Source organism: Pyrus communis, chromosome 16, assembly GCF_041283825.1.
Source record: "Pyrus communis isolate YQ-2024b chromosome 16, ASM4128382v1, whole genome shotgun sequence".
Lineage (NCBI taxonomy): Eukaryota > Viridiplantae > Streptophyta > Magnoliopsida > Rosales > Rosaceae > Pyrus > Pyrus communis.
In genome coordinates, this window is record NC_142580.1 from 25,227,086 (window position 1) to 25,299,174 (window position 72,089).

General features: G+C 38.4%; 1 protein-coding gene and 1 pseudogene across 2 annotated transcripts; one reads left to right on the forward strand and one right to left on the reverse strand.

Moving 5' to 3' along the window:
- Positions 1–48,818: 48,818 nt before the first annotated feature.
- On the forward strand, positions 48,819–51,565 carry LOC137732867 (uncharacterized; annotated as a pseudogene). Its single transcript, XR_015957846.1, has 8 exons — positions 48,819–49,300; positions 49,390–49,443; positions 49,543–49,613; positions 49,695–50,052; positions 50,435–50,614; positions 50,909–50,958; positions 51,059–51,104; positions 51,224–51,565. The product of XR_015957846.1 is annotated as an uncharacterized LOC137732867 (transcript).
- Positions 51,566–51,627: 62 nt separating this feature from the next.
- On the reverse strand, positions 51,628–56,261 carry LOC137731283 (Alg9-like mannosyltransferase family). The gene is made up of 10 exons (XM_068470383.2): positions 55,885–56,261; positions 55,292–55,559; positions 55,060–55,177; positions 54,520–54,624; positions 54,072–54,358; positions 53,120–53,401; positions 52,828–53,029; positions 52,500–52,651; positions 52,238–52,400; positions 51,628–52,116 (listed from the first exon to the last, which is right to left on the reverse strand). The coding sequence occupies exons 2-10, from the start codon at positions 55,534–55,536 to the stop codon at positions 52,033–52,035; spliced, it is 1,638 nt and encodes a 545-aa protein (XP_068326484.2). The 5' UTR covers positions 55,537–55,559; positions 55,885–56,261; the 3' UTR covers positions 51,628–52,032.
- Positions 56,262–72,089: the final 15,828 nt, after the last annotated feature.

A 72,089-nucleotide genomic window follows, 5' to 3' on the forward strand; every position in this document is an offset into this window, starting at 1 on the left:
GCATTTTGGAGCAAAATTGGGCTTGGAATGGATAGCATATGCTTGGAACCAAAGTGTTGGACTAATTTGAAAGCCTTGTATGCACTTTGGACATAAAACAAAAGGCCTAGCCCAATCAAACAATCCTTTGAGCCAAGCAAAACCTCTAGCCCAATCAACAACCCTTAGCCACATGCATTCACATGCATCACAACCCCAAAACCATCAAGAAACACCCATTGCCGTGCCTTGCACTCCCCCTTGCATTTTCAGCCATTCCACTTCATCATTACACCACCTTCTCCATCTTTATTCCACATGCATTCATCATAATTCACCCTAGCTACCACCATTCACACACACATGCACTTACTCTTTCATCATTGCACCACCAATTCAACACATGCATTCACACACCAACAACAACTCAATGCCGTGCATTCCCAATCCCTTTCCAGCATTTCACATGCATTTCCACCTTCCTACTTCATCATTTCAGCCACATATTCACCCACATGCACTTTAATCATTCAACACATGCATTCACACACCAACAACAACTCAATGCCGTGCACTCCCATTGCCTTTCCAGCTCCCTTTTGCATTTCCAGCACCAAAACATGCACTCACATGCATTTTCAGCAACCAAACAGCATTCACATGCATTTCCACACACCTTGCCGTGTATTCCCTTGCCTTTCCACCAACAACCTAGTTGTTTTTCCATCATTATTTCATCCACATGGACTCTCAATCATAACAGCCACATTCACTCTTAAACAATCATCCACATATTCTCCCATTCCCCCTATAAAAACCCATGCATTCATACACAAAAACACATCTCAATTCCATTCACAACACAAACACTTCCCCTTTGCCGCAAATCCCCTTCCATTTCTACACAACTTCTTCTCGGCTTCATTCCATCCACTCTCCCATTCGCAGAAACCATTCAACCTTAGCCGCTCCACCTTCCTTTACAACACACTTGGAGCACCACACCGAAGGCAACTCTTTAGGGATTTCGACATCAGTTTTGCTTCAAGGGTTCTTTCTCCTTAATTCTATGTTCATTCATGTTGTATATTTTATATCAAACATTCTGTAAACATGAAGTGTAACTAATCTCTTTCTAGGGATTCGATGTAGCCTTGCAAGATTGCCATGTAGTTATTTCAGAATGCTCAGTTGATCCATCTATTTCTTGTTTCATTCTCTGATTTAATTGTGACTTTGTGTGTTGATTTTAATGTTTGATCACCATTTGATTTAACCACAGGTTGTTTAGTCAAGAGTAAAGCACACATCATGCATACTCTTGGTGGATATGTGAATGAATGAAGGGAATGCTTTGCAAACAACCTGTCGAGTGTTTCCTTTGGTTTTATGAAAGTTTCTTGTGCGTGTCATGTTCTTGATTAGGGACCAAAGTTGCACATCACACTTAGGTTCATGATTAGGAACATTTGATCAAGTCCACACATCATATGGTTGATCATATCTAAGTGAAACAAACCCAGGAAATAGGTAGATGGATGAGTATAATCTAATTCAACAAGCATGGACTTGGCTTAGCAATGGTGAAACCGAATCCCTAGCTTCATCTCCATTTGTGCTATCTCATTTTATTAGTTGTTGATTCATTTATTTGTGTCTACTTCATTTTCTTGTGCTTTCAAGTTACAACAACAAATCTGCCTAAGTTGATTAGTTTTATTTCTCTTATAGAGTTCTTGCAAAACAAGTAGTTGTAAAGGTCCAATTAGTCCCTGTGGATTCGACACCCTTACTTGTGCCATTATACTAAACATATTCTAGCACGAAGAAGGAAAACATCAATCATAGTTCATATGAGCATGAATTTTGGAGCTAAATTTTGGTGCCATGTTTTTGGGGAAATTCGGCCAAATCCAAAGGGTGGATTTTTGGGTTCTTGTTTGACTTGTTAAAAGTGTTTTAAAGTGACTTTTGGAACCCCTATGTACCCTAGTATGGTTGTATGTTATTTCCCTTAAGTTTGAGTGGTTTTGGTATGTTTTTGGGTGAAGAATGTTCATGGAGCTCTTATGGGTTTTCATGGATGTTCTTCATTGTTCTTGATATGTTCTTGCCAAGAACAAAAGGTTTGGTGTTTTGATTCAAAGTTTTGATTTATTTCATAAAGTTTTTGTTTTGAAATATTTCTTATGTTTAAATATCTTAGATATTTGTTTTGAAAAATTAAAGAAATTTTAGTGGGTAGGTGTGTAATGATTTATTCCATTTCACCCACCCCACTTACAAAAACTTTGAAATTTTTTTTAATACTTTGCTTCAATGGCCAGCCACCCTACTCAATTAGGGTCCTTGTGGGGCTTTTATGCAATCACATAAAGTTTTGATACTTTTGTGTATTTGTAGTTTGACCCAAAAGTTTACGTTTTTACGTAAAGGTCCAAAATCACTAAAAGGACAAATTGTTTTGCTCCTTTAATGAAGTTTTAGCTTTTGTGGAAATTTTTGGGTTCTAGTTGTAATTACATGAAGTAGTGGACTTTTGTGTTTTTACAAAGTGACCCCAAAAGTTTTTGTTTTAACAAAGTGACCCAAATTGTTGTGGTCATTGTTTTTGGCCCAAAACAAAATGAGAACAAAAATTGTTTTGTCTCTTTAAATGAGAATTGGATTTTCATTTCATTTAGCTCCATTTAAATCAATTCTATGGATACAAAAACCAAATGAAAATGTTGCATTCATGTTTAATTAGTTAAAGCGTTAATTAATTAAAGAAAGGGTGATTATGAACCTTAGCCTACGATAATTGAGCTATGTGAAAGGCCGTTTCAAATTTGTTTGAACCATGGGAATGTGTAGATTAAATTTTGGTTGTAATTTGATATGATCAATTGTTGTAAAAGAGCATAAGCTCTTCTTTACTTTAAAGTAATTTGATTTGATCAATTGTTGTAAAAGAGCATAAGCTCTTATTTACTTTGAAGTACTCCTTTCTTGTTTTATTCGATATGCATGAAATTGGAGTAGTTGGGTCCAACGCCCAATAAGACAACACGCCTTAATGTGATTAAACGCGTAACTAAAATCAATCACCATCCCTAGACCGAGATTCAACACTAGGCTCGTGTTGAATCGAATCAAAGGTTCATAGTCATCCTAAGGCCCTAAGGCAACTATATAGTCCATCAATGAATGCAAATCTTATGTTAGTAGTACCATATAGTCTTGCTTTAAAAACCGTTTTAAAAGCATAGTGGGAGTATTATATACTACTAAATCAATCATATGGACCAATAGTTGTAATAGGACCAAAATGTTTTAATTGGATTAAAATGTATGTTTATATGTGATGAGACCTAAAAACCCTCAACCAAATGATTATTAAGTTGATAAGCGAGAGATGCTTTGAATATCTCTTCATAGGCCTTCCACCGTGGTGGGCTCCAATCGTTTGTGACTCATGCACCGGCTTCACCCTATAATGGGGAAGTACAAAGTATGTGCTTACATCCAGGAGGAGTCCATAAACATATGATGAGGTGAGTGTAGACAACGAGTATGACCAACATGATATAATTCTGAGGTTGTGCTTGAACCTCTACATAAACTAAGCATGGTGGGAATAACTTAACTAAGTGCAATGGTGCCAACATGATATAATTATGAGGCATTCATTCTCTAGAGGCCAAACTAGATGGGTAATTACAAGAGTTGTAAATGACTAAAGTGTTATTCTCTCATCATTATTTTTGCTAACCAACATGATATAATTCTGAGGTGGGCTTGGTAATGGTGAGTCTCCCATACCCCGCTAAGAGTTCAACAAAACTCTCGAATTCCGATGAGGGATATGGAATTTGCCAAAAATAGTGGGTGGTGCTATTTTGATTTAAAGACCCGGATCAAATAGCTTAAAATCAATCAATTTATATTCGTTATGTATTTGTTTACCAATATATTTGCAAACGCTATCCAAAAATTGACAAAGAAAAACCGAACGCTTAAGTTTCCGAACTTGGTACCACAATCCCATAGATTGTCTTGAATGGATTGTAAAAGTGCCTAAGTAGTCTCATCCTCACAATCTTCCTATTGATAATGTATCAATGGAAGAACATGTTAGATAAGTCTATCATGAAGAGGACAATGCAAACTCTAGTGCTTATCTCTTTGTTACACGAACAAGGAACTTGAGAAGTAAGCACAAGGGCATGGACACTTTATGTGCCATGATTCTTCACTTACAAATTGTTGTATGAAGAAATGAGAGTTGCCTTGAACAACTCTTGAAAGTTTGTAATTTTGTTGAGAACATAATGGTTGGTTGACAAAAATAGTCCATCAACATGGACTTATGATGATTTTGAATCATTGAATGTTGAAGTGTCAAAATACTTAACGAGACGGAAACTAGGCAAGGATTTCACCTTTGTGTCCCTATCCTAATGGTTCACTAAGTTTATTGTAAACTATATAGTGAACAATAACCGCACGCTCTCCAAATCTTTTGATGTGTATAACACATTTGAAATAAGTTTCAAGAGAGATGGTGGGAGTTTAGGGACCATGACTATTGTAGTCAAAAGGGAAGTCAAATGAAGAAGGCAAAATAACTCCAAGGGAACAAACTTTCTTTATGAAAGGATGGACATTGGAAGGGGTATTTGCAAGAAATGTCTTGCAAGTGTCAAGAACACACCTTTCGAAGGTGTTGTAAAATGTTCTTGAATAATTCAAAACAGTTGGTTCTTCTACTTGAATACATGATTCTATATTAGCAACTATGTTTTACAATTGTTGTAAAGGTGTGCTAATAAAAAGTAGAAGATTAATGAGAGAAGAGAAAGTACTTCACATTCGGAAAGTGACTAAAATATAGATCTCTGCGAAAGCGGATTGTACTTACTTCCTCATATGAACTACCAAAGAAATTGAAAAATACTAAAGATTGTATTTACATTCCAATTTTAAGGAACTTAAATCCGTCACTATAGTAGAGATGGATAAATGTTTTGTTTGACAAAACATTGTTCTTTATTAATCAATAATTAGATTATTGTAATTTAATTGGTTGTCTCTATAGTAGAGATGATGTGGTAGTTTAACTGTTTAGAATACGATGATGCTTAAAACCCAAAAGGTTGCAAGGTAGTGACTAATCCCAACTGAGTTGTGATACCTCTAAAACATAAGTTACGAGTTGGTCATAGATGGATGCTTTGGATCGTTAGATCCGGATCCAATACCTTCTTGTTAAAATTGTATAGAGGCGAAATGTTCGAATCTTTATTCTTTCAGAAAGAAGAAAGAATCACAAAGTTGTTGAGGTTAATTCACTTAGATATTAGTGGCACTTGTCCACAACATAATACTACTCATGCTGTATGACATTCACCGAAGATCACTCTCGGTTGGACTAGAGTTTATTTTGAATAAACACATGTCCGAATACTTTGCAAAAGGTTTCAAAGAATTCAAGAAATGTAAGTAGATGAGTAAGACGTCTAAAGTATTTACCTCCTTAGATTTGATCCAAGGAAAGATAACACTTTAGATGAGTTTCCTTGAAAGATATCAAGGAAAATAGCATCATAAGATAATGAATTTCTCCATTAGGAGAAGAACGAACTTGAATAAAATTTAGTTCGTTGGATGTTATCTATTACCCATATATAGGATATATATATACTTCTAAAACAATATGATTGTCAATTAGAAGATCTTCCGAAAATTTTCATAACTCCATAAGATATAGTTGGAAAGAAAGGCAAATCTTAAACATGTTAAGATTTGGGGTTGTGTGCTAATAAGCAATATTTGTTTGATATGATCAACAAATATAACAACCTAGTTCCTACACCACAAGCTCCAAGGTAGTCGAGAAGGATTTATAAATCATCTCAGTTGAATGGTTTGAACTTTATGACTATGTCATAGAGTTACACCTCTTAATTCGAAAGAAATAAGAATGAAAATCCTTATGACTACACTTAGTGGGAGCTATAAGCATCTTATGAGAAAAAGGATCAAATCGTTTGATTTCTCATAAAGATGTAAATGAATCTTTTGTTTACTAGGTTTACAAAAGATTAGTGGGAGTTAATCATATTCCTAAATTTGAATATATATACATGATATATATTAATTTTGAAAATGAAAGGAATTCTTCATCGTTAAAGTTATGACTTTAAACATTCTATAATGATAGAATGTATATGGGAGATATAGTCTATGGGATGGAAATCTATAATGATATATTTCAAGATATAATTGGATTATATCAATCCCTAAAATAGACAAGAGATGCTAGGAAGTTTCTCATATGATGATAAACTTCAATTAGAATGACAATTCTAGTGAGACTAGGAAGTTGTTCTTCTCAAAGGGAATGTACCCTTTGACTCCCAAAGAAATAATGCGTAAATAGAATCCTTTATGCATACACAGAAAGGTGATTTATGTATTTCATATTGTATGAAAACATTGATATAAGTTGTACCTAGAACGGTACAAGATGATATCAGTGCAAGCCCAGGATCAGAACCATGGCAACTGTCAAGTGAATCCTTAGGTATTTAAGAAATACTAAGGATGGATTCCTCAAGAATGAGGAAGAATTAGAGTAACGTAATGGAAGCGTAAATGTATTAGATTATGAATCTAATCCATCATAGAATATCTCTTCATTATGAATGAAGTGATAATGAGATATCTCTTTATTATGACTAAAGAGATATTTGGGTGGAAACGTTAAAAGTAATGACTTTAATGTGTTCCATCATGTATGCAAAATATATTGCCATATAGAAGCTTACAACATTGTTGTTTGGATGGGAAAGTTCATTTATGAACTCTCCATTCGGTTCCAACCAGAAAGTGTATGACACTAATGGGGCGATAGCTCAAGCCAGGGAATCAAGGTCTCATCAAGGTCCGAACTCAAATGAGAGACTGAACCACATGATTGAGAATCATGTATAATGGTGACGTCGTTATTCTCAAGGTTGCTTCTATGGATAACATATAGATATCCATTGTCTAGGCCTACTACTCAGCCATTTATGAAATGACTACAGAAGAGGTATCATCACTGATGACTAAGCTGATTGGCTCTAGTGCAAGTGGGAGATTGTTGGAAATGTGCCCTAAAACCAATCATATGATGATACTTTATGGACATTTCACATGTTAAACTAATCTAGTTTAATATTAAGGGCAAAGATTATTGTTTGAGCCATCTCATATAAATGTTATATGCTTAAACGATAAGTCCAAGGAATATGTGATTGGAAGAATGCGATCTAAAGAAGTTAGATTCATGAGACCATTCTTTCGTTGACACATCCTAAACGTTCCTGATCATAGGATTGTCAATTGGGCATTGACAGTCCGTTAAGATCAGTACGTGCTATGTCTTCTCTCAGGGAGAGTGACTAGTCTCGAGTCATTGGTGTGTGTGACATCAAGACAAGTACGTAGGTGCTCAATAGAGAATGAGTTCACTGAACACGATCAACGAAGAGTTCTCATATTCATGTCACATGAGAACTCATGGTTGGGATAATGCAAATTAGTCTTTTGACCTGAGGCATCACAGTTGTCTTGTGGTTAGGTCCTTAATCTTTGATTATGTCAAAGTCACTCCATCAGGAGGGTGTCCACGGCATCGTTGGGGTTAAGCCACTTAGCCATGGAGACAAGTGAATGCGCAACAAGGGATCTCTAACCTTCAAACTGTTTGAGGGAGAATACTCTATGATATGATTAAGAATCTCTGGCCAGAGTATGAATGAGATGTTGGAATGCGTTCCAAATCACATTCAAGGTAATCATATAAGCACAAAATTCACATTGGATAGTAGACATGAATAAACTATCAAACCAAACAATGTGGTCAAGAGTATTGTATTAGAGAATGACCGTATTGCATTTGTAATCCTAAAACTGAATAGGTTCTCCACCTCTTCTGATTAGCTTGGGTAACCATGACATGCTGCTAGGCGTCAACCATGGTTTGTGGAAGCCCTAAAAGTGTATTATCACTAACGGGAGAATTGAAAGTAAGTTCCAATTCACAATCGATTTGAAAGAGTTTGAATCGCCCACTGCCTCGCTAAAAGGAACCTAATGGATCGTACACCGTGTAAGGTAAAGATTGAAGATTCAACGGAAATGAGTAAGAATAATTAAATGGTTTAATTATTTATGGCAAGGATTAATTAATATGTTAATTAATCAAACGAATAAGTTCGTTAAAGACCTCAGGATAGTTTTGGACCTTAATGCCCAATGGGCTTCGAACGTCAGGTCCATTGACTTAAGTTGTATGACAACTTAATGAATAATGATTCACAAAGGCCCAAATAGCCCAATAAATCCCATATGGCCGGCCATTTAGAGGAGGGTAGTGAACTTGGCTTAATTGCAAGTTTGCCACTCCATTGTGAGGTGGTATAAAGACATCTTTATAGCCATTTCATCATTAGGGTTTTCTTAGGAGTAAAGATGAGAACAAAACCAACCTTTGCTCTCAAAAGAGGCCGGCCACCCTAGAGGAAAACATCTAGCAATCTTACTTCCTCTAGGTCACTCATTTCTTCTACAATATGCCTTGGTGTGGAGACTTAGAGGTTCTCAATTTTGGGAACTTGGAGAAACCTTTTCATCCATCCAAATCCATGGATCTAAGATGCAAGGAATGAAGGCCCTCTCTTTGGGTGATTAGCCTTTGCTTATGCAAAGAGGAATCTACAAAGGTATTGATTTCTCAACTCACTTTGTTTTGAGTTGAGTCTTGGTTCACCTATCTACTAGGCTTTGAAGTTCATGGGTTAAGTTTTGTTTTTGAGTGCATATAAACATGATTGCGCCTTTTAATTGTTAATTGAATGTTGTTGATGTTGCTCAAATGAACTTGTTTTTCACAAATCTTCCTTCAATGGTGATGTTAACTTCAGGCATTGAAAGAAATTCTTAGGACCCTTGCATTATGACAAACGTGATTCGTTTCTGCTTGGTGACTTATTCCTCAGTGGTGAAATTTCATCTTTGCAACTAATTCACGTAAATAAGGTACTCTTTTCCCTTTTTCCTTCTTTTCTTTCGACTTCGTTTTCTTTGATACATGTATCTTTATGTAGGTTGTGCCTATCAGTTTAGAAGGCGTTGCTGAATCCCATGTTTCTAGCTTTACTGAGCTTATGTTCCTTGACAACCTGCAAGATTGGCGATCCACCTACAGAATGGGGGAATAGTTGGCCTGTAGATTGCGACAAGCCCCATAACCAGCTTGAGATGTGCATTCAGGAACTCAGTCTCCTTAAGTACACTCTGCCAAATGTCGATGCGTGACATAAGTCACGTGTCATGTATACGACTTGTGAGATACATTGTGCATGCCATGTAACCCCTAGCATGTCGAAATTTGATTGTGTTGGTGAATATTTATTTCTCCTAAATTTAAATGTATACACTTCTTCCCCGTAAAGGAATGCACATATCTCACATCTTTCGAATAACATATATTCACATAATAAATTCTATAATCGGAACCGCTCAATTGCTTAGTTCAAGGAAGTTGAGGTTCTATCATAAAACTAATTGACAATATGGGGAGTAACCCAAGTTACTCATAAGCCCATGCAAAGTCTCTTATCTCATCAATGTGTGATTTACTCTTAACATGCCCCTTCAAGTGTGGTGAATTTTCAAGCCTAGCATGTGAACAACATAAATCGGGTGACGTGGACACGTGTGGTCACTGGGCTTCATATATGGTACTCACACCATTGAATTTTTCATACATTTAGATGCATATACAATCCCCTAATTGACTAGGTTTTTCTAAAGATCATATTAAAATGAACATTAAGAAATTAAACGATTTCGACTATAAAATTTATAAAAATACACCATTCGCAAAAGGTGGAATATGTGTATTTTGTCGTTGGGAAATGTAAATATTATCCAATATAGTTATATAGGACAACAATAAAAATGAACACTAATAAAAAACGAACTTGTGACTTGATCATGTTTGTGTACAGCTACTTTTAATAAAGATCGAGCTTTTGAGTAATATACTAGTAACAACGGAAAAGAGAATTTGGGAGGGAGAAAATTGGTGCACTTTGAAAGTGTTTGGGTTAATATTTGAACATTAGACCTAGATGAAGGAAAGCCCATGGATGCCAACTAAAACGGAACTTGCCTGAAGCCTAGCACCAAGCCTAAAGGCAAAGTGAAGCCTTCTTAGCTAAGATGCATGCCACGTTCTTACCATTGAAGAGACAAGTGATGAAGACTAACCTACTACTAGCTAAAGAATACTTTCTAGTGGCATTACAAGTAAAAAAGCTAATGACTCACTACCCTTTAGACGATTTCGGGCAAGAGCAAAGTCACAATAGTCGGGCTAATTAGCCTATCAAAGGAGGAAGAGGTCCTAGACACAAGGACACTCAACCAATCAAACAAACAAAGATACAAAATTTGATCTCAAGCTAGATTTGCATTCAAAAGTTGAAATCAACCCAGATTCAGTCATTTTTAGCGACAAGCTCTGTCTTGCCCAATTTAAAGCTCTGCTACCTCCCTTAGTGGCATAGTATTGATTCCTTTGTGTAAATTTGTTTACCATCCATCCTTTTTTAGCATATAAACCCTGTTAATTCAAAGAGAAGTGATTGTAAGAGGTTCAACCTTGATAGACAAGGTGAAATCTTGCCCGACGCTCTTTGTTTGTTTTATAAATTTGTAGATCTATTACCTAATGCATTCTCCAGTATGTATTCAAGTTATTTCCATCAATTTTCCTATTTTAAGAATTCCATTTGCATCTGGATCTGGTTAGTTTAATGGATATGTTATCGTTAAAATCAATCAAGAACCAAGCAAACGGCTTAAAAGGGCCTGGAATCCCTTCATTTGAACATACAAGACTATGAACTAAAAGTCATTGTTTACAAGGCAAGAAAAAAAACTTAATATGGACTTAACCCATCCATGACAATCCTTTCATAACAAGAAGTCCGAGTAACTTAGGGCGCAAGTAATCGACTAAAAACACTCTTGTTCTACATTTGCTATACTGAGATAGCAGTGGCACGCCTAGCACTTAGTTAGTTTTGATTGCGAGCCTCAAGGCTTACACCTAATGCCCCACAAAGGCACCTTTTAGAACTAACTTTGTCCTCTTCTTGTAACACATTAACAAGCAAGAGCCTAACTACACATCCAAAGTGCCAATCCCTTGGGAAGCTGTGCTAAAACATAGTTTTAGCATGCCTAGTGGGACATTCATAGTCTTGTATGCCAAGAAAAAGAAGGAAGGAGAAAACCTTCAGGTGGAACATAGAATACGGGCCACCCCATTGTCTACCAAGATCGAGCATGACAAATCATCCAGAGGATTTTCCTTCCCTGCAAGTACCAACTATTCTAGAAAGCTTGACTTCATCCAAGAAGTCAGGAGGGAAGGTAACCAATGAAGATTTGCAAGCCACCATGGTACAAGTGCTGAAAAGTATGGAAAAGATCACTTTGGAAACCAAAGGAGAAGTAAGCAGATTCTGTTCCTTAACAAAGAGTCTGCAAAAAAGATTAGATCTGGAGTACTTTACTCCAAAGAGTGGTTATGCCAGGGAAATGATGAGGGAAGAAAGCCTTGAGAAAGAACCAGTTATCCCCTTATTTCTTGTGCTTGAGGAAAAGAACCATAAAGGAAAAAACAAGGAAGAATCTAGAGCTAGTCAGCCAATATTGGAGAAGATCTTGGAAACAGAGTTACCCGACCCCCTATTATTTTCAATAGGTAGTAGGGGCAAAGCGGGCAAGAAAGAAAGAAGTATGGGATGCCCCAGTTAATCGGAGAATCTAGTGGAAAATGCGAGCTTACTAAGACAAACAAATCTCTTCCTTATAGGCCCCTACCATTAGCCAGTAAAAGAGGGGATGTCAAGTGGAGACAACCCAACCTAAAGAAGGAAACCTTCTCAAGCAATGATCACAGCCTGAAATGAGGAACCTCACATACACCATATAATAATACAGTTAACCAGCAGCTTAGAGATAAGTTAGCTGAGTCAAGAAGGATGGTGGACTAGAATGCTCAACCCCATACTTGCCCGCTGTTCAGGATCACCTACCAGAAGCCATACCCGGAGTATATTGATGAGCATAATCCTTTTCCACTCAACTTTAAGATGCCCGTGTTTCCCACTTTTTGGGGAGGATGGCAGTGTATCCTATAGAGATCACATCTTCAAGTTCTCCAACCATTGCATAGTATTCGAAGACAATCCTAATTATAAGTTAAGATTGTTTAGGAACCATTTGGTTGGCCTAGCATCTCAATGGTATTCTCTGTTGCCCCTCAATTTTATTACTAACTGGGGGCAAAGGGAGATGGCTTTCCATTAGCAGTTTTATAGGATAGAGCCTGAGATGTCTATCAATGATTTAGTGGAGGTGAAACAATACGTACATGAGTCTACAAAAGACTTTATGATGAGGTTCAAAAGGTCAAGAATGAGGTGCCAATTCCTTATCAATCATGCCCAACTCATATCCGTTGCTCAAAAGACTTTGAGGCTACCTTTGAGGAAAAAGTTTTATGATGAACAGTTTAATGAGTTACAAGAGTTGGTAATTGCTGCAACAAAGTATGAAAAGTTGTTGCTTGAGGAACAGCAAGTAAAGCACTCATCTCAGGCTCATTCTTTTTACAAAGATAACACTGTAATTCACCAAGTGGAGTTTGAAGGAGCTGAGCCAGAACAAAATGATGGCCATGGAAAAGAAAGGATGGACATGTGCGCGGCAGAGATGATTACCCCCTTCAAACCTTTAATAGTGAAGGGGTTAGTCCAACCAGCCAAGGATCAGAAAGTGGTGATGAATGATGGTGGATTTGTCTCTATGAGGCCTTGTAAATACCAGAGTTATTCTTTTTATTTAACCAAGACCTCAGAGATCTATGAAGAGTTGTTGCAGGCAAGAGTGATTGTGCCCGACAATACCAAAAAAATGCCTAAGCCAGAAGAGCTAAGGCGAAAGAAGTATAGTAAGCTACATTATACCTTCAATTACTTTATAACCAAATGTGTCCAGTTCAGGGATTGAATACAAGACCTCATAGTGAAGGGAAAGTTGCTATTGGATAAACCACAAGCCAATATGATGATTGACACGAATCCCTTCACAGAAGCCCCAATAAACATGATCAACTTGACTTGGGCGGAAAAACTAAAAGGGAAACTTAGGAAGTGAAAGCAGAAAGAAGGCAAGTTGACAAACCAACAGAACGAACTATCAAGTTGCCCGAGAAACCCAAAGCAGCCATAGTTAAAGGACTGGTGTTATGTTGTAAATGCCAAGGTGAATGTGAGTTAGATGTACCAGCATCAGGAGCCATTATTGATCAACAATTGATTAGAAGAAAGGATAAAGAAGAACAAGAAGTCTGCAGAAGTATCATGCCAGCAGTTGAGAAAAAAATTTCCATAAATGTTTTCCAAAGGTTGAGGGGAGATTCTCAACCAAAGGGCTTATTAGAGGTATTTAGAAATTACGAAGCCTCCAAAGAGGTAGAGGACAAAGAAGCCAAAATACCAAAATGGGTGGATGTAAAGCCTCCCCAACTAAGTTATAATGATGTTAGAATGAAGGGAAGAACAAAGAGCATTATATCCCCATTCACCAAGAAAGATTATGCCCGACTCGGGCGAAAATGATACGTAGTAAGAAAAGATAGGAGGCCTGTCAAAGAAATGAGAGCCTTTATGACCAGGAGAGCTTAGAGGCAACACAAACCCCACGTGAACTCAGTAAAAGTCCCCAAAACCTCGGAAACCTATGAAAATGTGAAGTATGAGAAAGAACCTCATGGGGGAAGAAATCAACTTCATTGGAGAAGCAAAAAGGAGGTAGAAAAGGCAAATAGCAAGACTGAGGGGGAAGGAGATCATGTGCCATAGAGCCCTCATCCTGGGAAGTACAGAATCCTAAGGAGAGCTCAAGAGGACATGGTAATGATACCAACACCAAGATGGAGCCCGGAACCAATATGTTTTGGAACTATCTCGCCTGAGAGAAGAATGCCTCTACCGTTGCTAGTTGATACTCTCTATGAAAACCTAGTGCAGGCATAAAACTTTGGCATAACTCGGGAAGAAAGGTTTCCCGAGCTGATGTTGCCAAAAGAATCACAAGCCTGGTTAGATGAATTCATGGACCATATTGGGGGCAAGAATGAGGACTTACCTGAACCTAGCAACTTCCATGTAAACATGAAATTTGTTCTATCTGCCATGTTTTGTCCCAAGCATGATCAACCTACCACAATAGAGGGTGATTACTTGGCAACAGAACCTATGATGGCACATGTTAGTGTTAAAGAAGCAGGAAAAGAGGAGTCAGGCAGAATATGTCTGCTTGAGCTCACAAAAAGAGAGCTCGAGAGAGTGTACTCAAACAAAATGGTATTTAGTCGCCCAAGTTTGACCCTAGCTAACCATCTTAAGCCTACGTATGTAACTGCTCATTTGGAAGGACTTCAAGAGGGTTTTGATTGATGGAAGAGTTGCGATCCATGTGTTACCATATAAGCAGATGAAAATGGTGTGTAGAAGTAAGGAAGATCTCATCCCCACAGATCTAACAGTTTCCAGTTTCTCTGGAGCCATCACTAGAATTCATGGGATATTGTCTCTGGAGGTTAACTTGGGCTATAAGCAAGTCATGCTAGCCTTCTTCATTGTCGATAGTACTCCACCTATAGAGCTATACTAAGCTGAGATTAGATTCATCAGAGTCTCTCTGTGCCTTCCACACTACACCAACAGGTAGCAGTTTACCACGAGGAATGAGCCAAGGGACCAGAATTTTGGGAGATGGTGGAGGCCGAGTCACGGCCATTCCTCCCAACTGCCAATGTGGCAGAAGCCAGCTTTTATAATCCTAGTATTGGGATTCTCTAGTGCTTAGGAGCTAATAAGAAAGGCCGCCCAACTAAGGTGATGGTCCAAAAGCTCTTGGAACAAAGATTGTTCTTCACCGGGGAAAAATGGGATAGACCCCATATTGTCCCAACTCCCCAATAGTAGTAACATCAGAACAAAGAATAAATGACCAAGTAGTTGTAGTCAGGTACTTAATCAAAAGACTATTGGTGTATGGAAGAGAGATAAAGCAGGAAAGGGAGAACTGTTACCCGAGCATACAACAAGAAGGTAAAGTTATAGACCTTCAAGGAAGGAGACTTAGTATGGAAAGCAATTCTGCCTTTAGGAGCTCAAGTTAGAGGCTTTGGGAAATGGAGTCCTACTTGGGAAGGAACTTTTGTTATTCACCAAGAACTGGATAAGAGAAGATATTACTTGACAGATTTGGAGGAAAACTTGCAAATGCATCCAGTTAATGCTAAGTTTTTAAAGAAATATCATCCAACTCTTTGGGATGTTAGAGATTGTTATATTGAAGAGAGTTAGTGATTTCAAAGAGAAGTTAGATGGTGAAGTAAGAACTTCAATATAATGCAAGAAGTGAAACAAGTAAAGGCAAAGAATAGTTTTATTTCATAAAAAGAAAGTTACAGTGGCCCTAGCCTAATAGATTTACATCTCCACCCAAAGTGATTATTCAAGAGTAGTAAGTCTACATAGTTGTAAAAATTTTGGTAAGCTCGGCCAAAGCAGTGTTGCTATTAACAAGTTGAGACTTTATTTGCCTTTTGCACTTTTTCGATATGTTGTTTGAGTGTACCAAGGAGAGTTGCCTGCTTAGCCTTTGGCACAGTAAGTTGCTCTTCTAACTTCTGGATTTCAAAAGTCGCCACCTTGATCCTCTCATCTGTCATTGAACCTTCATCCGCCAGCTGTTGAATATGAATGGAAGTACTGGATTGTTTCTCCTTAAAGCACATCACTCGATTGGCTTGCCTTTCAGCCTTCTAATGTTGATACCTAAGAGCCCTCAAGTTCTCAAAATATGAGAGGAATGACTCATACTGAACTCTTGATAGTTGATCAGCCTTGAACAGATCTGTTATGGCGTTCTCTATGTCGTGAACAGCCTTAAGGCTGAAGGAAGATAAGAAGTCCCTCTTCACCTACTCTTGAAAGACTTGGTGTTGCTCTTGAAAGCCAGAAGATTCAGAGGGACGCCTTGTGGATTTTAGCTTTGTCTTAAGTTGCCCGAACTCCTTAAAAAGCTCAGGCAAAGTTGCAATTATGGAAATAGGTGAAGGAAAAAAGGGCAGTGCTCTAGTTTCTTTAGAGGGCGTAGTAATAGAGGAGGTCTCAATAGAGGGAGGAGCCCAAGAAGTGGGAACAGTGATGATTGTAAGAGCAGTGGTGGTCTTAATCTTCTTCTTAGGTCTACAGATAGGAATCCATGTGACCCTAGAAGCTAAAGGAGGTTGAGGAAGTTCCGTCTAGCACACCAAACGTGGAGGAGAATTGCCTAAGTCATCTCTAGGGCCCTGTTGCAAAACCAAGAAAAACAAAGTTAGGAGAATGACTACAATTCAGAATGAAGAAAGGTAATATGAGAAAAGTCAATATATTTGAATGAAGCTCGTGGCCTTGGAAGGAGGGGTAATGACTCTTGGTTGTGGAGAGGGATCACTCCCACTAACTGGAGAATGAGGAATTGTGCCCAAACCCTTACCAAAGGCCTATAAATATCAAAGAGAAATCGCAAATACCAGTAACTAAGTTATGGAAAAAAAGGTAGAAGTGAAGGTACTTCTATACATGAGGAGGGTCTTGAGTCGAAAGATGAAGCTCATTTGTAATGGTTGCTGGATGAAGAGAAACCTATGGGCTAATTACCTCTGAGATCACGGAGATCTTAGGGACTATAAGCTCCCCAAATGCTGTTGCTGTTAATTGGTGTGACTCATGTTCTGGAGATGGCTGGGGAAAATAAGAACAGAAAATAAATATAAATAAAAAGATATTAAGACAGAAAGATTTAAGACAAAAGTACTCACCGGATTGCTGTCCTCTTCCACAAAGTGCAACATCTCCCCAGTTGACGGGCCAAACTTAAAAGTAAGAGCCACTATCAATGAAGGCGAATTTGAAGGAATGAAGGTAGAGTTTTGCCCGACTGAGGGTGCAACTACTAGGACCTTAGCCTACAAAAAGAAAAGTTAAGTATTAAAACTCTATGGTGATGGGAATACAAGTATAAAGTGTGCAAAAGAGATATACCTTTGAAGGCTTAGCTAGAGAGGGGGAATCATGCATTAGTCAAGCATGCAGAGATGGAGCCTCAAGAGGAATAGAACCCTTCACCTCTAATGTCCTATTTAAAAATACAAGTAAAGAGTCAGTGCAAATATTGAAAGAATAAAGGAGAGTGGGATACTTAAAATAGTCAAACCTTTAACTCTAATTCGTTAAGGATAACATCGAGAATAGGCTTGTCTTTCTGATACAACTTTGCTCCTAATGTCTCTTCCTTGGAAATTACAGTAGGCTTCTTGGTTGCTTAGGGCCCTAAACCCAAAAGAAATGAATTGTTAGCTCTTAAACACAAAATGCAAGTAAGAAGGAAAGGTTGAAAAAAAATTCACTTACTGGAAGGTTTTTGTTTCTTCCTACCCACGCCCGCCTCAGTTATAGAAGCAGAAGACTTGGAAGATTTGGCGACCTGTGCCCTTGTTCTCTTCTTTATAGGGGTTGCCAGTAGACCATGGATGGAAAGTTGAGCTTGAGGTCGCTCTTCGGCCTCGGGCTCTAAAGATCCATTACTTCTGCCCGAGTTCGCCGTGTGGCCTAAGTTTCCACAACAGGCTCAACCTCGCCTTCTGAGTCTCCAAGTAGCCCAGAGGCATCCCCACCTACTCCAACGCCTTATCTTTTTGCCTCAACTGCGGCTTCTTGAAGGACAAAGGCATCCTCAGCCTCTTCATCCTTCCTGACATCCATTTCTGCAGAGTTGCCTTGGGCTGCATATGTAAAGAAACCAAGAACAGTGTTAGGAAAAGGCAGATTCATGAAATTACAAATTAAAAAAGGTAAAAGGTACCTATCAGAATGAGTTAATTCTTCTGATAAATCATTTCCTTCCAATCTGCAAGCTCATTTGGCTTTGGATAGGATTTGGTTGAGAGTTGCTTGAATAGGCGATCATGGGCTTTGTGCAGGTCTCCTCCATACTTCTTAGTCTATTTTGCTTCCCATCAAGAAAAACAGCTTAAAGTGCATTCGAAGTTCAAGGTCATAGGCTTTCGGGCAACCTTGCTCAGTACCTCAAGACTTCGTCGGGAAGCTTGGAATGAAACTTCTTATGGAGAATGAAGATGTACAATGAACAGAGTCAAAGAATGGCATTGGGATAGCTTGTCTAAACCCCAACTATCTAGCACAGAAGTTGGGATGGTAAACCTCCAGCCCGTGTTCATAGCGGTCACTGCTTATTCCCCAAGTTAGGTCCCTTGGTTGTATGCAGTTAATAAATCTCTCTCCACAGAAGGGGCTAGTGTCACCTCCAAAATCATCTTGGAAAGCTTGGTCAGAGAACCAAGGATATCTCCTCAGTACGGACGCTTCCCATTCCCGGTCTACTCGAGTCCTGCAAACTCTGAAGAAGTAGAGGCAACAGAAGGTGGAATGATTGATGGGAAAGGCCTCAGCGAGGATTCGGGCATGGGCTGTGTCCATGCCTCATCCTTTATCAGTAGGAAGCCGCGACAATGGTTTGACCATTTAAAAGACGAAATGCCCGACTTAGCCTGAAATGGGTTGGGGTATACTAATTCTCCTGAGGCATATTGTTTTCTACAACTACAAGGACCTGAGAAATCCATGCAGGCCCCCAAGAAATGTACTCCTCCCTTCTTGAAGAAAAGTTCAGTATGCAGGCAAGCCCGACGACGATGAACGCCATTGAGCAAGTGGCGCATGGTGGAAATCCCCTTAACAGTCTCCCATGGAGATTGAGTTCAAGCAACTTTGGGTGCCATTAGATGATTTTAAGGAGAAGATGGGAAGAAAATCAGAATTAGGGGGGGCAAGAACTAAAGAACGAGAAAAGTTTCTGCAAAGTCTGAAGGCTCTGAGAATTCTGGGAAGTTCTGGGAATTCGAAGGTTTGAAGTTGCTAAGGTATTTAAACAAAGGGTTATGTGAGAATTATATAGTAAGTGGTTACTTAATGATGGAATTCATGGGTTAATGCAAAAGTTTAGTTAACAACGATTGTTTTAAATGGTGAAAGTCCCAAGTGAAGGCGTGCGATGGCTATTTAATCACCTGCCACGGCTATTTAATCATTATTAGCTTCTTAGGTTGTAGACTCAACAATGATTAAAGGGGGCATTGTTTGGGTTAATATTTGAATATTGGACATAGATGAAGAAAGGCCCAACGATGCCAACTAAAAGGGGACTTGCCCGAAGCCCAGAACCAAGCCCAAAGGCAAAGTGAAGCCTTCTTAGCCAAGATACAGCTACATTTTTACATTGAAGAGAAAAGTGATGAAGACTAACCTACTACCAGCCAAAGAATACTTTCTAGTGGCATTACAAGTAAAATAGTTGATGACTCATTACCCTTCAAATGCTTTCAGGCATGCGCAAAATCACAGCAGTCGTGCTAATTGGCCTATAAAAGAGGGAAGAGGCCCCAAAGACAAGGACACTCAACCAATCAAACAAACAAATATACAAACTTTGCTCTCAAGCCAGATTTGCATTCAAAAGCTAAAATCAACCCAGATTCAGTCTTTTTTAGCGACAAGCTATCTCTTGCCCAGTTTAAAGCTCTGCTATCTCCCTTAGTGGCGTGGTATTGATTCCCTTGTGCAGACTTGTTTACCATCCATCCTTTTTTATCATATAAACCCCTGTTAATTGAAAGAGAAGTGATTGTAAGAGGTTCAACCTTGACAGACAAGGTGAAATCTTGCCTAACGCTCTTTGTTTGTTTTCTAAATTTGTAGATCTATTACTTGATGCATTCTCCAGTATGTATTCAAGTTATTTCCACCAATTTTTCTATTTTAAGAGTTCCATTTGCATCTGGATCTGGTTAGTTTAATGGATATGTTATCATTAAAATCAATCAAGAACCAAGCAAACGGCTTAAAGGGGCCTGGACTCCCTTCATTTGAACATACAAGACTATAAACTAAAAGTCCTTGTTTACAAGGCAACAAAAAGAACTTAATGTGGACTTAACCCATCCATGACAATCTTTTGATAACAAGAAGTCCGAGTAACTTGGGGTGCAAGTAATCGACTAAAAACACTCTTGTTCTACATCTGCTATACTGAGATAGCAGTGACGTGCCTATCACTTAGTTAGTTTTGATTGCGAGCCTCACGGCCTACACCTAAGGCCCCACAAAGGCACCTTTTAGAACTAACTTTGTCCTCTTCTTGTAGCGCATCAACAAGCAAGAGCCCAACTACACATCCAAAGTGCCAATCCCTTGGGGAGCTGTGCTGAGGTCCGAGGATCCTTCTCCAGAGAAATCTTTGCTCGAATAGAATGCACACTGCATAAAAAAAATATTTTTTTCCTACGAATGGATTTTGTCAGGCTATATAAGATCTGGTCGTTTAATTTTTGCCCGATGTAACTTCGTGAAGCAATTTTATTGGGGCAAAAGTCGTTGTTCAAATGTTGCCGATAAATAATAAAATTTCATCGGGCAAATTATGTTCGCCTGACGAAATTATCATGACCATTTTGTCAGGCCAAGTGTATTGATCAACTTGACCCGACGAACCTAATTAGCCCGACGACAACATTTGGTCGTCAATACCCGTTCATGAGCTAGAATAGTATCCTAAACGATGAAAATCATACAATTTTGCCCAATGAATTTTCCACTCTTTTGTCAGACGAAGTTATATTTTCCAAAAATAAAAAATATAAAAATATTATACCCAATAAAAAAGTCGTCGAGAAAGGAGATTATTAGGCCATGCAAATTAATATTGAAGGCTGTTAACCTGTTGCTCAAGACGTCAACATGCACGAAACCATAACTTACATGCACATATACTGCACCTACATGCCATATCCAACCACGAATCATTGTATCCACCATGTATATTTGACTTGAACTTTTAGGAGGGTCCAGTTTTACAGCCGCCTATTTCATGGCGTACACCTCACACCCATCTCACCACTTATCATCATTAGTATGGAGCATAATGGGCCGTCTAATTTCTCCGTGTTGCGCAGGGACAGGGTTTAAGGGTGGGCTGAACTTTGAAGCAAACTGTCAGAAAATGAAAATTTGGTCGTGTTTTCTACTACGCAGTCCATTAGTGCGGATGAACATAGACGGTTGGATATGACTTCAACAGCTGAAAACAAATCAATTAAAGCAAGCTAACTGTAAAACTAGATCATTAATGACCCGTCAATAAAACCCAGTGCACCCAACAACAGTTTATTTTCCAACTAAAATTCATGATGCTTTGTTCACGGGTGATGTATTGTTATGAAAACTGGTTGACATGTTATGTTATATTGTTGAATTTGGCTGCATTGAAGTTATAGTGCTGACTTGGGGATGAGTTATGTTGATGAAAGCTTGTATAATTGTATCAATGAACTTGATGTTTATAAATTCATGAAGCTTTGTTTACCCTAAACCCTAAGAAGATTTAGTGACTTGCGCCGAACTAGGAAGAGCTTTTAAAGAATCCAAACATGAAGATGATGCCTTAAAGATTGGTATGGTTTACTTTGCGGATGGTGTCTTGATAGAAGCGAGGAGCAATGTCCCTGTGAATCTAAACTACTTCCACCTCGTTAAGGACGTGGAAATGTTCAACGATTATTCTTGGGGTGGAATATCGTTTGAACAACTTTAAGAGAACCTCTCTTTCGCTGGTTTTAGGAGAAAGAGAAGAAAAGTGGAAGGGGATGTGGACGGAGAAGATGACGAGGAAGAAGAAGGGAGGGCAAACAAGAGGGGGCAGAGAACAGAACGGTACTGCAAAGACTTTACATATGTGTTTCAGGTACTATGTGTTGCGTTTATAGTTAACATTGGTTATATATTATTGTGGTTGGGAAAAAAAAATTAGTATACATGCAGGTGTGGGCATACGAAGTATCTCTCCAATTTGGGAAGTCCTTACGTTATTGTAAGATTATTGTTCTGGAATCCAGCCCGCAACTTCTCCAGTGGAAAAAAACCATGAAGCATCCCAGTTTGAGCAGCTCAAGATGTATATCAGTGAAAATCGAGATGTATGTTTTTTTTTCCGTGTGAATGCCTATGATTGTGTATGAATGTGTGAAATTTTAAGTACGATTATGTGTTGAGAAATTATATTCTGGTGACTGTTATGTTAGTTGACAACTTGTGGGCATTCGGTGCATTTTGCCACTGAAGAGGAGAAGAAGCAAGCCTATTGGACGTGGGGAGATGATGAGGATCTTCTTATGCCCGACAACCTAACCCTCGACACAAATAATGAAGGTGAATTGAAACTAGAGATCAAGCAGTTAAAGATATCTTTGGCGTGAATGGCACATGAGAAAGAAATATTAGACAGGCAAATATAGAGAAAGATCGAAGAGTTAACCACAGTTGTGGAAGAATTAACAAAGGAAGCTAAGACAAAAGCAGTGGAAGAGTCCAATGAGAAAGAAGAAGGCAGTGAGAAAGAATGTGAGGAAGAGGGAGGTGAGGAAGACAGTGAGAAAGAAGGTAAGGAACCGAACAAGGGAGAAAGTGAGGAAGAAACGAAGGCCGATGCAAAGGAGGAAGATAGGGAGGATCCTGATGGGGAAGAAAGTGAGAAATCGAGAGGGAATGATGGTGAGGACAGAGGGAAGGCCATTGAGTTGGAAGAAACAGAAGAGGGTTTGAAGCTAGTACATGGGACTGGTGATTGGGACAGTCCTACAAATATTTGTGTAAAACTTGTTAAGTTGCTAGAAGAAGCAGTTGCAGACAGGTACGAAGATGTTTATGGTTCCGATGGTGAATATGACGTAGTGGTATCACTGTTGATGGGGAGCATTTAGGAACGAAAATGAAGGTCTATTTGACAAGGGTGACAGCCAAAGCTAAGCCACTTGGAAAGAATAAAAAAAAACAGGAACGCAAAGTCAGGGCCGGCCCTGAGAATTTAGGGGCCTAGGCGAGTCTTCAAAGTTGGGCCCTAAAGTTCTCAGACCTCCAACTTTTTGTATATTGGTATGTAGTAAAAAAAATTCGCTAATTACATAAAAAATCTATTTCTTCATCAAATATCATTAAAAATTAATATCAAAAGAAAAAAGATATACTAACATTACTTAATATTACATGTCACATGTCTTTAGACACAAATGCACTAAGTGTATGCAGTCAAGAGTCTTGGTGATCAAGAGAGTAAAATCAACACACGCTAGCAAATCAAATTTTAGAATAACCTAGTTTAACAATAAATTATTGAAAAAGAAAATTTAAAGTCAAAGTTATGGTTACCTCAAATTACAATCTTTAGGACCAAGTGACAGTTGCTTAAACATTCAATAGAAATAGAACGACAGGGAAGTTGAAAGAAAAAGGATTACAAAGTTATGATTATTCTGGTTTTTGTTATTTTTTTTACGTTATTTTCAAAAGCAAAAGAAAAAAAAATGCATTTGGACAAATTGAGGCCATTAATTTCACTAGCCTCTTGTCACACATGTTGGCGAGTGACAACTGGCCTTTGTATGTTTTTTATTTAAGAAACTCAAGGTTTTTCTATTTATACAATTTTTATTTAAAATATTTTTGAAAATAAATAAGAATTTAAACATAAACCACCCACTAACATGAGGTTTTGTTATTTTTTTTTTTTCTAAAGTTGAAAATTTTAAATTCATTCAAAATTAATATTTGTTGAATTATTTTAACTCCTTTTGATTCTTGTAATTTTAAAATTTTTAAAGAGCAATTTAACTTTAATTTCAATCTTTAATTTCATAGATTTGAAAAAGCCAAAAAACTAATGCCTACAAGATGTTTCGAACTGCCCACCCCAATGAAAACGGAATGAAACTGTTTCCACTGCACCATCGAAATAATTGTGATGTTTCTTACGTTTTCTTTATTTATATTTTATATACAGGATGTATAAAAAAAAATGACCCCCCCTCCCCCCCCCCCGAAACTTGGGGGCCCTAGGCGACAGCCTACCTCGGCTACCCTCAGGGCCGACCCTGCACAAAGTGGCCATATATCAAACGGGATGGTCTTTGGCCTCACCAAATACAGAAGGCTTGATGTCGGTCAACCTTTGGAGGATGTGGTGCACATAGATGTCCCCAACAAAAATGTAGATCAACAATGCCTGGTTGACATGATGGACTTTTTTTATTAGTTCAAGAATGAGAACGAGAACGAGAACAAGAACGAGAAGAAGTAAGTTACTCTTTAAAAAAAATTCTTATTTATGCATGAATTTTAAGTAAATCTCCATGAGTACATTGATGAGCATTATGTTTTTGTGACGTTCTTAGTATGGTGGCCATGTTAGCCATTAGAACGCTTGGGGACACTGAGTTTTAGTGGCGCATCATTGACTCAAAAGGTTGCCTATCCACAAATGTAAGTTACTAAATAGTGTTTATCATGGAATGACTAACAAAGCTTGGGATCGCATTCTTGTCAATGTCTAATTTAACATTGCATTTTGGCACCACATCCCTTTGTAGTTGTATCTCCTTAGGAAGCATCAGCATGAGCTTCTAAGCGTTTGGCTAGTGACAACAAAATACGAATGACTATTTTCTGGTAAGCACAATTTGTATGCTGTCAGATTATTGTTCTGAAATCTACAATAGACATTTGTCATTTTAAATTCTGAAATGTGCATAGGTGTATTGTACATGATGCCATGAGTCGATGACAACAACAAGAGGAAGATAAGGCAGAGATTCCAAAGCTTTGAAAGGATTTGAGCTGGTTTTGGTGAAAACGGCAAAGGGCGAGGGGTCAGAGTATGGTATATCTTGGCTCGATGGGATGGAGAAGGTTTTCATGCCACTCAACCTTGATAAGCATTGGGTGGCTGTAGTGATTCATCTTGTTAAGGGAAAAACCAGTGTGTACAACTCATTACAAACCACAACCCATGTGCGCCACGCAGTAAAGAAGTGTTGGCGTGAGTCAACTATTTAGTTTCGGAATGTAATCCTATAATTTATTCCTTGTATAACTGGGATTCTTATTTCCTGTTATGTGGGATATTGTACAACTATATATTTACCTCCTAGAGAGAAGAATAAATATACAATTCAAACCCTAAGCACTTTTATCTTGGTATCAGAGCAAATTTCGGCCTATCTCTTTCTCTAAAACCTAATCATGTTCACTGACAACTCGATTTCTTCTCGGTTGGCTGCTTAACAGCTACGTGGAATTGTGCCCAAAAGTCTCGAAGTAAGAGACTTATGTTAACCACCTAAACCCAAGTCTCGAAACAAGAAACCAGACTTTCCTTTGAAAATCCCAAACCCAGACATTTAAAACATAAAAGCAAAACCACAACTATGGCAGATGATAGAGCCGTGGTCCTAATCATGACCAAGACATTTGGTTTAAACAAGTCGTCCAGTTTGAATGCCCAGGACAAGATTGCAGACTCGGCACCTGGGTTTGCAGTGTTGATTTCTAGCGGACATGGCAGCAACATTCAGCAGCGGGCTGGACTTGCTGAACCTAAGGCCCCAATCAAAGTAGGGCAACTATCAGGAGGTATTGACATAAGTGATGCCGGAGAAAAAGGAACCGCAAGCTTGCCAAGTGGAAAAACAACCCTGGGCCTACCAAACCCACTAGCGGATAGTAATCATGCACCAGATTTGGATCCAGACAGTATAGGCCAGCAGCTTTCATTATTGAATTTGATTTCATCTAGAGAACAATTCGATGATCCAAGTAAAATTGACACTGCATTCACAGTATCCGCTAAGCAATATTATGGTTGGATAATTAACTCTGGGTCGACAGACCATATGACATATAATGAATCCTTATTTCACTACTTAATCGTGCCACCCAAAGATAATGTTATCATAGCAAACGGTGAAATTGCTCCAGTTACAGGAGTGAGTTCCATCGCCCTTACTCCCTCTCTATCTGTGCATAACATTCTTCTTGTTCCTTCACTATCGAATCATTTACTTTCTGTTAGTCAAGTTAGGGAACAATTAGATTGTGTTGTACTCATGTTTTCCACTTTTTGCCTACTATAGGATATCTAAACATGAGTGATCATTGGGCGTGGTACTAAGAGGAGAGGGTTATAATATGTGGATGATGTGGTACCGGGCCAAGCCAACCAAGTGAGCAGTGGTCACAACAACAAGGTTAAGAGAATCTGGTTATGGCATCGTCAACTAGGACATGCATCTTTTGGTTATTTAAGAAAATTACCTTCTTCTTTATTTAATGGTGTTTCAGACTCTGATTTTCAGTGTCAAGATTGCATTCTTGCAAAAAGTCATCGTACTTCTTACCACTTGAGTCTCAATAAAAGATTAGTGCCCTTTGAGTTAATTCACTCCAATGTATAGGTCCCTCACCAATTGCGACGCACCACAGTATTTGGTGGTTTGTTACCTTTGTAGATGATTGCACTAAAATGACTTGGCTCTATATCATGAAACAAAAGAGTGATGTTAGGCAAATTTTCCAACAGTTTTATCAAATGATTGGAAATCAATTTTCTCTTCCTATCACAGTCCTGAGATCCGATAATGGTGGAGAATATCTTAATTCTGAACTATCACAATTTTTCGCAGAGCACGGCATACTTCACGAGACTACTTGTCCTCAAACTCCTCAACAAAATGGTGTGGAAGAACGTAAGAACAGACATATCTTGGAAACTACACGGGTACTTCTAACTGGGGCTCATGCTTCTCATGCCTATTAGGCGGATGCAGCTACGTATTCCGTTTATCTTCTTAATCGAATGCCCTCTTGAGTTCACAACTTCCGAACTCTTATGGAAGTCTTGACGGATTATGTTACTCTACCATCTTCTCTTCAATTATCACCTCGCATATTTGGATGTGTGCCTTATGTGCATCTTCACAAGAATCAATGGAGTAAATTAGATCCATGTGTTGTTCGTTGTGTATTTCTAGGATTTAATAGCCAACAAAAGGGATATCGATGTTACCATCCACGTGCTAAGCATTTTTATGTCAACATGGATGTCACGTTTTCCGAAACCAAGATGTTTTTCATCTCTGAGCAAACCCACTGTACTCTTGAGGGAGAGTTGAATAGTAAATACAAAGACTACAGTTGGTTTGATATTCCACATGAATAAGACAATTGGCATGGTCCCAGTAGTCCAGGCGAGACCGAGACTGAAGACTTAGGTGTTATGACCAACCCACCTGACTGCACCTTACCAGAGGGTCGCGACACATCAAATCAAAGCCCAACAGTAGGCCATGACATAATAGTTCAAAGCCCAGTAATGGCCAACGACACAACAAGCCAAAGCCCAGTGGATCTTGACCGTGAAACCCCTGACCGAGAGATAGCTCATGCAACGTTGAATAGTAAGCCTACACCATTTATAGATTTAGCAGAAGGTAATGGGCCTGCGAGTGATATTGAGACTATGTAAACAGAAAATAACCCTCATTCTCCTCCACTAGTACACACTCATGTCCTTGCAGATATCCAAGAGGTACGTTCGCATACTCCAGATATTGTTGAAAATTCCTATATTTTACCTCCTAGGCAAAACCGTGGGAAACTACCTGACAGGTTTTCTCTGGAAGGAAAAGTGAGATATGCAATTGCATAGTATATGTCCACTCATCGACTATCACCCAAGTACTAAGCCATGGTGAATCAAATGGCTAGGATTAAAATTCCAACAAAAGTGGAAGAGGCTTTGCGAGACCCTCATTGGGTAAAAGCCATGGGAGTAGAAATGGAAGCCTTAAAAAGAAACGGAACATGGAATGTAGTGTCATTACCACAAGGGAAGAGACCAGTGGGATGTAAATGGGTCTTCACCATAAAACACAAGGCGGAAGGACCATTGATAGATACAAGGCAAGATTGGTAGCTAAAGGGTACACACAAACATTTGGAGTTGACTACCAAGAAACATTTGCTCTGGTCGCAAAAATGAATATTATTCGAGTACTTTTATCTTTAGCAACTAACCTGGACTAGCCTTTGAAACAGTTGGATGTGAAGAATGTTTTCTTACATGGAGATCTGGAAGAAGAAGTATGCATGGATCTTCCACCAAGATATGAAACACCGAATGAAGCAGGGAAAGTATGTAGACTCCAAAAGGCTCGCTACGGACTCAAACAATTACCCAGAGCATGGTTTGGAAGGTTCACTGAAGCAATGAAAAAGTACAGCTACAGACAGGGAAATGTAGACCACACCCTGTTCATCAAACTCATAAGAGGTAAAGTTACTTTGTTAATTATCTATATGGATGATATGGTAGTTACTGGTGATGACACATAAGAGATAAAAAGGTTGCAAGGATATCTTTCATCAAAATTTGAGATGAAGGATCTGGGAGGCTTGAAATACTTCTTGGGCATTGAAGTTGCACATTCTCGTGATGGTATTTATTTGTCTCAGCGGAAGTATGTTCTTAATCTTATCTTTGAAACTGGAATGTTGGCTTGTAAACTAGTTGAAACTCCCATTGTGTAGAATCATCACCTAGCGATATACCAGGATCAAGTTCCTACCAATAAAGAAAGATAGCAGAGATTGGTAGGATAGTTGATTTACCTATAACTTACACATCTGGATATTGCGTATGTAGTTAGTGTTGTAAGTCAGTTCATGCATGCTCCGAGTGAGGATCACATGGCAGCAGTGATGCGTATACTGAGTTATCTGAAAGGTGCACCAGGTAGAGGACTAATCTTCAGGAAGCATGGACATTTGGAGGTAAAGGGGTATACTGATGCTAATTGTGCGAGAAACATTAATGATCGTCGTTCCACATCAGGCTACTTCACATTCGTAGCAGGAAATCTAGTAACTTGGAGAAGCAAGAAGCAAAATGTAGTGGCTAGATCCACGGCCGAGGTAGAGCACAGAGGGATGGCACATGGGATTTGTGAATTGTTATGGTTCAGGATTCTTCTCACTGAGATTGGGTTCAAGCCTCAGGGAGCTATGTTATTATAATGCGATAATCAAGCTGCAAGAGAAATAGCCAATAATCTCATTTAGCATGATCGTACAAAGCATGTGGAGCTAGATAGACACTTCATCAAAGAGAAATTAGATGTCAAATTACTTGATATTCGATACGTGAGGTCTGAAGAACAATTAGCAGATGTGTTAACTCATGCAATTTCAGCAAGGGCGTTTCAAGACTCACTTGACAAGTTGGGTAATCCTATAATTTATTCCTTGTATAATAGGGATTCTTATTTCCTATTATGTGGGATATTGTACAACTATATATTTACCTCCTAGAGAGAATAATAAATATACAATTCAAACCCTAAGCATTTTTTTCTAAGTTGACTCCGATTGATCACATGTTGCCGGATCTATAGAAAAACCTGTTGTGGAAGGGGAAGGAATGACCCTGGCCTATTGTGGTTGTGGGCGATGCTCCACAGCAAGATAACGGGTGAGTGGCTGACTGATTGAGTGGCATGATATTCATGAAGTTTTATGTAATTGATAGTGCGGTTTGGTTATAATACGTTACCTTTGGATGTACTGAGGTCGTGAACGTGTCTGCGTTCTGCTTCAAAATAGGGTCCATAACGTGCAGAAATTTTTTGAATGATCACTGAATTTGTTTTAGAACCGAATATGTTAGTCCAGATGTTGTTGGACAAGTTTTGCAAGCCTTGTGAGGGTTTATGATAATGTTAATGATGCTGTTAGTTCACCTGGTTTAAGGTGTCAACGCATGCTTTAACATTTTCCCTCCAGAATGTTGCCTTTGTGTTGGATGATTCCTTGGACGATGCTTTGTGTAATGCCAAATTTCGTTACTGCCCTCGCTGGCATTTTTTGGATGAAGCATTGTGACACCTTATGAAATTAAACCCTAAACCCTAATGAGAATAAAATAATGTAAAAGGTGTAAAACACTATATAAAACCTTGACTACGAGTTCAAATGAAATAGGAGAAGTTCACGTCAAAGATATGACATTCCTTATCGTGTACCAACCGACGTCATACTTTTCGCACTTCTGAATAAATTATTATGCATTATTATTTATTTTAAACCCTCCCTAAATGCCAAAGCAAAATAAAAAGTTCATACTAATTAACGTAGAAATGAAAAAAATTATAATAAAAAATGATGCCAAACGTTCGGGATCACATCCTCTACGTTTTGACGATAGTTAGATTGTCGTTTGAATTTTTAAACCCTCATGAATATTATTTTTTCATTGACTTGAAAAGAGTTAAAATTAGTAATAATTAATTTACAAATGTGAAAAATGTAAAAAATATTTATAAATATTTGTAGCGACAAAGTCTACAACGTTTGTGAAGGAGTGATGCGAGAATTATACGCACACAAATTAAACCTTCTTTTTGACAATTGTAGTAAGTATGTAAGTAGGGATCGTTCTGGACCGGGGATTAGGAGGGATCGTTAATCACTTGGATTTGACTCAAAAACGCTAAAAACACAATCTAAAACACTATACTAGACTCAAAGAATGCAAAACTAAACTTTAAAACACTAAGACAAACCAAAGACTCAAAATGCTTTAAAGCATAAACTAAATTGATTTCTAACTAAATTGAACAATAAGGTAAAGGGGGATTTAGGTTTTGATTAAACTAAATGACAGATTGTAAATTAAAGCATAAGGAAATGAAGTAAACACAAAATGAATGAATCACAGCTAATAAAAAGAGATAGCACAAATGGAGATGAAGCTAGAGATTCGATTTCACCATTGCTAAGCCAAGTCCATGCTTGTTAAGTCAGATTATACTCATCCCTCTACTTATTTCTTGGGTTTGTTTCACTTAGATATGATCAGCCATATGATGTGTGGATTTGATCAAATGTCTCTAATCATGAGCCTAATTGTGATGTGCAACTTTGGTTCCTAATCAAGACTATGTAGTGCACAAGAAACTTTCACAAAACCAAAGGGAACACTCGGCAGGATGTTTGCAAAACATTCCCTTCATTCATTCACATATCTACCAAGATTATGTATGATGTGTGCTTTAATCTTGGCTAAACAACCTGTGGTTAATTCAAATGATGATCAAGCATTAAAATCAACACACTAAGTCACAATTAAATCGGAGAATGAAACAAGAAATAGATAGATTAAATGAGAATTCCGAATTAACTACATGGCAATCTTGCAAGGCTACATCGAATCCCTAGAGAGAGATTAGTTACACTTCATGTTTACAAAAGGTTTGACATCAAAATATATAACATGAGTGAACATAGGATTAAGAAGAAAGAACCCTTGAAGCAAAACTGATGTCGAAATCCTTTAAGAAATGGGAGAGTGTATCTAATGGAATGAAGCCGAGAGGAAGTTCCTCATGGTACAAAACAAAGAGAATCAAAGATACACCTAAACATTCCAACAACTCAAACTTGAATTGTATGAACGTTTAGGCCCTCTTATCTTCCTCTTCGTCGTAGCACAAGGTCTAAGGGATGTTGTTGGTGTGTTGAATGGATTGGGGAATTATGGAAATGGATGAGGAGTGGTGTTTGGATTATAAGGGAAGATTGGATGTGTTTGTGGTGTGTTGTGTATGAAAATGAGATGTGATTTTTGTGTATGAATGCATGGGTTTTTATAGGGGGAATGGGAGAATATGTGGGTGATTGTTTAAGAGTGAATGTGGTTGTTATGATTGAGAGTGCATGTGGATGAAATGATGAAGTAGGAAGGTGGAAATGCATGTGTTGAATTGGTGGTGCAATAATGAAAGAGTAAGTGCATGTGTGTGTGAATGGTGGTGCAATGATGAAAGAGTAAGTGCATGTGTGTGTGAATGGTGGTAGCTAGGGTGAATTATGATGAATGCATGTGGAATAAAGATGGAGAAGGTGGTGTAATGATGAAGGATTAAGTGCATGTGTGTGTGAATGGTGGTGCAATGATGAAAGAGTAAGTGCATGTGTGTGAATGGTGTTTCTTGATGGTTTTGGGGTTGTGATGCATGTGAATGCATGTGGCTAAGGGTTGTTGATTGGGCTAGAGGTTTTGCATGGCTCAAAGGATTGTTTGATTGGGCTAGGCCCTTTGTTTTATGTCCAAAGTGCATACAAGGCTTTCAAATTCGTCCAACACTTTGGCTCCAAGCATATGCTATCCATTCCAAGCCCAATTTTGCTCCAAAATGCTCCAAAATGCATCTTTTTGCTTCCTTAGCCATATGAACCTAAAAACACACGAAAATGGCTTAAACTACTAAAACAATTATGAATTAACAACATAGATGCACGAAAACAAGCTAAGTAAGTCGCCTAAATATGCTCCTATCAAGGAGTCAACTTCAAAATGTGAAATCATTATTCATAAACCATAGTGAGAAACATGGTCTTGTTTTGGATTTTATTATTTGAAAACATGGTCTTGTGTTGGATGTAAAAAGATCACCAGTTTGGATCATGGATGTCACGTTACGATTTTTAATGTTAGTGCAAATATTGCTCAACATTTATAAGGTCTTAAGACAATATAACATCCAGCAATATTTGCACTAACATTAAAAATCAGAACGTGATACTAATGGTGTCACAACCCGGCCCAGGCCCCCACCACATCCCAGGCTCGACTCCGCCGTAGCACTATATTGTCCACTTTGGGCCCCGACCATGCCCTCACGGTTTTGTTTCTGGGAACTCACACAAGAACTTCCCGGTGGGTCATCCATCCTAGGATTGCTCTCTCAGCGAACTCACTTAACTTCAGAGTTCCTACGGAACTCAAAGCCAGTGAGCTCCTAAAAGGCCTCATGCTAGGTAGAGATGGAAATATACATATAAGGCTTACAGGATCCACTTCTCTGGGCGATGTGGGATGTTACAAATGGTTCGAACCGCTTATCTTTTTGTATCCACTACATGACCATGTTTTCAAAAAATAAAATCCCAAAAACACTTTATGGTGATGAACAATTAAAGCTAAACGTAAATGACTATCAAACGGTTAGAGATTCTCACTAGGGTTTATGGATTATGGTGTCAAGTTTCAGAGCTGACTCCTTTACAAAAGTTGTAGGCTTGTCATTATGAGCGTTTGTGCATCTTTTTTTTTTTTTTCTTTGTTTTTTTTTTTTTTCTTTTTTGCATTTTTTTTTTTTTTTTTTTTTTTGCATTTTTCACACTTGTAAATTAATTATTACTATTTTTTTTCATAAAAACACTATTCATGAGGGTTTGAGGAGTTAAAAAAAATCCAAATGACAATCTAATCATCGTCAAAACGTACAAGATGTGATCCTGAACATTGGCATCATTTTTTTTTTATATTTTTCCCACTTCTAAATTAATAATTTTGATTTTTTTTAATGTGTTATGATTTATTGTATAAAAATTAATTACACGTGGACTTATGTTGGCCAGCCATGTGGCCAAATCAGGTAATGGGAATTAGGGGTGATAAATTAACTTTTTGCAGGATAATCCCTTCTTTCCTTCTCATGCAACATCCAAACCCTACCACTTAGTACTACGATTTAGTGTTATTCCTCTTTGCTTGTAAGTGAGAAGTCTTTGGTTTGATTTTCGCCAAAGGTAAATTTGAATCATATTATTGTTAGCACATTGTGAGGCTTAGCTTACCCCCTCCCCTTTAATGTAGATAATACCGTTCATTCAAACAAAAAGAAAAAAACCATCCAAACCTTTCTTACCATCTGAACCCCCAAATACACCCAACTCCCAAAACTCCTCCTGCAGTCCTCTTTAATACAACCAACTATCAAATTTCCTCCTCCAGACCTCTTTAATACACCAACTTCCAAATCTTTTCATCCAATCACCTTGAATACATCCCCTGCCAAAGAATTTAAAAGTCAGCCAACAAGCAGGTGTACTCTAACAAAAGAGACGCAAGGCATCCTTCAAAGCATATATTTTTAGGTATACAATGTTCTACCCAGCCTATTTTGTTTTGAAATAATAAACACGTGCGAGAAAGCAAACATCTTCATTGTCAATTGACAACGACTGAAAAAGCCAATTGAGATCTAAAAACAAAGGTGTGCATCTACACCACTAAGGAAGTGGAATTAAAGAAGACATGTGTTGTACACAAAGGGGTTATTCTTTTAAGTTCTTTGCCCAACTTGTGTTGCCCAATGATAAAGTCACTAATGATGTATCTGTAAAAGAGGTCGTGAAATTTGGTAATGCTTCACCAAACTAGTTGTGTTTGAGATGGCATTCATGATGAAACTACCTTTTCCCATGTCTCCGTATAATGTTGGTTCAAAGATGGTCATAGAATATCTTAAAATTTGGATTTAGAAATGGTATGACTACACGTATTTTGTAAGTAAGATATCAGATTGTGTACTAGTGAAATGTCTCACTATCAAAATAATAGTGTGCTTTTGGAAGGAATAAACTAACAAGTATGCAGCAGAGCAGAAACAATTTTTCATAAACACACAGAATGCTAAATTGTGATTTCTCAATGTTATTCAGTAAACAACACTGAATACAAACTGAAAACAAATAGAGTTGATATTTGATGTTAACTGCCTAATTGATCATCTAATGAATCCACCAATTGTGATTTGAAATTTATTTCTCAAAATCAAGATTATATGGTTTGGCCAGAGACTACTAAATCATATCAATGAGTATTTAAATGGCTCAATGAATAAATCAGGGACTCTAACGATTATGAAACAAGCCTTATGGCTCTGGTGCAGAATCACAAAGTCAATAACCTTTTTGCAAGACAACTATGATGCCTCATGTCTAAAAACTATTTTTCATTGTTGCAACGTTTGAATTCTTATTGACATGAGTTTGTACCTAATATACACATATGAACTCTTAAAAGATCTCGTTCAGTGGGCTTAATCTCTATTGAGCACCTATGTATTCATTTTAGTGTAAAAAAAAAAATCAACGAAATGAGACATGTCATTCTAACAATATACATGTCTTAGTGGAAAGTCAACGAAAATTTGACAATCCTATGATTAAGAATAAATTATGTTGTAAACTTCTAGTTTAAGTGTGATTGTGTAAATCCTAGATTAAATTTGATTCTAGTTATTCTTTCCTATATGGACTTGTATTCTTTGGAGGAGAAAGACTTCTTTTCTTATTACTATAAATAAGGGCACTGTGTAGGAGGAATAACACATACATTCCTTTACACAATCCTACAAACACATCTCTCTCTAATCTCTCTTCGTACCGCTAGCCCCCTTCACCTGTCAGTTAAATATAGGCCACAACACGTTATTAGCACACTCTTACCACTACGCTTAGGAATCTGACGTGAAAGCTTTCTGCATCAAACCAATTCATCCAATATCATCACGTAATCAAGTTCTTCCAAAACAACAGTTTTTATCTTGATATTTTTGTAGCCCTAATAGCATGAATATTCACCATAATACATGATCCAACTTTACATTTTTCGAATTTTAGATTCTACATAAATTGTGTATGCATTATATCCATAATTGTTGAATTATGTGAATTTGATATTTGCCATGAATTGCATCAAATATATGTTCCTTCATTAAAATTATTTGTCAATATGCATTGAATTATAATCTGAAAAAATAAAATAAAATCGGAAACTCTTAGGGTTCATCGAACCCATGACCTGTGACGCACACCAGACCTCAAGCAAACCTCTCCCGGCCGCGATGCATCGAGCCAACCCATTCTTCATCTGACACGATGCTATTTTTGGCATCGAACCCATGACCCAACACCGCCCGTGGTCGGCCACGGCCTCACCGCCGTTTTCCCTGGGAAATCACGACCTGCAGTTGTGCTTGGGACCAAACCATCATCGACGACAATGAATTTTTATCTGAAAAACCGATGAAAATCAGTGAATTTTTCGACAGATTCTTCGAATCCTCAAAGGTTTCTCAGATCCCCCAACATTGAAACTTGATTGAACACCCCATGCATCGCCATGCCATAACCACCCGTGGAAAGTCACCTGAAGTGACGCCAGAGTTTTTTCTGGTTCAAATTGGTTATCCTGAGTTTCTCAACCCGAGCCCTAGTAGGCCTCAGACGTTTTGGGCTTGCTGTTTGCTTTTGCTGCTACAGCCTATATCAAACAAGCCAATTGGGCTTCTATTGGACTCCCGACCAGCGTAACACCAGCGCAAGCTGGTTCTTGGTGTTCCTCAACATTCGCGTCGCACTGGATCCTAGCCTATGCGCTGATGTATCAGAGCCCTTCACAGGCCTCTATTTTTTGGGCTTGCGCTTGCAACCCATCAAATTTGTGATGCTGGGCAAGCCTGCATTCTAGGCCCAAGCCTATTCCAACCAAATTTTGGGCCTGGGCCACACGGCTCAAATTTTCTCAGCCCACCCATGGGCTTTGGGCCATGTTTTTAGGCCCCAAGCTTAATTATTTATTATTTTTTTTTAGGCAATTTGGGTTTTATAATTTTTCACCCACATTTTAAATTTGGCCCCGAAGTTCAAATAATTAATTCAATTATAATTATAGACTTGAAGTTTTATTTGCATTTTTCTATGTATATATTTGCATTTGTCTGCAAGAACATATGAACCTGAAGTTCATAATTATCTCGAAACCTAAAGTTTCTAGAAACATGCCTTGTTTGAAAACCTGAAGTTTTTCCTTACAAACATCACCCTTGAAAACCCGAAGTTTTTCATGCAAATTTAAACCAGTACATGTCTATTAGAACCTGAATGTTCTACTCCTATGTGATTGGATTGATTTTTTTCTCCATTACACTAACCACATCTTGTCCATCGATTTTGTGATAGGAATATGTCGAATTTGAACAAACTCGACTTCACCGCTTTGGAGGTCTTTGGAAAAAAACTACCTCAAGTGGGTCCATGATCTTCATCCAAAGACATATTCATGACACACTGCAAACCGAGTACCTTGCTGAAGAGGATCCACGAGCAATATGGGTCGCTTTGGCTGATCGTTTTGATCACCAAAAATACATCTTCTTGCCTGAAGCAAGACATGACTGGCAGCATTTGCCCTTCCAAGACTTTAAGTGCCCTTCCAAGACTTTAAGTCTGTAAATGAATATAATTATGAAGTTTGCTGAATCTGATCACTTCTCAAGTTTTGTAATGAGACTTTGATCGAAGAGGATCTCTTAGAGAAGACCTATTCGACCTTCTCTGCAATTAATATTGTCCTACAGCAACAATATAGGGCTCAGAAGTTCACTAAGTTTTCGGATTTGATCTCTGTTTTACCTCTCGCTGAAAAGTAAAATCAACTGTTGCTTAAAATTCATCAAGCTCGACCTACTAGGACGACTGTTGTGCTTGAAGCACACTATAGCATGAACCAACGCCCAAAACGCCAAAAGAGGCGTGGTAGGGGTAGCCCAGAAGCGCCCTAACCTCGGTCCCAAGGCCCCAAACTTCAAGAATTAGGGCAAAGCACCTGAAACCATGGATGCAGACATGTGTTATCGCTGTGGTTCAAAGGACCCGTGTTTGCCGAGCTCCCCAGAAGGTTGTAGCTGAATATCATTCTCGTCGTAAGAAGTTTGAATCAACCTTTGTGCAAGTGGATAAACCGGAAAGTACTCAGATGGAAGTTTCTGATTTTCAAGAGGATACCACACCTATGCAAGATTAGAATCTTAGACATAAACTATTTTTCTAGCTGAAATTTAGACAATGGGGCTGAATTCCACCTAGTGGCCGAACACCCCCTTGTTAATTTTTGAACAATTTTCCTTTATATTTGGATTATTTGTTGGTGATTTGTTTTTGGATATTAAGTTTTTAATTAATTACCGTCCTTGAATACTTAAATTTATTTTGAATGGATATTTTTTTTAGAACTTGTATGCATGTGACTGATTCAAATTAATTTTCATTCTATGTATGACTAGTGGGGAAGTTAGTTGTTTGGCAGATAGTGCAACCATGCACACCGTTTTACGTGAACGCATCTATTTCACTAACTTCGTACCTAAGAATACACCTCTGACAATCCTCTCAGGCCCATCCAACCTGATCGAAGGATACGGTAAGGCACATATAATGTTGTCCAATGGTACAATTTTGACCATTAATGAGGCACTTTATTCTCCACGTTCTAGAAGAACATTGTTGAGTTTTAAGGAAATTAAAATAATAATTAGCACGCTAAAACCTATGTAGAAAACGAAGTTGAATTTCTATGCATAACTTCCTACGAATATGGTCAGAAGCACATTCTAGAGAAGATGGAGCGTATCCCGAGTGGTCTATATACTACGACCATACACCCTATAGAAAGTCGCTATGTGGTCGGCCCTACCTCTAGGACCATGCACGAAATTATCATTTGGGACACCCTGGACAAACAGCGATGCGTTGTATCCTTAAATCATCACACAGGCATCCACTAACTCGAAGTTTAGGTTTGACTCAAGGAATCACATGTCAAACTTGCTCCATGGGAAAGCTTATTAAGCCTTCTTATGACAAGGTTCGCTCAAATCCTCCTATTTTTTTACAAATGATTCAGGGGGACATTTGTGGACTAATTCACCCTCCTTGCGAACCATTTAGATTCTTTTATGGTTTTGGTTGACATTTCCACATGTTGGTCACATGTGTGCTTGTTGTCCACAAGGAATGCTGCATTTTCCAAACTGTTGGCTCAGGTTATGAAGCTCAAGGCTCACCATCCTGATTATCCGATCAAATCTATTTGATTGGATAATGCTGGAGAATTCACATTTAAAACTTTTGATGACTATTGCATGTCGGTTCAGGTTGAAGTTGAACATCCAGTACCCTATGTTCACACCCAGAACGGACTGGCAGAGGCATTCATTAAGCGCTTACAAATGATTGCTTGATTATTGGTCATATATGCCAAGCTCCCAATCACTGCTTGGGGAAATGCAATATTGCACGCAACCATGTTGGTCCGCCTGAGGCCTATTGCAACCCAACCATATAACGCCCTTCATTTGGTTACCAGATACAAACCCGACATATCGCATCTACGGGTTTTTGGTTGTGCAATCTATTTGCCGATTTCGCTGCCCTTACGTACAAAAAATGGGGCCTCAGTGAAGGATGGGAATCTATGTCAGATATGATTCTCCTTCAATCATTCGTTACTTAGAACCTTTGATAGGCGATCTATTTACCACTCGTTTCGTCGATTGTCACTTCTATGAGACATCATTCCTGTCATTAGGGGGAGATAAGAATGTCAAAGTTCCAGAAGAACGACGCAAATTATCAAGGACGACTCCCACTTTGTCTCATTTAGATCCCCGCACCACTTAGTCTAAAACTGAAATGCAGTGCACATTAGATTTCCAGAACATGCCAAATGCTTTCATTGATCTAGCGTGAGTGACAAGATCACATATTCCAGTTGCGAATGTGCCTACAAAGATGGATGTACCAAATGTACAATAGACTTCCTTCCTAGAGACCCAGGACGCCAACTTTGGCAATCCATGTACATTAGCTACTAGCCAATCATCTACCCCTAAACATAAGCATGGCAGGCCTCTTGGTTCAAAAGATTCATACCCCTGGAAAAGCAAACCCACGACACAGGCACCTGAAGAGCCTACCGTGAATCCGACTGTCGCCCACTCATTCTATCCAACTCATAAAGAAATTCTGGATTACGGAAGCATCCTTGAAGAGATGAATCCACCTCACGAGAATCATGAGATTTCGGTCTATTATGCTAGCTTAGATGATGTTTGGTGTAGAAATAAGATGATTGTCGATGATGCATTAGCATATGCAGTAGCTACTGAGATTATGTTGAGCGATGACATTGAACCCCCTTCCGTTGATGAATGTCGACGTATAACCGATTGGTCAAACTGGAAACAAGCAATCCAAGTCGATCTTGATTCGCTTGCGAAACATAAGGTGTTTGGACCAGTAGCTCCTACTCCTCCACATGTGAAGCTCGTTGGCTACAAATGGGTTTTTGTTCTGATGCATAATGAAAAGAACAAAATTGTACGTTACAAAGCCTGTCTTGTTGCACAAGGCTTTTCACAACGTCCCGGGATTTAGAATGAACAAACTTATTCACCTGTTACGGATGCGATTACTTTTTGCTACAATATTGGTTTGGTAGTTTCTGAAAAAAAAACCTAAGCATGCAGCTGATGGGCTTAGTAACTATGTATCTTTATAAGGATCTTGATATGGAAATTTATATGAAAGTTCCCAAATGACTTACATTTACTAGATCAAATATTTCCAAACCTCGGAACACGCTCTCAATTCGGCTGAGGATTTCACTCTACGATTTGAAGCAATCCGAAAGAATATGGTATAACCATCTGAGTGAGTATTTGACTAGTAAGGGCTATGTAAACAACGAACTATACCCTTGTGTGTTCATTAAGAAGGTCACATTTCGGTTTTGCGATAGTTGCAGTTTATGTCAATGACATGAACCTTATCGAAACTCCTGAAGAGCTCGTGAGAACTGCCACACACCTAAAGTCAGAATTTGAGATGAAAGATCTAGGGAAGACTCGATACTATCTCGTTCTCAAGATAGAGCACTGTTCGGATGGAATCTTAGTACATCAAACGAACTACACCTAGAAGGTGTTGCGTCACTTTAACGAGGATAAAACGAAGCCTTCGAGTACTCCTATGGTCGTTTGATCGCTAAATGCAAAATGAGATCTCTTCCATCCGAAGGAGGATGATGAAGAGATTTTGGAGCCTGAAGTTCCTTATCTAAGTGCGATAGGCACTTTATTGTACTTAGCTCAGTGCACTAGACCCAACATCTCCTTCGTTGTTAATCTTTTGGCAAGATACAGTAATGCACCTTCACGCAAACATTGGACTGGTGTTAAAGGCATCTTCCATTACCTTAAGGGTACTAAAGATCTGGGCTTGTTCTATCTCTATGGATCAATGCTGCACCCCCCCCCCCTTACCTCAAGTCGATTCTCGCCTTGTTAGTTATGCCGACTCATGATACTTATCTGATTCACACAAGGCGTGTTCTTAAAAAAGTTCTGTCTTTACTGTTCAAGGCACCGCAATCTCTTGGAGGTCAACTAAACAGACCTTAGTTGCCACTTCGTCTAACCATGCTGAAATTCTTGCCTTACACGAAGCAACTCGGGAATGGTTTTTGTTGAGAGCAGTTGTAGGCCATATTCGAAGCTCCTATGATCTTTACCCTGTCGTTGATGTCCCGACGATGATCTATGAAGACAACGCAGCATGCATCAAATAGCTTAAGAATGGTTATATCAAAGGTGACAACACAAGCACATTGTGCCGAAGCTCTTCTTCTCACATCAACAACAAGAGCATCAGAAGATTGAAGTCATGCAAATCTATTCATAAGACAACCTGGTCGACCTCTTCACCAAATCACTACCGAAAGCGACGTTTCAGAAGCTTGTTCAAGGAATTGGTATGTGTAAACTTTCTGAGTTGTAACATTGCTAGTTCTCTTTGGAATTGTGTCAAACTCAAGGGGAGTATCCTAAAGTATGCTTGCTTGATCTTAATGTACTCTTTTTCCCTAAGATTAGGAGCATTTCTCCCACTGGGTTTTTTTCTTCCTAATTAGTTTTTAACTAGGCACCCACCTTGGGTTGATCATATCCCTGATGCCGTCCCGTAGATGTTTCATTTGACTTTGCATTACTCACGCATTTTTCCTTAGACTATGGATTTTGTCCCTACTCTGGTTTTTACCATAGCCTTAGGGTTTTTTATTTCTTATTTTTGTGAGACTCAATTCCTTATGCAAGTTCTTACCTTATTTGAGAATAGTGTGTTCCATGAATCAGTGCTGACGAGTCGACTTCCTCAACTACTACATGATGCCGAATCTACTTGAGTATTTACATACTCAAGGGGGAGTGCTGTAAACTTCTAGTTTAAGTGTGATTGTGTAAATCCTAGATTAGATTTGATTCTAGTTCTTCTTTCCTATATGGACTTTTATTCCTTGGAGGAGAAGGATTTCTTCTCTCTTATTACTATAAATAAAAGCACTACGTAGGGGGAATAACACACACATTCCTCTACACAATCCTACAAACACATCTCTCTCTAATCTCTCTCTGTACTGCTAGTCCCCTTCCCCTGTCAGTTAAATATACACCACAACAAATTAGAATATATTATCGGAAATTGGTTAAAATTATCAAAAATCTTGATTGTCAAATTTCTTAAACATCCTTATAGACCCATCCCTAATAGCCCCATCTTCTCTTCTTATAGACCCATCCCTTGTAGACCCATCATTTTAGTCTCATAGACCCATCATTTTTTAACTTAGTTAGATCAGTACTTTGATGTTGTAGAATCATTAAAACAACCAATTTTCTTGTATTATTCGGGATTAGACACAATCGACAATCTTATGGTTAGGAACATTCACTTGACTAAGTTACTTTACTTTTCAATGATTATAATGACAAGTTCAAGTGAATTAAAGTATGACCTGTTAGATAAGTTATTAGGGGCATTGATATTTGCATCTAAATCTAAGCAAGAAGGGACTAAGGTCGTCCATAGTAGGGAGAAAAAATTAAATTTGATTCTAATTTTATAGAAATCAAACTCCTACAGTAGTTTAAAAAATTTGAGCATTATGAGTGATTTCAATTCTTGAGTTTAATATTGAATTTGTGAGTTTAATATCTATACAATAAACAACTAACATTTTTAAAGAGAAAGAGGGACAATAACTCTCAAAATTAATAAATAGGACACATCTCTACAAACTCACACTTACTGCTGAAACTCAAGTTCATGATTCCTAAATATAAAAAGTAAACTCGCACACACACTAACTTTTATATTTTTCTTGATACCTACTACGTTGCCTTTGTATTTATCAAACTGGTATTGGCTATCCGAATATTAAATTAAACTAAGGAAACCATTTCTTGACAACCCTTTTCTCTGGACACTTATTTTTGTTAATTTTTGTTCGTTAATTCTATTTTAATTTATTTGATTTAGAAGCAATTTTGTGTACATAAAGAAAATAATGTGTAAAAATCATTTCCTTTTAACTAGTCAAGATGCAGTACATCGTCCCTAGACAGTAGCATAACCTCCTTTTATTTCTGGTTTAGTTGCAATCTTGAAGTTCATGGATTTGGGATTGTCTTATTCTAGTTATAATGATGCAGCTTCTTCTACTTGTTAATTACTTCACGTTCATCTTTGGGCGGAGGAGATTAAACTGGGTTGAAGTTTTCGAGTGCGGTAACTGGATCTAATAGTCAAGATTTATCACTTACTGCTTTTAAGCTAAGAATGTTGGCTGATATTTATTTATTTATTGTTTTGTTGGCTTGAACTTCTAGTCCACTGCTCTTAAATATTAGTTGGATTAAGTGATTATATGGTCGATGCATTATGAAAATTGTAATCTACCTCTATCTTGCATAATAACCTAAGACGTCTCTCCATGTGAGTTGAGATAAATAAATAGAAATACAATCAATATATACCGTATTTTAGGCGTAAAAAAATAAAGTTTCATATTTGTGAAAGGCCCCTCATGATATAAGATCATGGCTCCACCACTGTCCCTAGATTCATATTGAGATTTTCGTTATAATTTTTTTTAGGACAACGATATATTTTAAATTAAGGGAGGAAGAAGTTTGGCTAAGCCACATAATTGACAACTTAATTTGGTATCAAATTCGCCATCTACAAGATTCGAACTTAAAACCTCACTTACAAATAAAGAGTAATACTATCAGACCGTAATACTAAATGACTTCGTTATAAATAATCCCCCATAAGAAAAGCACTCAATAATAAAGCATCTAAGGTTAATAAGTATTTGGTCATCACATGAGCCTAATGAGCACACCTTTAACCAATTCTTGAAAGTCCGTCAATGCCCATCGACAAAAATGGAGGAAGGTGACCCCATAATTATTTCTCAAGCCTAAACAGTAGACACATCCATTGAAGTCCCTTAGTAGCTCAAAAAAGCTATTCTTTGTTAAGTGCATACCAATTAGTTAATCAAGCACATCCTTATTCTAATCAAATAATGATTAAATTTAGGTAATTTTAACGAAAAACCCCCGGTACTATTCACTTTAACAAAAAAACCACATTTTTATACAAAAAAAAAATTTCAATCATGGTACTATTCACTTTACCTTTTATTTTGTCATTATCATTAAAACTCAAAATTTTCAAATTATTTTCAGTAGTTTTCTTTTAAATTTAGTGATACATGTTTACTTGCTTTTGATCAAATGTTCACATCAATCATTTCACCAAGTGCATGCTTAACCTTAATTCATGCTTTTCATGACACATCCCGACCCAGAATGTGCACTAGGACCCCGAATCAAGCCGTGCTAGCCGACACCTAGAAGGTGACGAAGCTATAAAGTGTAATAATGTATAAAATGTGAATAAATTAAAATCTAAAAGTGCCTAAGTACACAAGTGCGCGGTGAAAGGTTCTAGACCCATTTCACGCATGATACAAAGCATAGGTATAGTACAGTAAGGTAAGATAATGATTATACCATCATAAGAGAACATTTGTACTGAAAAGTGCCATAAATCCTCGTCGATACAGAACTTTGCTACTAGAACCTGAAGGGGTGCAAAAATAGAAAATGTGAGTGAGTGAAACAAAACTTTTCAAACCAACTTCAATTACCAAAGGCAGTAGCAAATCGCCATAACACCTGTATAATTTCCCAAAAAACAACAGGCGTGACAATAACTCAAAACCATAACCAAAATAACAGTCTTACAGTTATACTGTGTCAAATATCTTAACAAGAATAAGTAACCCAGGTGAAATAAATCAATATGAAATGGTATGTCAGCTGAATCCACCTATTGTGGCCTATACGGCTAAACCAATAGCTCATCAACATGTTAGCCGGAGTCACCTCACGTGACCTGTACGGCTGAATCAATAGCTCATCAACATGCTAGTCGGAGTCACCTCACGTGACCTGTACGAGTCACCTCACGTGACTTATACGACTGAATCAATAGCTTATCGAAGTGCTAGCCAGAATCACCTCACATGACCTGTACAGCTAAATCAATAGCTCATCCACATGCTAGCCGGAGTCACCTCACGTGACCTGTACGGCTGAATCAATAGCTCATCACCATGCTAGCCGGAGTCACCTCACATGACCTGTACGGCTGAATCCATAACTCATCAACATGCTAGCCAGAGTCACCTCACGTGACCTATACGCGGCTGAATCAATAGCTCATCACCATGCTAGCCGGAGTCACCTCACGTGACCTGTACGGCTGAATCCATAACTCATCAACATGCTAGCCGAAGTCACCTCACGTGACTTGTACGGCTGAATCAATAGCTCATCAACATGCTAGCCAGAGTTACCTTACGTGACCTGTACGAGTCACCTCACGTGACTTATACGACTGAATCAATAACTCATCGAAGTGCTAGCCAGAATCACCTCACATGACCTGTACAGCTAAATCAATAGCTCATCCACATGCTAGCCGGAGTCACCTCACGTGACCTGTACGGCTGAATCAAGAGCTCATCACCATGCTAGCCGGAGTCACCTCACGTGACCTGTACACGGCTGAATCAATAGCTCATCACCATGCTAGCCGGAGTCACCTCACGTGACCTGTACGGCTGAATCCATAACTCATCAACATGCTAGCCGGAGTCACCTCACGTGACCTGTACGGCTGAATCAATAGCTCATCAACATGCTAGTCGGAGTCACCTCATGTGACCTGTACGGTTGAATCCATAGCTCATCACATATCCTTGCACACGAGTTAAAACCACCTTTAGTGGTCTGTACGACATAACTGGGTGTAAATAAGTACACTCAGGTGCTACGATCACGTGAAGACTGTGCGAATAATCGCGGGTCACCTACGAGTCAGAACCACCTATTGTGGTCTGTACGACAAGACTGTGCACCTACCTTGGATCCAAGGTGAGCGCAAGGTGCGGGAAGTGAACATCACGTGAAGGACTGTGCCCTGGCCATGGGCGGGAGCATTAACATCAGGGTGTAGGTTTATGAGCTTTAACTACATCTAATATAACATGTACAACTCATGGGCAACTTGTACGACAAGGTCGGAGTTGCCTATTATTGCAACATGTACGACAATGTCGGAGTTGCTAAAATATAAATGTAGCCATGCCATAACTCCATCATTTCAACTAATACCATAAACTCACCTAAACTTACATGTGTGTCATGCGTTCACCTTTGCACTTCAAAGCATTCATAATAATTATGAGCAGATAATATACATATGGATATGCCATGATGCAATCTAATACTCAACCATAACATAGTGTTTTCATATATACACACACACACACACACACACACAACATGGCGTGAAATGCATAATCTATAACGCCCCACTTCCAAACTATTTATTTTTGGGAATAATTATCAGTGATAAGCCCAACTAGACACTAGCTTAATTAACTATCATTACCTATGTCTCCTTACTTCAATTTCTTACTTCTTCACACATTGATTTATGACCAACATTTAACCACCAAATCATAAGGTTAAATCTCATATTTTCCACCAATGTCCCTAACATTGCTCATTTCCCCAAACAAGGTTATTGTCTCAATTATTTAGTCTCATTTATTATATGGTTGCATCTAACGTCTCGTTAGACTGCCTACGTACCCTAAACAGGGATTAAACCATTCATAGTTCGCACTAGTCCTCCAAAGCATTCATAGAAATTGTATGAAATATTCAATTTATAAACATTTGTGGAGATGTCAATCTTATATATATATATATATATATATATATATATACACGATAGGAGGGAAATGACCCACTCTCCTTAGGTCCACACTACGACTCCCTCGCATAAATATCGAGACATCATGAACTATCGTCGCCTGTGACCTATTATCAAATCACGTCTCAGAGTTCTTACCAATAGAATACATAAAACATATCCCTACGTAATACAATCCAGAAGATCTACATCACAGATCTCCGATCCGTTATTTCGAAGATCTACATTATGTTTCTAGAACAACGTCCTAAGGTTTCATTACAATCCAACGATCGAATCTCCACCAATTGCTAAAACCAAGTGACGGTCAACATTTTATTTTATGAACTTACAAATTCAATTGGGGAAGATCCATATGTTGGATTCCCAATCCGTAAGTTTCTGTGGCCTTTAAATATTACGTCCTATAACGTATTAAAGTTTGGTAACGATCCAACGGTCAGATCGTCGATTCATATAATGACCTTTTAACGTATTGTAGAGAATTTAGGTTCCAACGATCTACGTTATACGACCCTCAGGACTGAACTCCAGGCATCTAATTTATCCTAAACATAACATTGACGGTCCTCTGGCCATGCGCCACCGCACGTGCCGCCGTGAGTGTCGGTCGGCCGCCCCAGCTCGTTGAAAAAACCCAACTATATCTAAAAATTCTCAAAAATTACAGAAATGAAGATCTCAAAGAGTAGAACAAACTTTATAGCTGCAGCCAAGGCCAATTTGGCCTGGAAAAGCCCCAATTTCTCTCAAACCTGTTGGAAACCCTAGAAATGGTTGTTTTCCATTCGACTCCAAAATCGTTCCAATGCCCCAACCAATGCTTGGGCTTTGTTCCAGAGCTCAAGGGGAGGCTAATGATGGTGGAGATCGATGGAATTTCATTCAAAAATGGCGGATCACCGTCAATGATGTAGTCGACATCATGCTTCTTCTTTCACGAAATTGAACTCCAATACCCTCAAATTTGAGCTAAGGTGGTAGATAGGGAGTTGTGGAATAGATTTTGTGTGAAGGAATGGTGAATTTCAACTAAAATATGGTGGAAATCGGCCGGAATCAAACCGGGTCACTGCCAAGTACACGAGTCTGCAGGTGATCCCGTTTCTCCCTCCTTTTCTTTTCTCTCTTTTCCCTCCTTTCTTCTCTTTTTGATTGGGCAGCTTCTACCTCTCCCTTCTCCTAATTCGTCCAATCCTCATCTCCTTATTTCTGATAGGGCAGTAGCCCTCTCCACTTCTCTCCTCCGGTTCTCCCTTCTTCTTCCTCCCCGTAGACCCCCTTTCCTTTTCTTTCTCTCTTTCTTTTCCAACCACCCTTAATAATAAATATAATAATAATAATAATAATAATAATAATAATATGAAATGAATGAAATAATAAATAACAATCCTTACCAACATACTTTTGGAATACAGTAAGGTAATAGTTCATGCGCGTCATGAACTAGCGATCAACGAAAATCAATACCCTCGCTACTAGGGTATTCTCGTAAATTTGCATTTTAAAATTTATAAAATCGTAAAATTAAGGACGGATTATCACATTTCATTTAAAGGTACAAAAGGAAAGGCCTCATTGATTCTCTTTATGACTGTATCCTACATCCCTCTAATGCTCTATAGTGGTTAGCATGTGTGCTCTCTAATTACATGTTTGGATGCTCTAATCAAAACTTATTTATCTCCAAATAAATTCAAATTCGAGTGCACGTAAGAAGTACACTAGTTTTATAAAAAAAAAAATGTAAAATAAAGATAGACAATCACTGTCCGACTCCTGTAATATTATTAATGGAGCAAATTGTTTTAACCAACTTAATTATATGAAAACTTCCGACATCAAGTTGGTCAGGCAACTACATTTTATTATTTGAAGGTAATGCTAGGGAAATTAAATTTTTAAACCAAATATAACTTAAATGTCGATTAACGTATTGGTGACATATCTAAACTGGCTTTCCAACTATAATATCTCGTATGTCCAATCATATCAACGAGGACAGGGAACAAGATGTTCTCAGTGAAAAGACTAGGCACATCAGAAGTTACGTGGCTATATATGATGGTGATTTTTGCATGTCTATTTATATGTTTATTTGACACTGAGTAGTTCCAATCTCATATTCTGTCAAACTCCATCTCCAAAGTACCCTTTTAGGTCCCAGTTGCTGCTGAGTTGCATGGATTCAAATTTCACTACTTCAACTCCGGAGTCACATCCTGAGGCAACGGATTTTCTGTCGCTTGCATGGTGCAACTTTGCAGTGCAAGCTTTCCAACCAGACCAGCAAGATCGATCAGTGGTTCTACTCGATGATCCGATTGACAAGTTTAAGAGCCACAACAAGAGTCCTTGAGCGGTAGGTCAAATTTGTCGCAATTTCAGTTTTTGATATGTCATACCATAAGAAAGTTCACGAGATTGATTTTACAACTCTCAGAATCTAGACAAGATATGGATGATGCAGATCTCAAGCCTCCACCACCATAGAAATCCAATGACGTGAAGGTGAAACATGTATACGATGCATATAAATACATCTCAGCTAATTGAGTATCTTAAAACCAATTATGCTGATAACATACTGTTTTTTTTTTTCCTCTTTAATCGTTTATGTGGATGCAACAAGCCATGCATCCAGAATTGAACTACACCGGCTTTCTTCGGAAAAAATGGGTATGTAGAATTGGCTCGTACGTTCTTGTAAGAAGTTGAGCTGGGACAATTACTTTGGTCATACTTTCTTCTTTTGTGCAGATGTCATGGAAGATAGTGCCATTGGAGAACATGTCGATCAAGAAATGGCTTAAAGACATTAAGCAAAGGCGGAAAGAGGAGCAGAGGCTGCAAAGAGCTGAAGTCCATGTAGCAGTATCAATGGCGGGTGTAGCGGCTGCACTTGTTGCTATTGCAGCTGAAAAATCAGAAAATGATAGGTCAATCACTGCCAAGGAAGCTGCCATCGCTTCTGCAGCCATGCTGGTGGCGGCCCAGTGTGCAAAAGTTGCAGAAGCAATGGGGGCAAGGAAGGGGCAGCTCAACAGTGTAATAGGTTCGGCCATGGATAGCACAAGTGCAAGTGACATCTTAACTCTAACAGCTGCAGCTACGACATGTAAATATCCTATATCCCTTATCCTTGTTCTCTACCTTGGTTTGACATATAGATAACCCACATGTGTGTGGTTTGTGTAATATGGGTATTGAAGAATGCTACGGTTAATTTCTCATGTGCACGTGCGAATCCTAACAAGCGGTGTATTGTGGGCCCACATGCATCAAATGTTAGAAACCGGTAACTAAATATAGCACAGCTCATCTGTACTAGGTATAGACGGTTAAAGATGCACATAAAAGGGGCATCTCAGCCATCCATACCTAACCCAACGACAAAGGAACAACAGTTCTATATAATAATGCCAATAGAAAACCTAGAGTATTTATACTTTAGAAGCACAACATAATTTTTTTTCATTGGTGTCGTTTGAAACATATAGCATTGAAGGGAGCAGCTACATTGAAAGAAAGATCAGGATGCCGCAAGAAGAGACTAAATGGGACTGCACCTGTGATGCCTATCGAGAACAACCCTGACGCTGAGGAGGTCGATTTCGACTTTGACAAGTATAGATCAATGCTTGCAATAGGTTCCCAGCTCACCACCGAAACACCTGACGGTTTGTAATCCTATTTTATACCTTCATTTATTCAGGTTTTTCTTTTGATAAATTAGATGGAATGACGAGTTCATAAATCTCAACTGTTGAACTGATCAAAACTCAATTATATATCGGTGACATATCGATCAAAAACTGATCATTTTAGCAAGTGGAATCTGTATTTCCATCATTCCGACGAACATACCATTTCTTTGTGTAGTGTAATTTTACTGCATCCCGACTCTCCGAATCTCGAATGAGCATGGATTTTGGTTTCGAATTCCTAATTGAATTTGCAAATTGTGTTTGCAGGGAAGTGCAAGGTTAGATTGGTGTCTGTCAACCTCAACAGTGAAGCCAAGGTCTGCAAGTTACACTTGTTCACTGCTATTTTGTAAATCCATGGAAGTAACTAAAGCCTTAATTAGAGCTTAACCTTCAATTCTTAATTCAACTTTACAGGTTCTTCAAATGAGGAAGCTCAGTCTTTTCAAAAACACGAAGGAAAGTACGTAAATGAAAAATTCGTTACAATGTGAATCGCATCTCACGTGAGATAGTTCGAAAAAGAATCTGACTCCGAAACTATTTTCCAATTCTAATTGCTTTCCGTTATGATGTAAATAGGTATCATACTGGACATGTATGCAGAGCTGTATAAAGATTCAGAAGCGGGTGAGAATGGTATGGGTTATCTCATCGTGTTAACGACAAGTAGGGGGGCGTTCAAGCTAGACATGGAAGCCGAATATCAACGGTATAAGACAAGGGCAACAACCATTAACCATATATGCTCATGGTCTCTACTTCATTTATGAAATATCATCTTCAATACTACAAGAACTAGTGACCAAAAAAGAACTAGTGTTATGAGCTATATCCCGATGATCATTGTATTGCTGCACCTATGTGCCTATTTGCCCTCTACTTGTAACTATAATCAATTCGCCATTCTGGCTTAAAGCAATCATTTCTGCTAAACAACAAGCTAATGTATTATCAAGGCATAACTACAATGTGATAGCAAATAATTATAGGAACACAAAAGCTTATGTATGATGACGACACAACTATTTGTACGACATTTTCAGACCACATCGCTAAAGGGGTCAAAACTGATATCAATTTTAACCAGGACAGCCTATCCATGCTCACAGGCTTTATCCAGTTGAAAAATCAAGTTTTAACACAACATAGATAGACACACAAAAACGCAGACAAAACAAAGGAAACAAAACATTTAATAAAATCCGGGGTTAATGAATGGAAAAAAATTGTTACATACTAATTGACGATCTGAAGTTGGAATCTGCTGAGGCAGGCATGTATCCAATAAACCCCCATGCTCTGGCCATTCACTCCATTCATCAAGACATAAAGTCAATAAATTCTTCCAGCTCATCATACTGGAGTGGTTCTAGTTGCACATACAATAATCAGTCGCCTGTCAAACCGTACACAACAACTGACGCTTGCAGATCACGGTCCACTTTGAAGTGCGCATGGAAAAACCTTTTTATCTGTCATCATAGGCCAGATATAAGTACAGTGCAACCATGGAAAGCAATTTAAGAAGTAACTTATTTGTATTTAGCATAAATGCAACAATTAAGCACTAAAATTATGAGTTGTAGCATGCACCTTTCTGAAAGAATGTGAAATCAGAAAATCCCTCAACTGTTTTTCTTCCGAATCAAATACTACAATGTGACTAGGTAAAGACCAATTCTTTGCAAGCTCTGATGTAAAACTAACAGGATCCATCATGAATTGGTCTGATTCATCTGGGATTCCTTTTTCTTCACTGTCGACAAAATTTCCAACAAATTATAAATTACAAAACCATTCTCATGAAGAGCTGCAAGAAAGAAAATAATTCCATCCACGTTGCTAAGGATCAAACCTTGGTGAGCAGTCTAGGAATCTCATCGGAAGGTCACGGTGCACCGTAGAGTAGTAAGGTGTAGCGTGGCAAGGCATCAGAAAAAGTATATTTCTCACTTTTCCGTGAAGCACTTCTTTGGATAGATAGTAAGTAACATCCTCAGTTCCTCTCTGTCTAGCATGTTCAAAAGTGTTATCCAAAAGGAAGGATGGAAGTGGAATAGGGACCGTAAAACAACTTAAATGAAAACATTTGAGATAGAAGTCTAGCATTTAAAGCGAGTACTTGCCAAAGAACAATAAAAAGCTACCCAGCCCTTGTGTTTATCAAAAAGCAAAATGAGTACCTGATGAACCAAACTCATATACAGGGCCACTGGAATATTGGTAGCGAGCAAGAAAAAGATGGCCAAATGCATTTTTGCAGGGACTTTGCTATGAATCTTTAATGATTCTTTTCCTTTACCATATGCAGAAACCGATGGTCTTAATGCAGCTAAGGAATGTCCAGAGAATATCAAAGCTATAGGAAGTACAGGCAGAACAAACCTGTAAGGTCAAATTAGAAGAGTATTAATTGTAAACAGAATGAAAGGTCAAAGAACCATATTCAATTGTATAAATTAATAGAAGAGGTACCTGAATTCTTTGTGGCCGAGCACACTATAAAGTCCTAAAACCCATGCAATAAGGCCAGAAAGTTTCCAATTTTTGGATTGTATGATTCCAGCAACAGAAAATGGTAAGAAAGTGAATATCATGACTGTAAATCCCTGAGTGAAGTACCAGTGCCACTTGTGAGTCCCATAATAGTCTCCACCAGCAGAAAGAAAATTGAATCTTATAAAATTAAGAGGTACAAAGACCCATGAGCCGTACATCAAACGATCCAATAAAAATGTAATACCAAGCACCAGGACCCTGAAACATTAGGTCAAAAAGAGTAAAGAGAACAATAATAACGTCAACTCAATTATGCAAAACTACACATTAGCTGACTTGAATGCTTGACCTGCCTCCATAGGAGCTTACACAATTCATTAAGATTTTTAGTCACCCTGCAGTGGTGCTGACGTCTTTCCTAGATGTTCCTTAACTTAATACATGGAGACTACTAAAACGAAAATAAGACATGATTTACAAATTATTTCCATAACCCGGCTAAAACTCATTTCGGAGAATTATATAAGCCCAGAACTGGTTTTAAGTGACAGACATTTCAAGGTATCATTATTGTTTTCATCACCTTTTATCACGTGCATATCAAATTTCAGTAATCACCAATAACCCTACAGCTGCCACTCCTTTGTTTTTTTTTTTTTTTTGCGTCTGCATCTATCCAATTGCAGCATTGCAGAGTCATCAACTATAACTCCATGTTACCATTAAAGCCAAACTTCAAAAATTCACAATTCAAGCTTCATTTTCAATTACTAGTCCACTGCCGAAATAAAAGAGAAAACAAACAGGACAAAAATCATTATGAGAATAACCTATGATATAGCTCAGAAGCACCAACAATTCATGATCAAGTTCCTAATATAAGCACTATTTAAAACAAGTACTCAGTGGGAGATGGCTAAATACCTACCCCATAGGAGCCACTTCCAGAAAAATGAATCTCAGTTTATCACATGTCAAAAATAGCTCAAGAAGCCCAACATACAGCCATATGATAGCACTTGTTGGTCTGATAGCACAAGCTAATGCGGCAATAATCAAACCCCACTTCCTTGATTCCAAAGGAAGTTTGCTGGAAGAAGCCCTCATACAGGGCCAGTAGTACAGGCTCACAAGGGTAAGAACAGTCTCCAAACTATTTGATAATGTACGAGTGATGCAGTAAAACATAAACCAATTTGTCAATTGTGAGAACAGCTGGAATTGAGTTAAGTACATACTTTACCAGAAAGAGCCTGATGTTTACAATAGTGTTTTCAGTCAATAATAGTAATTGAAATTGACTATCTGAAATAAACATACAGTTAGACATAACTATTACCATTAAAGGAGTAAAGAACTCCTGTACAAAAGGATACAGCCCATTTAGCAACGCAGTCACCAAAGAGGATGACAGAGAGTTTATACAAGTATAGATCACCAAAGGCAGCTAAAAAAGACTGAAATAGCCGCGGAGCCTTGACCTGCAGAAGATAGAATAAAGATGACAATACGAACTTCAAAAGACAACAAGGAGAAATGGAATTACTTCATGCAGCAGAAGTTTAATGTGATTTGGGGGTGCAAAGTAAGCATAAGGAAATCAAGGGAAACCTTTCTATAACAAATACCAATGCACATGAAAAAACATTTAAATCACTTAATGACAACAATTCATAATAACTCCTAGAAACCTATGTAGGCAACTATAATGATTCAAAATCAGAATAAGCTAATTTCTCAAGTGATGCATCTGTCCGATGATCATTTTAACTTGTAACAAGTATGAACTTTTATATCCACAAGTCTGCCAAAGATACAGTTCCCAGGAAACCATTCTTCCTTCCCTTGCATATAATATAATAACAGCATTATAGTTTAACTAAGGCATACATTGCCCATAATTATAAAACGATTACCATGAGCCATGGGGTATCAAGACCCAACACTGCAAGAGCTTTGTAAAGGAAGGCAAAGAGAAAAGGATGCAAATAGCTACGAATCCCCTTCTTCCACTCCCACGTCAAATGGCCATACCTGTCATTACACAACAATAAAAATAGAAACCCATTTGAGGATTAGTTATTTACCCTTTTAAATCAAGAATCTTCACTCTTTGCCTTGAAAAAGAAAAGGAGAAATAAGGGATACCCAAAAGTGATGCGATGTGCAACTTCAAGGGCTTGCCAGTGTTCATCAGGGTTAAAATAGGTCTGAATCAACAGAGCATTTACCATTCGAAAGGCCAAACAGAGTGCAAAGACCTTCCTGGAGGAGCCTAGAAAATCACCTGGCGGGGATTCCTTTTGCTGTGGACCTAATTTCGTAGGAACTGGGTTTTCGGTTTTGACTGATTCTGCTGCTGGTGAGACAGCAGCACTCTGCCTTTGCCTCATTATAAAGATTTATCTTGTCTAAACTGAATTTTTAGTAATTTTAAATCAGAAATGCAAAAGCTTGTCCGAATCAATGAATTTCAAATCTATAAAATTGGCATTCATAGCTTTGAAAATGCATTATTGGATAAACAGGGAATTTAATTCAACTACTCAATTATATAACAGCAACATAAATGAATTTTACAGGGTTCCTCTAATCACTCAAATAAATGAAAATTAATAATTATTACAATAATAATATAATCAACAAATATACGAACGGAGATTGATTGAAATATTAAACCCTAAACCCTTTGCAAACAAATGAATATCGTTATTTCACAGAATTTGAACAGAGAGGCTTACTGGCGTCGAACTCAGTGCAGATTCACCGGGTATCAAAGAATCTCAGAGAGAGAGAAAAACTACGCGTTAACGAATGTGAGAGATGAGCTTGTGGAGAGGTCCATGACATCGATCCAGACGGAGACAAGGGTTGCGAGAGGTCAATCATCAACGGCGTCCGCCGTACCTGAAAGACACAAACTGGCCGAGGAAGGGAGAGTAGAGCGGAAGAGTCCCGGAATTTCAAATGGGAAATTGGAATACTAACATATTTTATTTAGCCTACTTTTCTTAAATCTTATAATTTTAACTATTTTTGTTGCAAATAGACTTAAATGCCTTCACAACGAAATAGAGTGCAATGCACCAAATCGGATCTCTACTTTTTTTTATCTGTTGTATAGAGGTTGGCTTTTGAACAAGAAATAGGGTTTCTCTCCGGATCTTCTTTGTGAGAATTCCGTGAATCTTTTAATTTTGTCATTTTATCATACATCGTACGGTCAGAAATTATTTTAAATTATATTATATAAAATTGAACACAAATAGTACCTGACGAAAACTAACCCGCACAATGTACGATAACAGATAGGATTAAAGGATCCTTAGATCCTCGGATCCTCACAAAGAGGATCCGTTGAGGATCATATCTCTTCGATTGGGATGAGGATCCTTTCCAGATCCTCTTTGTTAGGATTCCGGAGATTACTTTACCATGTATGTTCATTACATCGGGCAGCCAATTTTCTTCCAGTATTGTTTGTATTTAATTTTAAAATAAAAAATTTAAAATGATTTATAGCACGTGATGACAGGTGAACAAATACAATGAAGTGATCCACGATATCCTCACAAAAGGATCTAGATAGTATCCTATTCCCTTCATTTGTTCATGAATTTTTTCTTGTATCAAACTGTCCATTGATTCGGTTGGTCAGTTAAATTGACCAACTTCCTCAAATGCCAAAAAAAAGGTAAAACATTAAACCATTTATTGCCATTGCTTGCACACAAATTAAAATTCCACAGAACCCATTTGCTCAAACTCAACAAACTAGAAAATTTCCAAAATGTGTACACACACATATGCATACATATATGCAAATATAAAATTGAAAACCCAAAATACACACTACAACAATCATCAGAAAAGCTAAGAAAAGAAATTCAAAAAATATCTTAGATGCAGAAAAAACCAACTTTTTCACATTGCCATACAAAATCTGAAAATACCTCAATATAAAACATTAAAAAAAGGTAGTTGGTGTGGCCTATATTAACCAACAAGGTATAGAGAGCTGCAGCAAGAGGGAGTGGAGAAAGTGTACGGCTTTCTCTGTTTGTATTGTAAGGTTTTCAAAGAATGTGAGTTATAATAAAACCATGATATCGAATATGTTATGAGGATTAATTGGATTTATATTAATAATGAACATATAAGTATTTTAATCATGATAAAATGCATAAGAGGGAAATTATTAGAATTAAAGATAATGGAATAAGAATTGGTTACAAACTCTTAAAACTGCAAACACAACTGTTACCACGATAGGAGGAGCAGTTGTAATCTCACGCAAACAATATAACTGCAGTATGATCTCTCTTCTCAGACATTTATATGCAGTACCCCTATTGAGAGTGAAGCTATTCTGAGTCCTAGAGAAGGGAAGATCACTGCAAAGGTTTTGATACATTAACTTTGCAATTCGTTCAAAAGAGTTTGCGTTGGTTGCCTAACCTCATGGCTAATCCTGCAAGTAATTCTTGCTTCCTTAATTTGTATATTAATACTCCATGTTGACAACAATATAACATATATAAATGTAGTCTACTGATCTGGTTGATCAAGTTCTTAAAGTGTCTAAATGCCAAAATGTATGAGATGTGTTATTTCCCCTACGCAATGTTTTTATTTATAGTAGTAAAGAGGAGAGGAATTACTTATCCTCCAAGTAAATACAATTCTAGTTGGGAAAGAATAACTAGTAACCAAATATATCTAGGATTTACACAATCTCACTTTAATATAATATCTATAACACTCCCTCTTGAGTGTGTAAATACGCAAGTAGATTCGTCATCAGGTAGAGTTGAGGAAGTTGACTCATTGGCACTGATCTAGGAACACGCTAGTCTCAGGCAAAGGAACTTGCATATGGAACTAAGTCTCACAAAAACCCAATGGGTGATAGGAGCATTTTTATGTGACTTAATTGGCTTGTTCTCATGCATTTATGTTGTTTTTCCTTAGTTAGTTTAGTGTTTAAAGTCATTTTCGTGCAATTTCAGGTTTTAGTGTCAAAGTATGCAAAAAGAAGCAATTTGGAGCATTCTAGAGCATTTTTGGGCCAAGATTGGATAGTGCAAGCATGGAGGCATGAGGATGGACGAATTTGAAGGCTTGAATTCAGTTAGGGAGCTGCAAGGGGGCCTAAAAACCTTATTTCTAGAAGGCTTTATCTATTCACACATGGTGCCTAATTTCTGTATTGGAAGAACAAGCCGTCCTAGCTTGTCACTAGCCGTCCTAGCTTGTCTCCTAGCCGTCCTAGCTTGTCTCCTAGCCGTCCTAGCTTGTCACTAGCCGTCCTAGCTTGTCTCCTAGCCGTCCTAGCTTGTCTCCTAGCCGTCCTAGCTTGTCACTAGCCGTCCTAGCTTGTCTCCTAGCCGTCCTACCTTGTCTCCTAGCCGTCCTAGCTTGTCTCCTAGCCGTCCTAGCTTGTCACTAGCCGTCCTAGCTTGTCACTAGCCGTCCTACCTTGTCTCCTAGCCTTCCTAGCTTGTCACTAGCCGTCCTACCTTGTCCAAGCTACACACATATATCCTTTAAGTGTTTCAAAACCTTTCCTAGCCCTATAAATAAGGGTTTGCAGCAAGGCACTAGGGGATCACTCATTCATTCAATTTTTGTCCATTCATCTATCCTTCATCCAATTCCATAATCCCTGATCCTAAAACACATCCCAACCATCCCATCCACCTTTGTGCCGTAGCAAGGAGAAAGAAGGAAAGACTCTTGGATGCTCAAGCTTCGTCGTTGGTGCATTCTAGGTGTAATTCGTTTTATGATTTCAATGTTTAATTTATTTTCCTTTCATTTTGCTATGAACATGAGTGGCTAAACCCCTATTGGTTAGGGGTGATTTCGAAGCCATAACTATGTGTGCAAGTTGATTTGATAAATTCCAGTTATGAGTTCTTGAATCGTGAATGCAATTGGCTTAACTGTGCGAGTAATAACGTATTTGTGTTTGTTAATTAGGGGTCGACACTTAATTGGCTTGCATGAATATGATGCTAGAATATAAGTTTGTTTCACATAATTGTCACACACTTATATTCACAAGTAGTGAAGGTTGCTAGTCACAATCGCGTTAAGTTCAATTCCTAGCATAAGTGTCATGATGTCATAGTCACAAGTGCTTTGTCAATGCTTATAGTTTTCATTGAACGTAATGATCTTTGATTGTATCTTTATTATGATGTCATGTAAGGAACTTTTGAAGAATGCTTTGGGTTGTCGTATGATGTCATCCAATTCAATAACACAAGGAAAACTTGAGAATTAACTAGTGATGTCACGGTTAATTTGGGGCATTGTCATTCATAATTCTATGAAGGAATAACTGGAAATCGAGTCATTTGCATACTTGTCATGTGTGGAGAAAGAACCCCTAACTAGTCCATGATCCATTAAAAACCCCAAAAACGTTTCAAAATCAGTTTTACTTTGCAATCTGTTTTCTCAACTTTAATTTCGTCCAAATCAAATCCCCCTTTACTTTGAAGTCTCAATTTAGTTAGAAATTGTTTTGGTTCATGTTTTTAAGTGTTTTGAGTCAAGTTTTCAACCAATTTCGTCCAAATTAGTGTAGGTGCTCAAAACTGCCCAGAAAGTGGTTTTTAGGCAGTTTTGAGTCTTCTAGTTGCTGTTTTGAGTTTTTGTTTTGTTTTAGTGTTTTAACTTTGGTTTTTCATTCTTTGAGTCCAAATTAGTGTTTTTAACTTTGTTTTGGAGTTCTTAGGTCAGTTTTCAAGAGTTTAGCAATCCCTCCTAATCCCCGGTTTTGAACGATCCCTACTTACATACTTTGCTACAATTGTCAGAAGAGGGTTTAATTTGTGTGCTTAATATATTTTGCATCAAATTTTTGGCGCCGTTGCCGGGGATTAGCAACTTTGCTAAATCCCTTGGATTGTTTTTGTTTCATTTATTTCACTTTGTTTCTGATTTTGTTTTAGTTTCTGACCTATTTTTGTTTCTTGTTTTTTTTTAGGTACTAGTGCATGACGCGGAGTTCTCAAACTGTGCATGCACATATCTTAGACTTTAACGACGATTTTGAACGTGATTTGAGAAGAAAGAGGAGGCATCCCAAACATAGTGAACCTAGTTCAAGTTCAGAGGCCGAATCTGAGTTTGAAGAAGTGGAAGAAGAAGTTATGGCAGCGGACAATCGGACCATTAAAGAGCTTTCGGCCTCAGGGTTGGCCAATGCCGCACCATTATGCATTCAATACCCCGCGGCTGCCCAAGGCAAGACCGATGAATTCGAGTTGAAGTCAAGCTTGTTGCACCACATTCCTAAATACCATGGGCTTTCCATGGAAGATCCAAACAAGCATCTTAAAGAGTTTGAAGTAGTTTGTTCAAGCATGACTCCCGTCAATGTTGACGGAAGTATTTTGAAGATGAAAGCTTTTCCGTTCTCTTTAATGGATAAAGCTAAGGATTGGTTATACGAGTTGGCTCCTGGCACTGTCACTTCATGGGAGAGTATGAAAAGAGCGTTTTTGGAGAAGTTTTTCCCAACTTCTCGCATCATTCTTCTTCGTAAAAAAATAAGTGGAATTCAACAAGATGAAGGTGAGTCTTTTCCTGCATACTATGAACGTTTTAAATCACTTGTTGCTTCTTGTCCACAGCATCAGATGAAGGAGGAGCTACTTTTGCAATACTTCTACGAGGGCCTCCTACCATTAGAACGTCAAATGCTCGATGCCTCGGCAGGTGGAGCATTAGTGGACAAAACACCTATGGCTGCCAAGACCTTGATTTCTAATCGAGCGTTGAACGATCAACAATACGAAGGAGTAGGCCAAAGAGGACCCCCACGGCAACATGTTCATGAGGTAAGTTCTACTTCTGACATTAATTCACAATTGGCTAATCTTACTTCTATTGTGTCTCAGTTGGCCGAGGGCATGAAGATGCAAGGACCAATTGTATGTGGCGTATGTTCTATGCATGGACATGCCTCTGAAAAATGTCCACAGTTGATTGAAAATGGTGGATGGGAAAGCGCCAATGCAATTGGGTTTCAAGGCCAAAACCAACCAAGGAACGATCCTTATTCCAACACATATAATCCCGGTTGGAGAGACCACCCAAATTTCAAATGGAGGGAGCCCCAACAATCTCAAAACCAAGGAGGCTTTAGGCAACAACCCCCTGGGTTCTTTCCCAAAACCTACGGCCCACCCCAAAATCAAGCCCAATCCGGCCCAAGTGCCTCAGGTACGTCCCTTGACAATGATGCACTTCTTAAGATACTAACTAAGTTGTCTAATGGGCAGGACGATCAAGCTAAGGCTATGCAAAACCAAGACAAAAGGGTGGATCAATTGGAGAAACAAATGGGGCAAATTGCCGAGTTTATGGGGCAGTTTCGTGAACAAGGAAAGCTCCCTAGTTCCACCGTTCCAAATCCAAAGGGAAGCTTCGAAAGTGCAAAGGCCATAACCTTGAGAAGTGGAGAAGAGATTGGGGCAGATCCTACACCATCACAATCAGGTCCCAAAGGTGATGAAAACTTGCAAATTGAAGAGGAAGAATCAAGCAAACCCACGGCAAAGGTGGGAGAGTCTTTGCCGCAAGTTCCTAGTGCCCCAAAACTGTCTAATTCGGCCAAAAAGGGTAAGAATGTGTCAAATTCAGTTTCTACTAATGCTTTTCCTTCGAATGCTCCTTTTCCTAGTAGGTTTATGCAAACAAGGAAGGAAGAAGCTGAAAAGGACATCCTTGAGACATTTAGGAAAGTTCAAGTGAACATACCCTTGTTGGATGCAATCAAGCAAGTCCCTAGATACGCCAAGTTTTTGAAGGAGTTGTGCACCACTAGGAAGAGGATGTCGACCAAAGAAGTGGTAAAAGTAGGTGAGAATGTGTCCGCCATCTTGCAACGCAAACTACCTCCCAAATGCAAAGATCCGGGTAGTTTCACCATTCCTTGTGTCATAGGTAACACTAGATTTGAATCTGCCATGCTTGACTTAGGTGCTTCTATAAATGTTATGCCATATTCCATATATGCATCTATGAACCTAGGAGCATTGAAAAAGGATGGTGTTATCATACAATTGGCCGATAGATCTAATGCCTATCCAAAGGGAGTTTTGGAAGATGTTTTGGTGCAGGTTAATCATTTGATCTTTCCGGCGGATTTCTATGTCCTTGAGATGGATGAATCGGATCATGCAACCTCGCTGCCCATTCTACTTGGAAGGCCATTCATGAAAACGGCCCGGACTAAGATTGACGTGTTTAATGGAACTTTGTCCATGGAATTTGATGGGGAAGTTGTTAATTTCAATCTTTCCGATTCTATTAAGTATCCTAGTGAAGATCATTCATGTTTCTCTATTGATACTGTTGACTCTTTGGCGCAGGGATACCTTGAAGATTTGAATGATGATATGCTTGAAAAAGTCATTACAAGTGGTGTAGAAGTCAAAACCAAGGGAGCAACATCCATGCAACCCCACGGCACAAATACACTATCCTATGCCGTGCCTCCTAGTGAGGATTTTCTTGAAGTAGTTGCTGCCCTTGAGTCATCACCAATACATGATGGTAAGTTTCCTAACAAAGAGTCCATTCCCATTTCGACTAACAAGTTGCTTCCATCCATAATTCAGGCACCTATCCTTGAACTCAAACCTTTGCCAAGCCATTTGAAGTACATTTTCTTGGGAAAAAATGAGACACTGCCTGCCATCATATCATCATCCCTCACGGCACAAGAGGAGGAAAAACTCATGCATGTGTTGAAGGAGTACAAATCTGCCCTAGGATGGACATTGGCCGATATCAAAGGTATAAGCCCCACAACTTGTATGCATCACATATTTCTTGAGGAGGGGACCAAACCAACTAGAGAGGCTCAACGCCGTCTTAACCCTCCAATGATGGAAGTTGTGAAAAAAGAGATAATCAAACTTCTTGATTGTGGAGTCATTTATCCTATCTCCGATAGTCGTTGGGTTTCACCTATCCAATGTGTGCCTAAGAAATCCGGAGTGACGGTTGTGGAGAATGCCGAGAATGAGCTTGTACCCATGAGAATCCAAACCGGTTGGCGTGTATGCATCGATTATAGGAAGATAAATGCCACCACAAGGAAGGACCACTTCCCATTGCCGTTCCTAGATCAAATGTTGGAAAGGTTAGCGGGTCATTCTTTTTATTGCTTTCTTGATGGATATTCAGGTTATAATCAAATTGTCATTGCCCCGGATGATCAAGAAAAGACCACTTTTACTTGTCCCTTTGGAACATTTGCATATCGACGCATGCCATTTGGTTTGTGCAATGCCCCTGCCACGTTTCAAAGGTGTATGGTAAGCATATTTTCTGATTATGTTGAAAGGATTATTGAAATATTCATGGATGACTTTAGTGTTTTTGGTGATTCTTTTGATAAATGCTTGGATAATCTCACGTTAATCTTGAAACGTTGTGTTGAAACAAACCTTGTTTTAAATTGGGAAAAATGCCATTTTATGGTTAAACAAGGTATTGTTTTGGGTCATATAATCTCTGAAAAAGGAATTGAAGTTGATAAGTCTAAAGTAGATCTTGTACGCTACTTACCCTCTCCTACTTCGGTTAGAGAGGTTCGTTCTTTTCTTGGTCATGCAGGATTCTATAGACGATTTATCAAGGACTTTTCCAAGATTGCACAACCCCTATGCCGCCTCCTCCAAAAAGATGTGTCTTTTGAGTTCAACGAGGCATGCGAGAAGTCATTCAAGCATCTCAAAGAGCTCCTAACCACGGCACCCATCATAACTCCCCCGGATTGGTCCATTCCATTTGAATTGATGTGTGATGCCTCGGATTATGCACTTGGGGCTGTTTTGGGTCAAAGGAAAAATAAACAGTCACATGTTATTTATTATGCTTCCCGCACTTTAAATGATGCTCAATTGAATTATTCTACAACCGAAAAAGAACTCTTGGCGGTTGTATTTGCTTTAGATAAGTTTAGATCATATCTTATTGGCACTAAAGTAATTGTTTTCACTGACCATGCAGCCTTGAAGTATCTTTTCACCAAAAAGGAGGCCAAACCAAGGCTCATTCGTTGGATGCTCCTACTTCAAGAGTTCGATATTGAAATTAGGGACAAGAAAGGTTGTGAAAACGTGATGGCTGACCACTTGAGTAGATTGGTGCGTGAAGAAGAGTCCCTCCCCATTTCTGAGATGTTTCCGGATGAACAACTTCTGTCCATTGAGGTAAGTACCCCTTGGTATGCCGATTTGGTCAATTTCTTGGTGACTAAGCAAGTTCCTAACACCCTAAGCAAGGTCCAACGTGATAAATTGATACATGATGCAAGATTTTATGTGTGGGATGATCCATATCTATGGAAATATTGCCCAGATCAGATTATTAGAAGATGTGTGCCAACTTCTGATTTTAACTCAATTCTAGCATTTTGTCATTCTTATGCATGTGGAGGCCATTTTGGTACCCAAAGGACAGCTCGTAAAGTGTTAGAATCTGGTTTTTATTGGCCTACATTGTTCAAAGATGCTAGAATGTTTTGCTTAACATGTGATAGATGTCAAAGAACAGGTTCTATTGGTGCAAAAGACCAAATGCCGCAAACACCCATCTTCAATGTTGAAATCTTTGATGTTTGGGGTATTGATTTCATGGGTCCTTTTCCTTCTTCATTTGGTTTCACTTATATTTTGCTTGCGGTTGATTATGTTTCTAAATGGGTAGAAGCAAAAGCTACCCGTACTAACGATTCTAGAGTGGTTTCAGATTTCATCAAGACTAACATTTTCTCTAGATTTGGGATGCCGCGGGTATTTATAAGTGATGGAGGTTCACATTTCTGCAATAGGACCATTGAGGCACTCTTCAAGAAGTACAATGTCAAGCATAAGGTTTCAACACCTTATCACCCACAAACAAGTGGCCAAGCCGAAGTATCAAATAGAGAGGTCAAGCAAATCTTGGAGAAGACCGTGGGGCCTAACCGGAAGGATTGGAGCATGCGTTTAGACGATGCACTATGGGCATATCGCACTGCCTACAAAACACCCCTAGGGATGTCTCCATTTCGGCTAGTTTATGGAAAACCTTGTCACTTACCCGTGGAGCTAGAGCATAAGGCACATTGGGCCATCAAAACGTTCAATTTGGACTTAGATGCTGCTGGAATGCATCGGAAGCTCCAATTGAATGAGCTTGAGGAACTAAGGAATGAAGCCTACGAGAATGCCCGCATTTACAAGGAAAAGACGAAGGCGTTTCATGACAAGATGATTAGGGGCAAAACCTTCACAATTGGGCAGAAAGTTTTACTTTTTAATTCTCGTTTACGTTTATTTCCCGGAAAGTTACGTTCTAAATGGATTGGACCTTTTGTTGTTACTAATGTTTTCCCACATGGTGCAGTTCAAGTCCAAAGCTTAAGGAATGGGGTGGAATTCAAGGTCAACGGACATAGATTGAAGCCATACTATGAGAATGCCATGGGGCAGGTTGTGGAGGAGATCTCACTCCATGCCGTGGGCACCAATGGTGCCTGAACGTGTTCTTCGTCCGGCTGCAAGACGTTAAAGAAAGCGCTACTTGGGAGGCAACCCATGCCATTCAACAAAGGAAGACCTAGAAAGCACTCCAATTCCAGATTTGCGTTCCTAAACCCTTCTCTTTGTTGATTCCTTCTAATCTGCCTATTTAGTTGTTTTACTTGCTGTTTGTGTGTTTCTTTGTGTGATTCTATGCTTAAAACATTGAGGACAATGTTTGATTTAAGTGTGGGGGGGTAACTAAGTGTTTTTCATTCAAATTCGTGGGATTTTATCACCCATTATTTCAAAACTTGTTCCTTGCTGTTTTTAAGTGTTTTTAAGCAGTTTTGGTGTGTTTTAGTATGTTTTGAAGTAAAAATCCGAAAATCAAAGAAAAATTTGAAAAATTTGTTTTAAAAAACCCAAAAAAGAGTTGTTTTTGTGTGTTTGTTTGTGTCTTAGGGTACCTTCCAACACAATGATGAGGATTTGGTTTTTAAATACATGGCTGTTAAAGAGAGTGATTAACATGGATGAAAGTTTGATTTACTCTATGTTTATGCTTGGTTGTGGTTATAACTTATGAATTCACATGCAATCATAAAAAATAAAAAAAAAAATAAAAAAAAAAAATCAGTTTTTGTAACATGCTTGAAGGAAGGAACTCAAATTAACGCTACAACCTTGTGAGACTTGAACCTAAACGTTTATTTGGAGAGTTCAAATCTGTGCATTCTTTGTTTTCTAAAATCGTTGCATGATCTCATTATTCTTTGCTTGGTTGCTACTTAGAAGGCGTTTCATCATTTAGTTCCAAACACTAGAAGTCATGCCCATTTCATTCAAAGCATGGTATTGATTAGCATAACACATATTCAAGATGAAGTTGTGTAGTGACCACCACTTTAGCCAAAAAGCCGTGTGCCCTACTCCATTATATGTTTAGGTGTTAACCCCATTGAGCCTTGTTTAGCCTTTTCTTTGTTAACCCACATTACCCTCACCTTGCCTAGATTAGGACTATCCATACCCTCGTTCTTAAAGTATAGTAAGCATGATTCAAATGGAATTCCTTTATGACAGAAACCAAGTGTGGGGGAAGTTTTTATTTTGAGAATTATGTGCCATAAGCAAGGGTAGAAAGAAAAGAAAAGAAAAATTCGTGAAAAAAAAAAAATAAATAAAGTATGAAAAGAGTTGAACAATATGAGAAAAAAAGTTCCAAGGTGTTGTTTGTTGAAGAAAGGGTCCAAAAAGTTGAATTCGGCCCCAAGAAGTTGTTTAAAGTCTTCCCCTTGTATTTTTAAGTTAATTTCTGCAAACTAAGTGAATTCTAAGTCTTAACTTCATTACTTTGCTTACTAATGCTTGAAGAACGTTTGTTTTCCCTATCCTTTCTTTGTTAACCAATACCCCAAGCCCCGTTGCAACCCTTAAACTTCTATCTTGAGTGTTATGTGTTTCAATTTGTTGAGTTTGAATTTGGTATGAGCATATGGTGTCACTGGTTCTCGCATCTAAGTAGTAGCATTCCATTCATGAGATCATATCTAAACATGCCTATTAAGTCCGGAAATTGCGTTCTTTGTGATACATATATGTGAGCATTCGTTTTTATATCTACATCAATTCTCTCACATATAACTAGTATAGGGTGTGTAGTTAGAAAATCTGAGTGAAAATAGAGTGCAAATCTATTAAGGATTGAGGGAATTCTCTAAGGCATGTTACTACATTCAAAACATTGTTTTAATTGGTTAATTGTGAACTAGTAAGTAGTGACTATGATTAAGCATGTGCTTAAGTGTTAAATTGACTCAAATCTGTGGGAATGATAATCTTTAACATGTCATGTGCATTGGAAATCCCTGAGGCAAACGTTGGAAGGTTTAGATTATGTTTGTTTGTTTTGTCTTGTTTTATTTCTTTGTTTTGCTCGAGGACTAGCAAAAGCTAAGTGTGGGGGAATTTGATAGGAGCATTTTTATGTGACTTAATTGGCTTGTTCTCATGCATTTATGTTGTTTTTCCTTAGTTAGTTTAGTGTTTAAAGTCATTTTCGTGCAATTTCAGGTTTTAGTGTCAAAGTATGCAAAAAGAAGCAATTTGGAGCATTCTAGAGCATTTTTGGGCCAAGATTGGATAGTGCAAGCATGGAGGCATGAGGATGGACGAATTTGAAGGCTTGAATTCAGTTAGGGAGCTGCAAGGGGGCCTAAAAACCTTATTTCTAGAAGGCTTTATCTATTCACACATGGTGCCTAATTTCTGTATTGGAAGAACAAGCCGTCCTAGCTTGTCACTAGCCGTCCTAGCTTGTCTCCTAGCCGTCCTAGCTTGTCTCCTAGCCGTCCTAGCTTGTCACTAGCCGTCCTAGCTTGTCTCCTAGCCGTCCTAGCTTGTCTCCTAGCCGTCCTAGCTTGTCACTAGCCGTCCTAGCTTGTCTCCTAGCCGTCCTACCTTGTCTCCTAGCCGTCCTAGCTTGTCACTAGCCGTCCTAGCTTGTCACTAGCCGTCCTACCTTGTCTCCTAGCCTTCCTAGCTTGTCACTAGCCGTCCTACCTTGTCCAAGCTACACACATATATCCTTTAAGTGTTTCAAAACCTTTCCTAGCCCTATAAATAAGGGTTTGCAGCAAGGCACTAGGGGATCACTCATTCATTCAATTTTTGTCCATTCATCTATCCTTCATCCAATTCCATAATCCCTGATCCTAAAACACATCCCAACCATCCCATCCACCTTTGTGCCGTAGCAAGGAGAAAGAAGGAAAGACTCTTGGATGCTCAAGCTTCGTCGTTGGTGCATTCTAGGTGTAATTCGTTTTATGATTTCAATGTTTAATTTATTTTCCTTTCATTTTGCTATGAACATGAGTGGCTAAACCCCTATTGGTTAGGGGTGATTTCGAAGCCATAACTATGTGTGCAAGTTGATTTGATAAATTCCAGTTATGAGTTCTTGAATCGTGAATCCAATTGGCTTAACTGTGCGAGTAATAACGTATTTGTGTTTGTTAATTAGGGGTCGACACTTAATTGGCTTGCATGAATATGATGCTAGAATATAAGTTTGTTTCACATAATTGTCACACACTTATATTCACAAGTAGTGAAGGTTGCTAGTCACAATCGCGTTAAGTTCAATTCCTAGCATAAGTGTCATGATGTCATAGTCACAAGTGCTTTGTCAATGCTTATAGTTTTCATTGAACGTAATGATCTTTGATTGTATCTTTATTATGATGTCATGTAAGGAACTTTTGAAGAATGCTTTGGGTTGTCGTATGATGTCATCCAATTCAATAACACAAGGAAAACTTGAGAATTAACTAGTGATGTCACGGTTAATTTGGGGCATTGTCATTCATAATTCTATGAAGGAATAACTGGAAATCGAGTCATTTGCATACTTGTCATGTGTGGAGAAAGAACCCCTAACTAGTCCATGATCCATTAAAAACCCCAAAAACGTTTCAAAATCAGTTTTACTTTGCAATCTGTTTTCTCAACTTTAATTTCGTCCAAATCAAATCCCCCTTTACTTTGAAGTCTCAATTTAGTTAGAAATTGTTTTGGTTCATGTTTTTAAGTGTTTTGAGTCAAGTTTTCAACCAATTTCGTCCAAATTAGTGTAGGTGCTCAAAACTGCCCAGAAAGTGGTTTTTAGGCAGTTTTGAGTCTTCTAGTTGCTGTTTTGAGTTTTTGTTTTGTTTTAGTGTTTTAACTTTGGTTTTTCATTCTTTGAGTCCAAATTAGTGTTTTTAACTTTGTTTTGGAGTTCTTAGGTCAGTTTTCAAGAGTTTAGCAATCCCTCCTAATCTCCGGTTTTGAACGATCCCTACTTACATACTTTGCTACAATTGTCAGAAGAGGGTTTAATTTGTGTGCTTAATATATTTTGCATCAATGGGTATGGTAGAATCCAAGGCGGGACAAAAACCCATAATCTAAGGAAAAGTTAGTGAGAAATTGCAAAGCCAAATTAAACGTCTACTGGACGTACGTCAAGGATATGACCAACTTAGGATAAGTGCCTTGTCAAAACCTTGTCAAGTAGCAAAAATCCAAAGGAAAAATTGCTCATAATCGTAGAAAAAAAAAGTATATTAAGATCAAGGGAGTATACTTTGGGATACTCCTCCTGAGTTTGATATAAAAGTTTTTTATTATTATTATTATTAGGATACATTTTACTTGACCTGTTGTCCAAATTTCATATATTAGTATAGGCAAAAAAAACAGACTTTTAATTTTAGAGTCAACATCGTAACAAAGTTTTTGCTCTCTCATACAGTCATACTTATAAATATTTTATCCTCTTAAAAGTGAGATAAAAACATTAAAAAAAATAAAATTATCAAAGTAATTTAAAAATTCCGAACACATTTAAAAAATTATAATAATTAATTTAAAGTGCGAATACTAATGTTTTTCATTAGGCTCATATTTTGGAGTAAGTAAATGTCACATCCTGGCCCGGGGCGGACCACTTCCCGGGCCCGCTCCACCACCATAGCACGATATTGTCCTCTTTGGGCTTACCATTCCCTCACGGTTTTGTTTTTGGGAACTCACGAGCAACTTCTCAGTGGGTCACCCATCATGGGATTGCTCTAACCCCTTTCTCACTTAACTTCGGAGTTCCTACGGAACCCGAAGCCAATGAGCTCCCAAAAGGCCTCGTGCTAAGTAGAGATAGGAATATACATATAAGGATCACTCCCCTGGTTGATGTGGGATGTCACAATCCACCCCCCTTAGGGGCCCGACGTCCTCGTCGGCACACCACGGCCAGGGTTAGGCTCTGATACCAAATTGTCACATCCCGGCCCGGGGTGGACCACTTCCCGGGCCCGCTCTACCACCATAGCACGATATTGTCCGCTTTGAGCTTACCATTCTCTCACGGTTTTGTTTTTGGGAACTCACGAGCAACTTCCCAGTGGGTCACCCATCATGAGATTGCTCTAGCCCCCTTCTCGCTTAACTTCGGAGTTCCTACGGAACCCAAAGCCAGTGAGCTCCCAAAAGGCCTCGTGCTAAGTAGAGATGGGAATATACATATAAGGATCACTCCCCTGGGTGATGTGTGATGTCACAGTAAAACTTGAAAGACAAATGTATTTTTTATTTTGAAGTAATATTTATATGACAATTTGGTATGTATATACTAATTTAATATTATGTTTTTCTTACAATTATGTATTGGTTTAAAATTTACTTTCTTTAACGAATAGCAGGTGGTGTGACGACCTGTCCCGAATTATAATATATTTTATCTTCAAAAGCATGGGAATGACGATTTTGCCCTTGAAACAATGTGTGGTGGTTGTATAAGCGGACTAAGAAAATAATAAAAGGGCCAAGACAATGGACCAATTACCTTATTTCCTATCTCTTGGGATCCAATTAAAATTGTAGGGTTCTTTAGGACCAAATTGGTGGCCCTAAGTTGTAGCCCAATAGAAATTATGGTAACTTAAAATTGCCCAATCTGGACAAGGTCACACACCCATACACCATACATGCCCTTCTTCCTTCACACGCTATCTCATTCTCGAACTCTCTCTTTCTTTACAACCTGAGCTCACAACTCCCAAAATCCTTTCAAAACTTCACAGATCGAGTGTAAGGTTAGCATCATTGTGCTTCTTTCGACCTCACGAGTCGAGCTGTACCCTTGGTTTGAGGAAAAGACTAGTAGAAATCGAGATACCCGAGCTCTGGCAAGGGGTGCAATTTTCTCCGACGTGATCGCGAAGGTTTTAGTTAGTTTTGAGGCTTAGTAAGGTAATTACTCAACTTCCCTGGCACGTTAGACTAGTTTTGGTTAAGTTTGGATGTCGAAATAAGCTCGACAGTGGGTATGCAAGAATAGTTGTTTTTCAAGGATTTTTCCAGCCATTTTCTGTTAGATTTTGGAGTTTTAACAGGTATGGATGTGTTCCCCTTGTTGAGAGCTTTAAATCCATATAAATTTCATGAAATTTGGTTCAGAAATGATGAAGATGTTAAGGTTTTAAGCTTTTCCAGTTTCCGGTGACATAGTCAGCGGCCGGCGACGGAATCCGGCGAACCACTCGGGAAGAAGGCAAATATTCTGTTAAGTTTGACGGAATATACCTAACGGCGTCAGGTATATTTAGCGGTATATTTCATTATTTAACAGAATATTCTTTAACGTTAAATTAGTTATTTCACATATAGGTGAGACGTTTCCAGAGGACAAGCGCAATCAGGCGAGACTTGGGGGTTACAACCCTGCTACATACCAGTGAGTGGGCTTTTAGTTATATATACATATATATATATATATATATATATATGCCTTATGTTTCCCAGAAACCATTTAAATGGTTTTTACATTTTAAGTACCATGTCGTATGCATTACATATTAGTATATGTT

Bases quoted from the DNA above. Each gene is read 5' to 3' on its own strand.
- LOC137731283 (XM_068470383.2), bottom strand. From the start codon at position 55,536: ATGAGGCAAAGGCAGAGTGCTGCTGTCTCACCAGCAGCAGAATCAGTC. The intron at 53,402-54,071 runs GTAGGTATTTAG...CTAATGTTTCAG, and splicing joins CTGGAAGTGGCTCCTATGGG to GGTCCTGGTGCTTGGTATTA. The intron at 52,401-52,499 runs GTTTGATCCTTA...TTTTGTCGACAG, and splicing joins TTCCTAGACTGCTCACCAAG to TGAAGAAAAAGGAATCCCAG.